The sequence below is a fragment of the Grampus griseus genome, assembly GCF_964374135.1.
Source record: "Grampus griseus genome assembly, chromosome: 3".
NCBI classification, from domain to species: Eukaryota; Metazoa; Chordata; class Mammalia; order Artiodactyla; family Delphinidae; genus Grampus; species Grampus griseus.
The window spans coordinates 87,166,237-87,238,325 of NC_139019.1; the positions used below are offsets into that span (position 1 = coordinate 87,166,237).

The 72,089-nt window shown below is 38.4% G+C and overlaps 1 pseudogene across 1 annotated transcript; it reads right to left on the minus strand.

The window, feature by feature from the left end:
• Positions 1 to 5,053: 5,053 nt before the first annotated feature.
• Positions 5,054 to 56,286, minus strand: LOC309819845 (PR domain zinc finger protein 14-like; annotated as a pseudogene). Its single transcript has 3 exons — positions 56,277 to 56,286; positions 52,012 to 52,103; positions 5,054 to 6,278 (listed from the first exon to the last, which is right to left on the minus strand). The product of its transcript is annotated as a PR domain zinc finger protein 14-like (transcript).
• Between the last annotated feature and the right edge of the window lie 15,803 nt (positions 56,287 to 72,089).

The window sequence follows — 72,089 nt, forward strand, 5'->3', positions numbered from 1 at the left end:
TGTCCTAGAAAAGTAACTCTTCTGTTTTGTGAGTAGATATAAATTGCAATCTGTGTAATTATAGATTGCACTACAGGCCACCCTAACAAACCAAACACCTTCCTAAATTAAGAAATGTAAATTCAGAATATTAATACAAATTCTTCTCTACCATCTGTATATTTCACAAAATTCCAACAGTGAGAAGTCGGAAAACTTAAGCTAGAGAACTGAAGGATAAGCTTTAATTTTTTTTTTTTTTTTTTTTTTTTTTACATTTGTAGCAAGTATTACTATCAAACTCCACTCATTGGGCCAGAGACCCTTGCGATGTTAGCGAAAAACTTGCCCCTCATGTAGCACACTACCTATACTTGTGAGTTCATCGGCCAGGGGCCTCAACTCCAAGCTCTAACAATGTGCAGTAAGCTTTAATTTTTTAAATCAAATTTTCACTTAAAGCGTTATCTGATTCCCCCCCCCCCCCCCAGTTTTGCTGATGTTCAAGTTCTTGGTCTATTTTAGGGTGCACTTTTTTTTTCTGTTGTAGGAAGGATGCATTTCTTCCCTCAGTCTTTCTGATGGTAGCTCTAATAGGTGCTCCTACGACAGACAGTTTTGCAGGAAATGTTCTGGACCCTTTTAAGGGACATATGTATCTTTAGGAAGATGGGAATTCATGACTCCTATCTTGGGGAAAATGCTGATTCTCATCGGAGAGACTTTTTAGTCAGGGAAATATCAGGTATCAGGGAGTTAGCAAGCTGGCTTCCTGTGGCATCAAAGCCAAAAGGAGTGAAGAAAAAGAAATCATATCCACTGATTTCCTATTTAAAACACATACTGTAAGCAAATGTGAAAAATCAATATATCAAAAGAATATGGATGTTCTGATATTTTAAATATTTCCTATTTGTTTTAAAGTCTGGATAGTCGCATTTTAAGCAGAAAAAGAAAATCATACATGATGGTTTTCCTTAAAATGATTCAGGGAGCTGGAATAAAACGCATTGGAATTTGCAACTGTTCAGAACATAATTCAAATGTCTAGGAGAAATAATTCATAAACTTAAATCAAATGCCTCCTTCTGGGATTATATACCTAAGTAATTATTGATATTGGAGTAACTAAGCAGCAATATGACAGATACACACTTAGATAAAGTTTGAAGAGAGGTATTATTAAATATACGTACCATTAGATAATGTGGTTTTGTCTCCTCAGGAAAATATTGAAGTGATTTGAATTTACACAAATCAGCATTATAGAAAATAATTATGATTAGCCCAGTGTCACAGAGGCAATGACTCTAAAGTTGGCCATTTAAAGGATAAGTAGCGTTTTGCCAAGTTCAGAAGGAGGTTCCAGTATGTCAGAGAGAAAACAGCAAGAAGCTAAATCATGGAGGAATAAAGGTGCAGGGAGTGTTCAAATGCTTTGAGTTCAACAACATTGAAAGAGGGTTGTAGGGAGCTGAGACCTGAAAAGTTGGTTGGAAATGGACTGTAAAAGGGCTTGGCTATATTCTAAATATATTTGGATTTAAAGCTACCGGTAACCGAGTACACTGGTGGTTTTAAAACAAATGACACTGAAAAAATGACACTGAAGCAATGCTTCAAATTAAAATACAGATAGGGATTTATCTTTCTAGTTATTTGTTTATGTATTATTTTTTGGCCTTGAACTATCTAGGTGGGTGTTCTAACCTTGCCTATGAGTTAGAATCACCTTGAGAGCTTTTTAAAAAAGAACGTGCCAAGGCCCCACTCCCTGTTTTAGGTTAGGGGCCGGGATTTTGGATCTGTAATTTTTAAAAGCTCTCCAGGGAATTCTAATTAGCATAGAGAATAGAGAATCACTGATCTAGGTAATTTCTTTTTACCTTAATGAGTTCAATATTTCAGGGAAAAAAAAAAAAAAAGTAAGCTCTGTACTTAGGAGAAATGTCCCAGCTATCCATGAAGGCAGGAATGTTAATACTTCCAAGAACTGAATTTCATGATCCTCTCTATTAAAATGAAGTGATACTATAAAAATAATTTTCACATAGCACAAAACACAATACCATCTCCAAGACGTGGTTGCAGTGCAAAGCTTACTTTTAAATATGGATTAGTCTTCCTTTTTAGACTAGTCTGGACTTCCTTTTTGTATTAGCTGCCTCCAGATAGAAGTGGAGATCTATTGAGTCAAGTGTCCAGATAAATAAATGAAACAAGCTGGTGTATCAAACCCCACAGTCCACAGACTAAGCAACTCTTGTCTAATATAGCAGTTACATCCAGAAGAAATAATAAAGGAAATAAACTCAGGATCAAAGATTTAAAAAATGATAATTAGATGAAAAAACTTTCTAACAGGTGACTAACATAATGGTACTTAAGCTAACTCGGCTATCTATCTTCCCAGAACTTTAGAATTCATTCCAAAGGCCTAAGAACCCAGGTTCTATCACCAAACTGTCACCCAGCTATCCTGTGCACAGACTATTTGAAGTTACTTAATGAAGGCTCCTCTCTTCTTTACCCCCTTTTATAAGAGCTTTCTCAGAATCTTTAGGAATAACTCTTCACTAGCTTTTCTTTCCTTACAGACCTTAGGAAATGCTCCTTTTCTATTTCTGATCTAGTTGCCTCTCCTGGGTGCAGCCTAAAAGAGGGAGGAAAAAAACCCTCTACTAAATAGAGTACCATGTCTTTACCTTCAGCTTGTGACCTTCAAATTCCATCATGAATTTTCCACTTTTCCTCATTCTCTCTTTAATTTTCTGGCACTTCCTGGAGTTTGCTTCCCAGCATGTCTTCTCTTGAAGTCTGTGCATAAGTAGAAGCAGTTTTACAAGTTGCTGAAATATCCTTAAAGAGGCATTTTTAGAATTTCTTACTTATGAATTGCCTATGTGTTGTTTTGCTCATTTCAAAATATAGTTTAAATAAGACCTACATAGCAAACTTTTTAAACAGACAGAATTTTGAGCAGTCATTTTGATAAACAGCTAAACCAAATAATTAGGCACACATGTAAATATGTGTTATGTTTCTGTGTATTACAAATGTGTATGTGCTTACATCTAATTTCAAAAGAAGCAAACAAGAACTGGTTGATTCAATTTCCACATCACTTTTCATTAGCTAGACTTCAGTATATATACCATAGAGCTATGTGGCCAATATTCAACCATAAAGCTGATATTGGTAGGTGATATTATTCCCATGAAATATGTTTGTCTTGTCTTTTACTATTTGAACATGTATGTACTCTTACAGCTCTGTATTTCCCCTCTTCAAATTTTTAAATAAAAATTACCAAATAAAATCTATCTGCATTTTAAAAATCTAATCAATCAACTAAGTATACTATCCTAAAATGGTCTTTGTGAATTATTAAATAACATTACACTCCTTGCTTAAAGGAATACAGATTACCATGAATGCACATTACAAAATAAATAAATAAATAATAAATAAAAATTTGTATTTATGTTTTATTACAATGGCAACATAGATATCTGCAGCATACCTTTATTTAAATAAAAAGAATATATGTAGACTTTTCAGAAATAAAGTTAACCTGTACTTTTTTCTCAAATATATATAAACTAATAATTAGGATACTTTTCTCCCACCAGCTACAACTACCATCATCCAAAAAGCATGTAAATTTGTGTGCTTTTGCATTTTTTACTTGTTTAGAGACACACCCCCCAAGGGGGCTAGAACATATTTAAAAATTTAATTGATGCCATTATGTACATACACATGTAGCATATTTATGAGCATATATACAGACAGAGAAAGAACTTTTTTGTTGTTGTTGTTGTGGCCTCTCCCGTTGCGGAGCACAGGCTCCTGACGCGCAGGCTCAACGGCCATGGCTCACGGGCCCAGCCGCTCCGCGGCATGTGGGATCTTCCTAGACCGGGGCACGAACCCGTATCCCCTGCATCGGCAGGCGAACTCTCAACCACTGCGCCACCAGGGAAGCCCAAGAACTTATTTTTCAATCAATATTCACCCAAGATTTTCATCAACTTCTGTGAGAATTCTATTTAAAGACGAGCAGAGGATAACCCTTAGTCAGTGAGCATGATTTCATGAAATAGGAAATGCTGTTACTAAGCCCCTTTTTAGCATTGGCTTTACTTTTTCTCCCCAGATCTAAACTGGCTAAGCAAAATAGAATTACGGCAAACTAAGAAACTCTTTCCTCAAATTATGTGCATATTTTTTACATAAAAGTCTCAGGGGATATTTTGGAGTATGGATTTTTTTTTTTTGTAGTCATCTAAATAATTGTCTCAAATTTTTTCCCATTTTTCTTGGCCATGGTAGAGATGGTTTTTAAAGTATATTATTTATTTTTTAGGAAAATTGTCCTCTTACTGCAGATTTATAACTCTAGTCTGAGACTTCCAAATACCTTATGCCAACATTGTAAATTTTATTGTGATGTCATAAAGTTACAGTTAGGGTATAATTTTTTAAAGGCATTTCATTTTGTAGTTTGGAATAATAGTTATAAAGCTGGTCTCTATAGAAACCACTGCAACTTGTGATTTTAGAACATCAGATAATAATGCAGAGGATTATTGGCCAAAACTTATTTTTTTTTTTTTTTGATTTTTAAAGAATTTATTCTGTTAAGAAATATAACAGGGGATGATGGCCACAGACATATTACAATTGCGGGCCCGGGGCAAATGGTAGAGAAAAAGCCTCCTTTTTTTTTAATCGCAATTAATCAAAGACTCTACTCCCAGTCCCTGAAATGAAATATAGTCCCTTTCAGGGTTGATGTTGAGTTTCCAGACCTTTAAGCACTATTAACAGCCAGCTTTCATTATTTCTAGGTGAATTCAGCAATACTCCATTCTTGTTAGAAATTGTGAAAGATGTTTCTGTGAAAGCTGTTAAAACCACAGTCAAGAAATCTGGTAAATTCTGCTAATTGGTCAGTTCCATTATTCTGTTTCTCATCTCAATCTAGCTATCATTTGTTTGTAAGATATACCCATAAGCAAGAAACATTAAGACAGAAATACAGAGGCACTGTCCTCAAACTCTCTGAGGGCTAGCAGTCTTCATGAAACTTCATGTGGGAGTAGAAGGCTTCTTGATCTGGGAAGGTTTTTCCACAGATGTAACAGGAACGGTGCCACGCTACTTGTGTGAGCGTCGGATATGGCTGTCGTGGGCAGCATGGGACGCAAAAGATTTGGCACGGTACTTGCATTTGAAGGGCTTCTCCCCAGAGTGCTTCCTGATATGTGTGCGGAGTATACTAGAGGCAGTGAACGTCTTGGTACAATACACACAGTGGTAGAGTCTGTCTCCAGAGTGGACTCTCATGTGTTTGTTTAGGTTGGAAGATTGAGAGAAACATTTCCCATACACAGAACACTTGTGAGGCCGATGCTTCTCACGAATGTGAAGGATCCGGATCCGGAGCCGTTCTCACTTCTCAAAGGATCGTTGCATAAAGAACAGGGAAATTTCCTGTCACCCTTGTCCACACATGGGGTGTACTTGAGATGCTTGTCTCTGTAATGTTTGTAGGTAAATACTTTTCCACATCTTTCACACGTGTACCCTTCTGCAGACTCTTCCGAGGGCCCAGATGCTTGGTTCCACTGCTTTATGACCTGCAGGCTCACGGGAATGTCCAAAAACTTCTCATAGCAATCTCCATACCACCCAAGGAGCTCTGGGTTCTGGGAGATCTCCCTGCAGCTTTCATAAAAGATCTGCCCTTGACATTGTACGGCAACTAAGTTCTACTCCATGGGGAAACAAACACAGTTGACATAGGACATCCAGTTCCCTGCACCTCCTTTTCCATCAATAAAGTGGCTCAAATGACCATCTTCAAAGAGGTCCCACATCAGGGAATTATCCCCGTACGTCCTGACTTAGCTGGTGTTGACCACTTTACCCTGAAAGGGCCCGAACCTGACTCCTTTGTTTGTGACAGGGCTACTGAAGAACACACCAAAATGTGCCACTTCACTGAATTTCGTCCGTCCGAGGCAGAGACCTTCTGGTAGCTGAAGGGAGTTGTTATCCAGAGTCTGAGGCAGAGAATCAGACCCAGAGCTGTCTATGGGGACCAGGAGGCCCGAAATTGCCTGGTGCAGGTGGGCGGAGTTCTGACGGCTGGGGATGACCCCATATAGAGCTAAGTGCAGGTCTTCCTGGGTGAAGTGGTAATGGTGAGATGCCTTCCCCTCTTGGTTCATGAGTTTGGGGCCATCCTCAGAGCGCTCTCTTTGAGAGTGCAGCAGCCGAGCTCTCCAAAACTTAAAATGAGAAACATGTTACTGAAATGACTCTTTCTAAACTCAAGTCTGGAAGGAAAATGTGCCGTTAAAATGATTACCTTTTAATCAGAGATTCTCACTCTCATTTTCCATTAGTCTACCTTTTTGGGGGCATATGATGTATACTAAATTAAATAGGGTTTATTGGTTCATCTAGATTCTGAATTACCCTCCGTTCCTATGCATTAGGAGAGTGCTTTTCTTAGCCCTTTTCCTTGAAATTCATCAGGATCTTTTATGTGGACTAGCTAGTATTCTGCGCACTTCCAATGCTTAATAAATATTACAATATAATATTAGCATAATAATAAATCATCTTAATGTATTACATGGGCTATTAAGTGAGATCCTATTCAGTTTGAGCCAAGACATCAAAAAGTTTTGTTTTCTCTATATGCATACAAAGTAATTTAAAAACTCCCTTTCCATGAAATGTCCTTGCATCCATAAGATGTCTACATATTACAGAGTGAAGTGTGTATCTTCCAGTTACGTATTTCATTGGTTCAATTTATTCCAGGGCCTGAATTTGCCATTTTAATAAGAGGAAATTTAAAATTGGGCAGACAAAAATGGAAATAGCACCATTTGTCAAGTAAATGCCCTTTTCCCAATGGCAATTCTGAACTCTTTATAAAGGATTTCCAGGCCAGCAGCTAGGTAGTGTTCCTTGCCACTAAGAAGTCCTGCTTTGTCTGTGATTGGTTATATCACACACACCTAGACTAACAGCCACTGAAAACATGAGGATTTTCTTTATAGTTACAGAAACAAGAATGAAGTAAAAAATATTCTGTTAATAAAATCTCATCCTAACTGGTTGCTGTGAGGGAGGTCCTAGTTTGAAACTGCCAACAAAGCTAAAAATAAAGACATTTCCCCTTCCAAAAGTATTGTTCAAACACTATACATTTTATCTACCAATATGTGACTCAAATAGGATAAAAATGATTCAGAATCTGTGATAGATAGCACAATGGCCAAAATTTTTTCTCCCGTACGGTTTAACTTTGCAGTTAGCCCCTCGCATCAATAGAGAGTCTATTTTTTCACCCCTTGAATCTGAGCTGACCTTGGACATCCTTTGGCTGAAAGGCTGTTGAGCCAATTCTGAGCCACACCTCAAGAGGCATTCAAGTTTCCACTCTTTCTCTAGGAACCCTGCCCAATGGCCATATGGACAAGTCGAAGCTAGCCTTCTGGTTGATGAGAGACACGTAGCTCAGTCACCCCCATTGTCCCAGGCAATCCCCAGATGCAGAGTTAACCAGCTGACTGGCAGCAACCAGCAGATACATGAGAAATTTCCAGCTGAGACTAGAAGAGCTTCACAGCTGAGCCCAGCCTAAACTGCCCACCCAAAGAATCCTGTCCTCAATAAATGGTCCTTGTTTTGAACAACTAAATTTTGGGGTGGTTTGTTATATAGCAATACACAACAGATTCATCCATTTCTTAAATTATCGGAAATAAAATTTTGGATATTATTCACCTCAAATTAATGTTATTCTTTCATAACTTTGATTTCCATTACTGAGTTATTTGGTGTTAAATCTGTAATTGGGGAACTTCCCTGGTGGCACAGGGGTTAAGAATCCGCCTGCCAATGCAGGGGACACGGGTTCGAGCCCTGGTCTGGGGAGATCCCACATGACACGGAGCAACTAAGCCCACGCACCACAACTACTGAGCCTGTGCTCTAGAGTCCGCGAGCCACAACTACTGAAGCCGCACGCCACAACTAACTACTGAAGCCTGTGCGCCTAGAGCCCATGCTCCACAACAAGAGAAGCCACGGCAATGAGAAACCCATGCACCACAACTAAGAGTAGCCCCTGCTCGCCACAACTAGAGAAAGCCCACACGCAGCAATGAAGACCCAAAGCAGCCAAAAATAAATAAATTTATTTATTTAAAAAAAAAACTGAAACTTTAAAATAAATAAGTAAATAAATCTGTAATTGGTGACATGGTTTTCTGAATATTTCTAATAGGAGTGTTTGTTTCTGCTACTTCATAAATTTCATAGGGAGTCTTTTTTCTTCAATAAAAACTTTACATGGAACCCTAAATGAACACAATTAACATTCAGGCCCTTCTGATCCTCTTAGCATAATGTCATTTGCTTAGAATAGCAAGCCTGAAGAGATGATTTATCCAGAGGCGATTCTTCTTCTAAAGTGGCGTCCAGCCAGAAAAAAATGAAAAGGTAAAATCAAAGGAAGCTATGTTTAGCTTCATCTCAAATCTCCACATCACTCACTACATTGATTTAACGTCATGGCACCTCCATCTTTCAGCAGGAGGATCTGGCACAAGACAGAAACTGTAGTGACCCTGTAAGGGTCATCTTGCTGTCAGCCTCAAATTACAACATCTCTGCTCTTGTCTGACAGCCATGGCAGGACTGGGGATGTACAGCCCTCTTTCCATAGGTGGAATAGATGGGTTTTCAAGGAAGTGAGATATAAAGTGAAATGTCATATATCAAGTCTTCTCTGCCTATAATTTAAAGTTCTAAAATGGGAGAAAGTTTGGTCAAGTTCCTTATACGCAATCCCCCTAAGTCTGTTTATTAACCTGAGTTTCTAATCTGTGCCACGTAGGGTGGAGTCTAATCCAGACTCAAAGTTGTCAGCATTCATCTCACTTTCTTCCTCTGCAGCAACTGAACCACTGGCCACACTTTCTTCTCGAGACTTTCTTACTCGTTGATGTTCGTTACTCCACATTTTCAGAGTTCTCGTCTTTTGTCTCCAACTAATTTCTTCTGCCTGCTTGACTATGACTCACAGCCCGGTGCCAGGCACATAGTGAACACAATACATATTTGTGGTATGAATGCCCAGCCCTTAAATATAGGTGTTTTTCTTTAGCCCTCTTTTCTTTCTTTACTGACATGATCTTTAACAATCACATTCATATTCATAGCTCTAATTATATTTTCTTTGTGGATCGGGATAAAGACCCCCATCAGTTCCCAAAATGAGAACTTCTCGCTAACAGACTTGATAAAGCAGTGGACTCAGTATTCCGTCAAGGGATGTCACACTTCATTTCTCGATTTCTCATTTCTATATCAAGTTGCCTCTGAACCAATCTCAGCCACCCACTCTTACCTCCATCCGATATTTACTGCATTCTGCAGCTGGAGTGATCTGTTCCAGAGGGAACCGTCACGCTCTACCAGTTAATGGCTTCCCATACCTGTCAAAATAAAGATAAAATTCTTAACATGGCTACCAACCCCTGCATGAGCTGATCCTTGCCTTCCTCTCTGACCTCACCTTACAGGACCCTCCCCACACTCACTAACTCCAGCCACAATGACTTCCTCTCATGTCCTCAAAGAAGCCATGCATCTCCCTGTCTCCAGGTGCCCCCTCTGCCCGAAACATTTAGAGTCCCACCTGTTTGACTCATTCATCCTTCAAGTCTCAGCTCAGATGCCATTTTCTAGGGGAAGTCTCTTCTGACTCCATAGAATAGAGTAGGACTCCTCTAACCACATGGCACTGAGTTCCCTTCATACTATCAACACTGGTCCCCTGATTGAAACTGTATAAGTGTGTGGCATTTCCTCCGTTTCCCCTTCTAGTTCAGTTCCTCCCCATCACCTCTCCAGAGCTTAGCACTGTACACAGCACACAGTAGACACTCTATTAATATATATTCAGTGAGGGAGGGAAAATAGTGTACTAGTACTTTACGCTGTGTTTTCCCTTGTGTTTTCTGTGAGGAACCAGATCTCAGGGCTATACAAAACTTTCTCCCTCAGAAAGTTTAACCAGAGAAGTTCTGCACAATGAATCCCAGCAGAGATGTACAAAAACAGCCTTAAGGAAGTACTTGCAACCTAGAGCCAGACCTAAAGGAGGGTCTCTCCATTTCTAAAGAAGGAAGGTGGCAACCTCAAAGGGAGCCAGTCAACTATGGAGCAAAGAAAATGAAAGGAACTGAGGCAAATGCAGTTCTAATTCCTGAAGTAGTAGTCCCAGGAAAGGGTGCCTGGTCAGCTTGACAGGTAAATCCAAATTGTAAACATCTCCACCCAAGAGTCTCGGCATAATACCTGAAACATTTAACTCATCTAATGTCCTCCTTTGTTGTGAGGCCTCCAAACATTTGCACACCCTCCCCACCCCCCGCACCCTCCCCTGCGAGTAGCTTGCCATTCATTTATTTTTTCATTCATTCATAAATTTATTGAGCATCTAATATGTGCTATGCCTTGAGGATAGAGTAGTAAGTAAGACAGAGCTGGTCCTGCCCTCACAGAGTATTACAGTCTATCAAGTGACAGACAAGAAAGCAATTTACCATAAAAGTGTTGGGTCCTAAAGCGTAATAATGCTGCCTGCCTGCCTAAAATCCTTTCTTCAGAGAATCTCTCCTTCTCTCATCCGGTGACGCTATCCATTGCCATGACATAGCACACTACCATACCACCGCACCCTTATCACCACAGGGTAAATCAGGCTGGTCAGGGCCTCACTGAGATTTGTGAATGAAGCCAGGATTGAGAGGGCCTCTCTTCTCTGGGGATTTTGAGTTATGTGGATATAGGTTTGGGGCTGCCAGCAACCATCTTGCCTATGCTGGGGAGAGAGCCACCAGATCTAACAAATTAAAATACAGTACACAATTATTTGTTCAATCAACAAACACTTATTGAGCACCTACTCTGTGTCCAGTACTTTTCTAAGAGCTGAGAATTCATCAGTGAACCAAACAGATTAAAATCCCTGCCCTATGGTGTTTCCTTCCTAGTGGAGAGAGAAATTAACAAATAAGACTAACAGATAAAACATATGGTACACTGAAGAGTGATACATGCCAAGTTAGGGAGGTAAGGGAGCAGCCACATGAATACAAGGAAAAGCAATCCAGGCAGAAGGAATAGCAAGCACAGGGGTCTGAGTGGGGAAAGTGTCCAGAGTATTGGGGGATGCCACCCTGGCTGGGGAGAGTTGAATGAAGGGACCAGCAGAAGGAGATAAAGTCCTAGGAGGTAATAGGGGCCAGATCTTCCAGGCATCACAGGCCTTTGTAAAGACTGCGACTTTTACTTCCACTGTGACTCTTACTTTGAGTGAGATGGGAAGAGTAAAGGGTTTAGAGCTGAGGGTCAGACTGACGTTTCAGAGGCTCAATCTGGATATTCTGAGAATCCAGGGCAGAGCAGAGAAGCTGGGAGACCAGAAGGAGGACTTATGTTAAGGACAAAGTCTGTTCTTGGTTAGTTGCTACTATCATTAATTACATTATATTCACATTAGGTAAGTTGCACATGTCAGGATTTCAGAATTACTATACAATTTTATGTTTTTTATTAATTTTTTTCTTTCCTTGGTACCATTTGACATTGAAGCCCAACGACGTTCAGTTTGCGGTTAAGGAAATGGTAATGGAGATACTTACATATCAATAAACGATCCCTATCCCAGGATTTCAGTTTCTGAAGCATTATTATATGAGGGGAGAGTTTAAACGTCATCACCCTTGTTCCTTGATACGACAAGTCAAAAAGCAACCCCTCTACAGCCAGAGGGCAAATTAGTTGCTGGTTCCTGTGTAGATGAATTATGGCTTAAGGAGTAATAAAAATTTTGAATTACTAAACAACTTACATTGAAAGAAATAAGAAGAGAGGAAAGATGCATGAGCTTAGGGAAAGGATTTTATAATGTACCCCAGTCGACTCAATGATAAATGTACATAATTAATCATAGATGCCATTTTTGCAAATGATATTTTTAAATGATAGAGGCAATTATCTGTACAATTACATATGCACAGCAATGCATTATTTTCTGCTTTCAACAGGCAACCTACCCTACAGAATAGGTAAGGAAGAGACTTACCTAATTTAGCATCCTAATTTTAACCTCTATCTCAAGAGGACATTTTTTGGTAATTAGAGGAGGTTCAGAAAAGGAATGTAAAATGGTGACTTCTTGGTTCACCTACTATCCTGGTGAAACTATTTAATCACTATGGTTTAAAGCCATAAAATATAAGTTACATTCTCTTTTTTTAAAGAAACATAAAATAATTTTCTAAATAAACATTTAGAATGTTTTCCAATAAACATTCTGGAAATAAATTATAAAACTTGTGAAAATGAAAGAATATTTGCTACTCTTTTTTGTTGTTGGGGAATGCTTTTTTATTTTTTTCTTTTTCGTTTTTTTTAAATTCACATCTTTATTGGAGTATAATTGCTTTACAATATTGTGTTAGTTTCTGCTCTATAACAAAGTGAAGCAGCTATATGTATACATACATCCTCATATCCCCTCCCTCTTGCGTCTCCTCCCACCCTCCCTATCCCACCCCTCTAGGTGGTCACAAAGCACTGCGCTGATCTTCCTGTGCTATACAGTTGCTTTCCACTAGCTATCTATTTTACATTTGGTAGTGTATATATGTCAATGCTACTCTCTCACTTCATCCCAGCTTACCCTTCCTCCCACAGCCCCCATCTCCTCAAATCCATTCTCTACATCTGTGTCTTTATTCTGGTCCTGACCCTAGGTTCATCAGAACCATTTTGTTTTTAGATTCCATATATATGTGTTAGCATATGGTATTTGCTTTTCTCTTTCTGACTTATTTCACTCTGTATGACAGACTCTAGGTCCATCCACCTCACTACAAATAACTCAATTTCGTTTCTTTTTACGGCTGAGTAATATTCCATTGTATATATGTGCCACATCTTCTTTATTCATTTATCTGTCGATGGACACTTAGGTTGCTTCCATGTCCTGGCTATTGTAAATAGCGCTGCAATGAACATTGTGGTACATGTCTCTTTTTGAATTATGGTTTTCTCAGGGTATATGCCCAGTAGTGGGATTGCTGGGGCATATGGTAGTTCTATTTTTAGTTTTTTAAGGAACCTCCATACTGTTCTCCATAGTGGCTGTATTAATTTACATTCTCACCAACAGTGTAAGAGGGTTCCCTTTTCTCCACACCCTCTCCAGCATTTATTGCTTGTAGATTTTTTGGTGATGGCCATTCTGACCAGTGTGAGGTGATACCCCACTGTCATTTTGATTTGCAATTCTCTAATGATTAGTGATGTTGAGCATCCTTTCATGTGTTTGTTGGCAATCTGTATATCTTCTTTGGAGAAATGTCTATTTAGGTCTTCTGTGCATCTTTGGATTGGGTTGGGTTTTTTTTGATATTGTGCTGCATGAGCTGCTTGTATATTTTGGAGATTAATCCTTTGTCAGTTGCTTCATTTGCAAATATTTTCTCCCATTCTGAGGGTTGCCTTTTTGTCTTGTTTATGGTTTCCTTTGCTGTGCAAAAGCTTTTAAGTTTCATTAGGTTCTATTTGTTTATTTTTGTTTTTATTTCCATTTCTCTAGGAGGTGGGTCAAAAAGGATCTTGCTGTGATTTATGTCATAGAGTGTTCTGCCTATGTTTTCCTCTAAGAGTTTTATACTGTCTGGCCTTACATTTAGGTCTTTAATACATTTTGAGTTTATTTTTGTGTATGGTGTTAGGAAGTGTTCTAATTTCATTCTTTTACATGTAGCTGTGCAGTTTTCCCAGCACCACTAATTGAAGAGGCTATCTTTTCTCCATTGTATATTCTTGCCTCCTTTATCAAACATAAGGTGACCATATGTGTATGGGTTTACCTCTGGGCTTCCTATCCTGCTCCATTGATCTATATTTCTGTTTTTGTGCCAGTACCATACTGTCTTGATTACTGTAACTTTGTAGTATAGTCTGAAGTCCAGGAGCATGATTCCTCCAGCTCTGTTTTTCTTTCTCAAGATTGCTTTGGCTATTCAGGGTCTTTTGTGTTTCCATACAAGTTGTGAGATTTTTTGTTCTAGTTCTGTGAAAAATGCCATTGGCAGTTTGACAGGGATTGCATTGAATCTGTAGGTTGCTTTGGGTAGTATAGTCATTTTCACAATGTTGATTCTTCCAATCCAAGAACATGGTATATCTCTCCATCTGTTTGTATCATCTTTAATTTCTTTCATCAGTGTCTTATAGTTTTCTGCATACAGGTCTTTTGTCTCCTTAGGTAGGTTTATTCCTAGGTATTTTATTCTGTTTGTTGCAATGGTAAACGGAAGTGTTTCCTTAATTTCTCTTTCAGATTTTACATCATTAGTGCATAGGAATGCAAGAGATTTCTGTGCATTAATTTTGTATCCTGCTACTTTACCAAATTCATTGATTAGTTCTAGTAGCTTTCTAGTAGCATTTTTAGGATTCTCTATGTATAGTATCATGTCCTCTGCAAACAGTGACAGTTTTACTTCTCCTTTTCCGATTTGGATTCCTTTTAATTCTTTTTCTTCTCTGATTGCATGGCTAAAACTTCCAAAACTATGTTGAATAACAGTGGTGGCTACTTCCTACTAAATTATTCTTTCTATTAAAATGAGAAAGAAAAATTCAGCAACTCCAGTAGGCAATGGCCTTTTTTTTTTTTTAACTTGATAGAATGAATACATCCGCTCTGTGCTATTTCTTTATCCTGATGGTTTTATCTTACAAAGGCAGTAAGCTGTGGTGAAGGGTTCAGTCTGGAATCAGACCAAACATAGCTTCAAATCTGGTTCAGCAATTTACTATGATTCTAACCCTGAGCAACTTACTTAACATTGCTAAGCTTCAATTGCTTTGTAAAAGTGAGTCTAATCATATCAATCTCATAAAATATGCTGTGAGTAGTACAGGAGATAATGTTTATCAAGTATCTGGTCTAATGTCAGGGATTCAACACATGTTCAATACTGTAGGTAGTATTAATGTTAAGTCCTCCCCCTCAAGTTCTTTAACATCTTACCCGACTAAAATAAATCATAATGTCAACTATCATTCACTCATTCTACCAATGTGTATTGAGTGCTGTGCATACTTACAAGATATCAGTGTATAAATAAATGAGTCATTTTGGATGTAAGTAAAGAAAGGATGGATTATTCAGGCTAGCAATTTTGATCTCTAACTCAGATTGTCTATAACTGTGTTGTCCATACGACAGATACACACGTGGTTCTTGAGCACTTGAAATGTGACAATTTTAAATTGAGATATACTGAATATGTAAAATATACTCCAGATTTTGAAAACTCATGTTTTAAAAAAAGACTGCAAAAAAAAAAAAGACTGCGAAGTATCTCTTTACGATTTTTTTTGATATTGATCACATGTTGAAATGATAATATTTTGTATGTACTAGGTTACATAAAATATATTATTTAAATGAATTTTTTTCTGTTTCTTTTTTCCTTTTTTAGATATATGGCTATGGGGAAATTTTAAATTTTGTTGCTCACATTTGTGGCTACAATTATGTTTCTATTGGGCGGCACTTATCTAAATATTTAAATACAGTAAGAAAGGAGGAAAGATTGGAAAGGAGGGTGGGAAGGGGGAAGGAAGGAACATAAAAAGAATCTTCAAGATCTAAAAGATATAAGCCTTAAAAGATCACATAGTGGCACAGTCATTTCTCCACATAACACCAATGACAAAAATATCTGGGAGACTGAGATACTGTACTTATAGCACAATGCCAGTTACTTGGCAAATGCCAGCTTGTAATACTTATTTGTTTCATGATCACCTCTCATATTTTAGGCACCATACTAGTTGCTACAGTTACAATGATGAACAAAACAATCCCGTCTATCCAGGAGTACTCAGTCTAATGAGAATTACAAACAAGAAAAAATTTTGCAAACTTTTTTGTTTTGTATTTTATATTGTTCTCATGGACATAAAAGATACAATGTTCTAATTTTCTTTCAGAGTTTGTACATACCTCTCCACATCTGACCCTTATTAGCATAATTTCTGTTTTGTTCTTGTGAAAATTAAGAGCAAGGGGATATCGAAAGTCATTTTTAGTTCCTCTGGCAAAAATTTCATTGCCTAATATACTGCAAAGTTGTTCAGTAACAAAAATCAATTTAGAAGCACTCAGCTGGCGTATAGTTCTATATCATAGATATCATTCTCACGCAAAATCATTCCTGAATCCTCCTACAATATTTCAGGCTGCCTATGTAGTCATGCTTGTATATACGTGTATGCAAACCATTTGCATTCAAATATGCAGAGCAAACCCTTCATTTTGGAGCAATCACGGCTCTCGTCCACCCCCTTCCACCACCACCTCCCCCCCACCAAGCTCTAAGAGGAAGGAGCCCGCAGCTCTGGCAGCTCCTGGCCTTTTGTCGTGCTGATTAGAACTGAGCTGAGCTGCAGGATTTACATCTTAAAGGAAACCAAGCCCTGGCCCCAGAAACCGATCGATCCCTGAAGGAGGAGGAGAGAAAAGGAAAAGCTTACAGGAGCCAGAGTTGGGAAGCCGAGTTTGGGGGAGTGGGGGGGGGGGGAGAGAGAGAGAGAGAGAGAGAGAGAGAAAGGAAACAGAGAACAGTTACCATGGCGAGCCTGCAAGATATTGAGATTTGAGATGAAACTGAAATACTGAGCTATTGATAAGGGATGAGATTCTGAGAGAGAAGAGAAATGAAGGCAGAATGAGCAGAGGCGAGAAGATCCCAAGACTTGCTGAGGGTTATATAATCCTTTGGTGATTTTCTGAGAGGCTGCAATGAGGATTTAAAATGCTTTTCATTAATTCTTGCCTATCCAACTGGTGTTTCTACCTGCTTTGTAACCATTGACGCTGGTGAGAGCAGCTGGGTTAAATTAATTAAACAACGAGGCTGAGGCTGTTAGACTGAAGGGGCTCTAATGCTGTGCCAGCCTGTAAGCAAACCTAAATCTAAGCTTGTAAATGCCTCCAGGTTAGGAATGAAAATGCTAAGGACAGCCAATCACAAACAGCCTACTTGGCTTTAAACCACAGCCGGTCAAATAATTTCCTTTCTTTGCTTCCACACTTTCTCTATATAAGTCTTTCCTGAGCTCCTGTGGTCCAGTGTTCCCACCACTTCTGGTTTGGTGCTGCCTGATGCAAATCAGTTTTTGCTCAAACTTAAAATTTTTATTCTGCCTCGGTTTATCTTTTAACAGTTCAAAGCAGCCCAGCTCTCTCTGGGTTCCTGGTGCTACTTCAGTAACTCAGTCTGGAAAGTGAAGGTTGTCCCAAGCCCTGTGCAGCACAGTGGCAACTATGGCAGTCTCTATCACCCTCACCCAGAAGATGCTCCAGAAATACGGGCTGAATGAAAAAATCTCTGGGGTCTGAAGGGAGATTCGATGTTGGTATCTCCAAACACAGACTAGGTATGCGGCAACTGACTGAATAAACGCATCTGTATGGTTGGAGAAAGTGACAAGTACCGCTCCAAGCACGACCCTTCAACCTTCATGTTTGTGACACCAAGAGCTAGAACAGACCTGGTTTAGTGGTTTTATTCAGCTGTTTTGTTTGTTTTGTTTTGTTTTTTGATATTCAATTGTCCTTGACAAGAAATACACATTCTCAGTTTAAATACACAGGTCAATTTACTGCCTCTCCCACCTCCTCCTGCCCCAGGTTCCCTAGTTGCAGGGCCATCCCACTGTCTCTTCAGCACAGGGCAATCCTGGGGGAAGGGAAGACCAGGGTATGTTGCCTAGAAACCTGAGAGAAACCATAGAGTTCCAGGCGAGGTGCACGATAGAATCATCAAAATCTTGTTTAGGCCCAATCCAGAATAATTAAAATTGAATTCCTGGGCCTCTGTAATTTTTTCAAGTCCCTGGGTCATTCTGACACTTCGTTAAGAGAAGAGAAGCACTCTCCCCTTCATCCCGACCAAGTTCAAGTCTGAGTCTTCACTTCCGACATCATAATACCTGTAGGGTACAGTGAAGGCCTCCAGGCCTCTACAATTTAGTCAATAGCCCAGGTGTGAATCTGAAGGGAGATTCCTTACTCTATCCCTAACTATTGACACCTGATGCCTTGGCTGGCTGGGCCGGTCCCGGGTCATGCTGGCATCTTGGAAAAATTACTAACAGCTCCTCTTTCTCTCTTAAAGGAGCTCAGGTTTGGATGGTAATTTTATGGTCCCTCTACACATATCAAACAGGGAAAACCTAGCCTAGCGTAGTATTTACCTGGGATTCCTTCCAGCAACAATGTTAATGTTCTTTCACTCTCTTCCTTCCTCAGATGTCTTTCTTTCCAGTCCTTTCTTCTTTCTCTTTCATCAGATAAGGCTTAAACACTCCAAACAGTCCATTCCCTCACTCTCCCCCCACCCGACATCCCTGAGAGTTTTCCTCTTCATCTCCACATGTGGAGAGCTCAGGAGGAGGCTGCAGCTTAAAGATTTTATCTTGTTTGTCCTGTTTGAGAGCCAGGAGAGAGGGAAGTAGCCTGAAGCTCTGTGGAGCCAGACCACCCCTGGCTTTTCTCCAGGAAAACTAGAGATATGGATAACTTGGATAAGTAGAAATATGGTCTATCAAGCACAACATTCAAAAGGAAATCACTGCAACTGATGAGGGAATCAGATATTGTCACCAAAGTGTGGACCTCAGACTACTACAGATAGAAAACGGAAACCATGGGATTTCCGGATTCACCCAAATCAGACTTCCCAAAAAGGAATGCGCAGGCCAGAAACTGGCATCTGCATCTTTCTGCATCTGGCTTAGGCTCTAAACTTAGTATCCTAATTCCTGTATCTCATACTTCTTATGCTTTGGTACTGGGTTTGCTTTTTGCTCCACCTTTGCCTTGTACCCTGATTGCAGTGCATTGTAATTCCCTCCACCCCCTATCTTGGGCTGACTCTCGCCTCATGGAGCTCTTCCTGGATTCCGTTTCTAATTCTGGTGATTCCCCAGGAACACAGGCCAGGACTAGGAACTATCACTTGGGGCAAAGATGATATACAGGCCATGTCAATGGCAGAGAGTCTCGGACATTGTCATGAATGTCATTGATTTTTCTTCATGTTTACTACCTGGCCTGCTCTCTTCTCACCAGAATTCAGAAGATTTCTCTGCAGAGCTAATACTAGACAGCAGACTGGATCCCCTGAATCTGTTCTCACATTAAAGCGTGATTCTTTTCATGACCCTCCCCTTCCATTCAGTCAGGCTCTCTGTGTTCATCATATTCCCTACCACCATCCTAAGCTGCCTCAGCTCTGCATCTGACTTTGATATGAGTTGTTAAATTAGTTTATGAACCAATTTTTGGATCATAAACTAACTACTGACATTTCCAGTTACAGAACTTAATTGTCCCATAAGGAGCAGCAGTTGCAAATTCAAATGACCACAAGGTGGGGAAGACAAGGTAACTGAATGAAGCAGGCTGGGTGGCAACTAGAGCAAGCTGGCAGGCACCTGCCCTGGATAAAGCATCTAGCTGCTGTCCTTTCTCAGTGAACTGTTGCCATGAAGGAATGCTGGCCCCAAATGCTAGATCTTTCCAATTTTCCAGAAAAAAAAAAGGTATCTAGATTCTTATGAACAGTCTACTATTTTTTAGAATATTGATGACTAATTTTAAAACATTTAAATTTCATCCTGGATAAACAAAACTCATCTGTGAGTAACATCTGGTTTTCTGGTTACCAGTGTGCAATGGCTTTTCTAGTGTATGCTCAGACAAATTTCTACATAATTTTAAACATGATTTTAATATGGAAAAATCACCTGAGGCAACCCAACATCAAGGGATGTGAAATGCTAAAGGATATCCTGGAAATCTACAGATGCTGGTGTTTATGCATAAAAATGACAGCAGCAACAACAGAAATTCCTATTAAGTGACAAATAGCCACTTAAGAAAATCTTTGAACGAAAGGAGATTTTAAACCTTCTATAAGAGGTCCACTGTGCGTTTTGTGCCTGAACACTTCATTTTTCATAAACAAAAAGCGTCTCATTGTCTTCCATTTTAAAACATCTTTGTCAGCGAAGATACTGAGGAGGTAGTTAGAGGGGAAAATAAAAACACTATAAAAGTTAGCAGTGAAATCAGTTAATCTCTTATCCCTTATGACAGTTTACATTTTGAGTGACAACTAAGGTTATCTACTTTGCAAATACTGTAGCTTTATTCTTGAGCAAGGTGATAGGAAAACACATTATTTTCCTCTATTACTGGACATTATCTTTTTAAAACAATCAGAATGTAATGCTTTAATACTTCAACACATGCAATACTTTGAAATGCAAAGTATTTCAACATGGGATGACAAAAATGGTCAACTGACGAAAATGCTAGAGCGGGGTTTCTCAACTTCAGTATATATAACTGACATTTTGAGTCTGATAATCTTTTGATTTGGGGGGGTGTCCTGTGCACTGTGGGCTGTTTAGCAGCACCTCTGACCTCTATCTACGAGACGCCAACAGTACCCTCCCCAGCTTGTAACAACCAAAAAGTATTTCCAGACATTGCCAAATGTCTGCTGGGGGCCACATTTGCCCCCGATTAAGAACCATTGCTCTAGAGGAAATGTTGTCCCTCACAACTTGGATTTTGATTTTCCAGGAAAGTCTTAAAATGGTACTTCACACAAAGGGGAAGATATTGGAAAAAGCATCACCCTTGACTTCATGTAAGTCCTCAGGGTACTGTGGGGATTGGGGAAGGAGGTCTTTGAGGCAACAGCAGTGAGTGTATACTGACAAGAAAGTTGCTGTGGGGGGCAGGCGGGGTCAACCCTAGATGTGAAATCCACTCTTCTTGACAATAATGCCGTGACAAGCAGGAACAAATAGAGATCTATCAGGCCAGGCAGCAACATCTGGTAGATTCCAAACTACATATGGGGAATTCCAGCCTTCCTCTGGCCAAGTCTGAGGAGAATTTTCAACATCTTGAAGAATAGGATGATACCAACCAGTTACACACTTAATAGGAAATCCTTTTTTTTTTTTTTTTTCCATTTTGGAGAGAAAACATTTTTCCAGAAAAACATGAAAGGTTATAATAGTGGTTGGAAATCAGTAACTCTCAATTTTTTCTTTGTGGTTATGGAAGAAATCATCAATTCCATTTCTCAATAGAACCTCATAAACACAACAGGCCAGATGCCAGAACAGAAATTAAATGGCTTTGTGAGCCTCAAGGGAAGACATACTTTAACTATGAAGTATTCACACCAAACTTTGAGAACAGTACACGAAAGAGAATAGGCTAGAGTAGGTGGTGTTCACATTTGCTGTTTTTGACAGCACTGTTTATCAAAATAACTACAGCTTTCAAAGACAAGACTAATAATTTCTACTATACTGCTTTTCTGACCAGTAGGAACTATAAAGAATAAGTTCACTAAGTTTTGGGTTGAGTTTTAGTTCATTTAACTTGTTTCAGCCACAGTTAGATGTTTCAAAATGGTATCTTCCAGTCTCCTTTTATACTTAGTTAGCTTAAAATCTGTTTGGATGATACTGTAATGGTGGATACATATCACTATGTATTTATCAAAACCCCGTGGAATGTACAAAGAATGAACAGTAATGTAATCTATGGTTTAGTTAACAATAATGTATCAATATTGACTCATCAGTGTATCATACGTATCACATTAATGCAAGATGTTGATAATAAGGGAAGCTGGGGGGGGGGGGTGGAGTGGAGATGTGTGGGCAGAGAGGGCGTAGAAGGGAACTCTGTACTTTCTGCTCACTGTTCCTGTAAACTTTAAACTTCTCTAAAATATAAGGTTTATTAAATTAAAAAAATCTGTTTTGTAAATTTTATAATAAAAAAACCAAGAGAGTTAAAATTCTTTAAGTGTCTTTTAAATAGGCCTTTTGATGATTGTTCTGCTACCTGCTTATTTACTGATGAAAGATGATTGTTCAGGATGAAGTGGGGAGAGGACAGGACTTCCTTCCTTGTCTGAGCCTGGTCCCTGACCACTCTCATCTAAACTCCTGGAATGCACTATTTGAGCACTGTAAACAGTGAACCTCGAATTGCATGACATTTATGCATTTTCTTCATATCAGCGATTTCACATGCTTTTATGGTTTTTCCCCACAAAATAACTTTTGAAGTAAAATTCACTCAGAACTGTTTATAATGCGTTTTACATGACAGGCCAAATTTGTTTCTAATTAACAACATATACTATTTGCTACAGAAGCAGTAAGTTATGATGAATCAAAGAACTTTTTGTTGGACTTTATGCAACAGCAAACAAGTTGTGTTGAAATATAGTAAATTTGTTTTCTCAGTGGCATTCTATTCACCCTGTCATAAAAACTGTTGGTTCCAGTTTTAATCTCTGCCACAATGGGACATTTTTCAACATAGACGCTTCTTGGATGGTTGTCAGAGACTCTCCAGGCTAATTAGACCATCATCTATCAAGGGAAGGCTCAGAGCAAAGCTTCACACTAGATGCTCTGAGGGGAAAGGGCAATCTAAAGAAAGTTTTAAATGATCCTGTGTTCAAAGGATACTCGTCCAGTTGAAAGGATAGAACTACATTTATGACAACATTAAGAACACACCCAAAGCAGATGAGTAAGCACAACCGAATTTAAGAGAAAGCTAGTGCTGAAAATTGCCAAACACTTAGAGAGTTATGAGGTATGGAACAAAGTAGTAAACTCATGGGCTCTGGAGTCCTAGAGACTCAGGTTCTACTCCAGACTGTGGAATCCTGGGCAGGTTATTTCACCTCTCTGGGTTTCCAATCTTGCATCTGTGGAGTGAAGCAAGGTGAGGTCATGTCTTTCGAGAGCTAGATTCATGGTAAGAGTGCAATAAGTGATAGTTTTATCATTACTGTTAAGAGTACTAATAGCAGTAGTAGTAGTAGCAGTAGTTATACATTCTGAAAAAGAGACATGTTTTCCAAGAAGGTGAGACATAGTGAGACGAAGTAAGGAGACTGGATTTCAAGGTGAAAGTTTGTATTTCCAAAGAAGTTGGAAAGAACGAGTCACGTTTTGAGGTAAGATTAAGAAAGGGAAGTTCCTTTGGGAGATTTACATGAAGTAAAATCAACGCAGTCAATATCATTTAGGGAATAATATCTGAAGATTTTGGGGGAGGAGAGCAAAAGGTAGAAAGAAAACTGGTTCAGGAGTCAGAACACCGGGGCTTTGAACTAGGTTTTACCTTCCAAATACTAATTCCTCTGCTGACTAGCTGTGTGACTCTGGGAAGGGCAAATCCTCTCTGGGACTTGAGTTGTTCACCGATGAAATTGGATGTGTGGTCTTGGAGGGTCACACAAGACCTGTGGCAAATAAGAGTCTAAGTTCTTAGGTATACAGGAGGCATGATGAAAACAGGAAGACAGTTGCTCCACAAGCTCTTTGCAGAATTGATTGGAGAGGGAAATAGAGAAGGACCAGGAGAGAAAAGAGTTACATTTACAAAGTACTGTCACAACAGGACAAGAAGGATTGAATCTGTTAACTTGGTGCAGGAATGGATATTAAGAGGCCCATGAGTTGGGAGAATGGGAATAACATGAAAATTACTAAAATTGAGAGAAAGGAATTATTTGTAGAAGAAAGGGAACATGATAAGCTAATTTTTCAAAGAAGTTAAGTGTCAAGACATGGCAGGAGATCTTTAATATTGACTAATGAGTAATAAATTAGATTTGATATAAGTAGAAAAGATTACACATTTTAATTACCACTTTATCATATTAAAGATTTCCTAAAAACTGACTATAAAATTCGTATAAGAGCATAAAATTCCTAGGATAACCGAGACAAATTTGAAGAAGGAAATATGAAGGAAAGATTTGCTTCATTAGAGATCATGAATTACTATAGTGTACTACTATAGCAGCTAAAATAATGTGGTGTTAGGGGAAGGTCAACATATCAATGAATGGAAAAGAAACCAGACCTATCACTGAATGGAAATACCTGGTCTTACATAAGACCTGAGTGCAAGAAGAGGTGACCTTAAAAGCCAGCAGGCTTTATAAGTAGCTTCACTCTCCATATGGAAAACAGTACAGTTAGAACCGTACCTTACATATCATCCTCTAAAAAAGAAAATTCCAAATGAATTAAAGACATAAATGTGAACACGACATATTATATCTTTTCATAATGCAGAGAGGGAAGAAATTCTTAAACCATGCTCAGCAAGTAGAAAATCATAAGGAAAAGATTGATTAATTTGACTACCTTATTGTTGGTGAAAGAAACATACCAGAAAGCAATCTGGTAGAAGATGCATGTATTCTAGACCCAGAAACCCCAGTTGTTGCCATAGACTTTAAAGAAACTTGAACATTTATACAAAAGGAGACATGCTGCATAGTCTATATAGTGAAATATTGGAAGCAAACTAAATCATTAGAAGAATAAGTAAATAATTATGGCGACCTATTTAAATTTATTTAAACCTTGATCTACATGTATTCACATAGGTAGAACTTAAAAACAAAATACTGAGTGAAAAAACCGAGACTGAAGTACAATATCGTTTATGAACTTTTTAAGAACTCACACAAATACTATTTACCAATTACGGTAAAATTGGTAAAATATACATTTAGTAAAAATGTAGACAATAGATAGGCAGGGTATATGCCTACTTTAGGATGGAAGCGATTTTGGAGAGCGAGGAAGGGAAATAACACCAGGGAGGGGTTTAAACATTCTCAAGTACATGTACCTATGTTTATTTTTTAAACAATAAAGAAAACCTGTTAGTATTTTAAAATTCTGAGAAGTGGGTAATGAATCTTTATTATATCACTCTTTATATTTGTCTGTATGTTTGAAATATTCCAAAATAAAAGACTGTTAGTAAAGCACAGTGGGAAAATTTTTATCACTCTAATAATTTAAATATTATCTATGTATGGCTACTTGAATTTTAAGGCATTGTATTTACGGTTTTGTAAGTGTTTGGAAATTTTATTTCAAATTTTCAGAATGATTTTGTTTGTTTTTTTTACTTCTCCATTTCCCAAAATGTTGAATACAAATACATCGGAAAGAAAACCTGCCATAAAACACTGCTAGTTACATCACAAAAGCATTCTTAGCTTATAACGAGATTTATTTCATGGCTCCACTTCAATTTGATCAATTAAATGATCAGGGGCCATTACCAATTGAAAGGATTAGTGGATTAATAAAATTCAATTCACTAAAATTTACTTTCCAATATATTTCAAACATAGAAGAGCTGTGTAAAATGAGGTATACCTGTAATTCCAAAGTGTAACTCAGGCTCCTGGGACCATAGACCCCTTTGATCTTGTTACAAATTAGCTCCTGGAAAGCAGAAGGCCTCCTGGACTCAAGTCTCCGGGGATTTTACCTCTGAAGCATCTCAAAACAAATAAAATGACTGAGACAGATGCTGGATCCAGACAGAATGGCAACCATTTCACAAAATTAACCCCCAAATGATGAGAACAGACAATTCTCCACATGTAATTATGGCTTTTGTTATTTTTCTCTCATGAAACCATTCTATTGCTTTGGCTTAAATGCAACAGATAGAGGTATTCAGCCTCGGCTGGCAATATTTCTGATCCATATTTCAATAGATTATCCTGAATTGGCCTCCTGGAAGCATTTATGCTGACCAGTTTTGAAAACCTCTTTGTCAGCCCTCACCCTTACCTGCTAACGCCCAGCTCTAATGGATGAAAGCAGGGGGTGATAATAATCACTGTCTGCCCAGCCCTGAGTGCAGTGCCTGCGTCTGCAAAACAGTCTGCCTGGTGGGGGGTGGGGGGGGGAGGTAACAAGGAGTGTAATTCAATGAATACTTGAGAACCAAGCTTGAGGGTTACTTTTTCTTTTTAAAGGAGTAGTGATATCAGAAGCAGGATTATGAAAAAGAAAGAGTTAGCAAAAATGGGATCTTTGTGAATTAGAATAGCAAGGCCATTTCAAATTGAATTACACAGGATCATGGCAATTAGAATTGGAAAAGATCTCTCAGTCTTTCTCTGTCAAAGCATGATTACTCCCAATGGTACATTCTCCCAAGCTTAGTTCAGTCCAATTTTAAATGATTCAAATGATGAAGCCTCGTTGGCTTCTCTTGGGATATCACTTCACAGTCTAAAATAGCTAACTGCTAGGGAAGCCCCCCCCATATATATTTTGTTTGTTTGTTTTGTTTTTTGCCTTATTTCTATTATTCTGTTTTGTATTTCCCCAATCCACCTTAAAACTATTTGAATTTAATTTTAAATGGGTACAACCTACATTTAAATGATTAAATCCAGCTGAGTCTGGGTCTTTTTGGATGGGTTAATGTCTCTCTCTCTTTCTCTCTCTCTCTCTCTCTCTCTCTCTCTCTCACACACACACACACACACACACACATACACACATAACACATGTACTCACATATACAATTAGAAAATATTACACAACCACAATGTATTTATGGGAAAAAATTAATAAGGACCATTAAGTTTTAGGTCATTCATTGATAAAACAATATAAAAAAATCAATAACCTACTGCCTTTAAACTGACAAAGAGGCAACAAACAATAAATCTAAATGTTATTCCACTTTGTGAATATTATATCTACTGTACATGAGTAAAATAATATGATCTAATATAGTGTTTTCTATAGCTTATTCAGTATAAATAATATAGATATACAATATGGTGCTAATGCCATAAATATATTTATAGAAATTATTTTATTGAAACATTTTTTTGCATCCATTCAAACAAAAGTGACTCATACTTTCTTTGTAGATAGACTCATTCTTACACTAAATTTGGTTTGAGCTTTGAGTAAGTTGTAGAGCCTGGGGGAGCAGCTTGGAGTGTTCAAGGTTAATGGAGGTTGCTTAAGGGTATTTAAATTTGATCAAGATTTTATATAGCTTTCCATGTCCTTTCCAAAGAGCTGCCCTAAAGTATTTTTCACACCTGTCAATCAACCAACTAATATCCAATCAAGTATGAAAATGAGTACCCTGGGAAAAGGAGAAAAAATGTAAAGAAATGATTTGAGCTTAATTTAAAGAAATGGAATTTACCATTTTTGTAGGCATGATGTTTTTATGTCATCAGTTCACAAAATTTTGAGCTGGAAGGAGTCTTAGAACTAGGAATCTTTGAGCTAGAAACATCTAGCTCAATGATTATACAGTCATGGTTGAAAAATTATAAAGAGAGCCTATGTAGCAATTTAAACTTTTGAATTTGTCAGTTGGGTGAATTTTAGTTAAATACATGGATTGAACATGTTTTTACACCAAATTCCTCCATAAATCTTGTGAAAATTACAACAAAGAAATTTAAAAGAACAAAAAGGAAGTGAGAGAAGCCACTAGCCAAGGAGACATGTCTATGCAGTTTTGTGAAGATGAAAGCAAATGGAGGGGTAACAATGACTTGAATGGAGGAAGTTAATAATATCTAATGATTTTTTGAGCATTTATTATGTGCTAAGCATCATCATAAAAGTTTCACATAATTTAATTCAGTAAACCCTCACAACAACACTATAACGTAAGTAACATTTTTTTTTTTTTTTTTGGTAAGTAACATTTTTATCTCCATTTAATAGGTGATGTTTCTTAGGCAGAGTAGGTTACTAAGAAAGCTCTTAAGTGACAGTAACTGGTATGTAATCCCAGAGGATCGAACTCCCACATCTGTGAGAGGGGAATATCAACGACAAGCAAGCCAAATTGCCCCACTCAACACCCCCAAAAGCTAAGTGGAAGAAGGAGTGTGAGCAGTAGGGTTGAATGATGGTTGAAAGAACATAGAGAAAACACTTAGACCACTAGCTCCCCTTTACCACACCAAATGAAAGGAGATTTTGAACATCCAAGTGGATCAGAAGATTGGAGGAGTCTTTACGGCAGAAACTGATCTCCTTGAAAAAATATTTACAATACCTGACATTATGGGTTCCCATAAAAAAGCCAGATAGCCAACAAATCCCCACACAGTGGTGCCTGTTTACAAGCTCCACTCGTGTACGGAGAGTGCTATCAGATTTTACCGCATCTTTCTTAATGTCTGTTTATATCGACTGTTTTATCTTTCACAAAAAGGTTGCTTTACCCTTGCTTCTTTGTGTCTCATTTTCCACTGAATGCCAGACAGTGTGTGCAGAAGACCAATGGAGACAGGAAAATTTCGTCTGAATTTCCATATTAAAAAAAAAGAACCTTGACTCCTACCTCGCCGCATACACAAAATTAATTAAATATGCATCATAAACCCAAATACAAGACAATTAAGCTTTTAGAAGAAATCATAGGAAAATATATCCAGGACCTAGCAGAGCTTTCTTAAAGGGCACAAAAGGCACGAATCATAAAAGAGTAAACCGATATAGATTTCATTAAAATTAAGGAACTTGATTCACAAAAGACAACATTAAGAAAGTGAAAATAAGGGCTTCCCTGGTGGCACAGTGGTTAAGAGTCCGCCTGCCAATGCAGGAGATGCGGGTTCGTGCCCCGGTCCGGGAAGATCCCACATGCCGCGGAGCGGCTAGGCCCGTGAGCCATGGCCGCTGAGCCTGCGCGTCCGGAGCCTGTGCTGCGCATTGGGAGAGGCCACAACAGTAAGAGGCCCGCGTAAAAAAAAGAAAGTGAAATAAAGACACAAACAGGAATTATAAATCTGTAATACAGATGTATGACAAAATACTTATGAGATTATGCAAAGAACTCCTTCAAATAAATAAAAGACAAGTTATTTGTAAAAATTAAATGAAATACTTGAAAACAAACATCGTAAAAGAGGTGGACCTAGAGTCTGTCATACAGAGTGAAGTCAGAAAGAGAAAGACAAATCCCGTATGCTAACACATATATAGGGAATCTAAGAAAAAAACAAAATGTCATGAAGAACCTAGGTGCAGGACAGAAATAAAGACACAGACATACTAGAGAATGGACTTGAGGATATGGGAGGGGGAAGGGTAAGCTGGGACAAAGTGAGAGAGTGGCATGGACATATATACACTACCAAACGTAAAATAGCTAGTGGGAAGCAGCCACATAGCACAGGGAGAGCAGCTCGGTGCTTTGTGACCACCTAGAGGGGTGGGATAGGGAGGGTGGGAGAGAGGGAGACACAAGGGGGAAGAGATATGGGAACATATGTATATGTATAACTGATTCACTTTGTTATAAAGCAGAAACTAACACACCATTGTAAAACAATTATACTCCAATAAAGATGTAAAAAATAATAATAATTAAAAAAAACCCCAGCATATCCAAATATCCAATGAGCATAGGAAAAAAATACCCAACATCACTAGTCATCAGGGGTATATAATTTAAAATGACAATGGGATATCACTTTTAAACCACCAGAATGGCTAAAATTAAAAAGAGTGACTATATCAAATTTGGGTGAGGCTTAAGAGCAATTTGAACTCATATACTCTAGTTGATGTGAGTATAAATTGATGCAACCACTTGGGAGAACTGTTTGGCAGTATCTACTAAGTCTAAATAAATAACTATTGTACAAGTCAGCAACTCTAGTCCTAGGTATATACTCAAGAGAAATGAGTTTATATGTATACCAAAACATATGTAAAAGAATATTAACAGTAACTTTATATATAATAGCCTCAAACTGGAAATAATCAAAATATCCATCAGTGGGAAAATAGATAAGGAAAGTGTAGTATATTTATATGGTAGAATAGTAAACAGTTACTTTTTTTTTTTTAAGTTTTAAAAAAGAATGAACTACTACTATATACAACAACATGGATAAATCTGCCAGGCAATATTTTAGTGAAAGGCAGATGTAAAAACATATATACTACATAATTCAATTTATATGAAGTTTAAGTACAGGCCATACCATCTATGGTATTAGAAGTTAGTGATCACCTCTCTGGGGGTCTTATCTGCAATGCTGAAATGTTCTGTATCTTGACCATCTGTTGGTTACTTGAATTCATACGTGTAAAAATTCATCATGTACATTTAATATCAGTGCACATTACTGAATATACACTATTCTCAATGAAAAATTTTAAAAGGCTAAAACAAGTTCAGCTAGGATCATGACACATTTGAAGAAACCTCTAAAAGAGAACAAAATGAAACAAAACAGACTATCCTTTTTTCCAGAAAGTCAAGAGTATATATATATATATATATATATATATATATATATATATATACATCCATGAAATAGAAAGCAGGAATTAAAAACATAAAACAAAGAACAGAGAAAAAGAAATAAGTTTTTTGGGGGAAAAAAAAGATAAAATGTAAAAATTCCATAGAAAATAAAGTTGAGGAAATTATCTAGAAAGCAGAACAAAAAATTGGGAGATAGTCCATAAAAGTTACCAGGTTTTTAAACAACCTAGCCACTCCAGGCAAAAATGCTCATCTCAGGACATGGTAGTCCTTGCCTTCCATGAGTTCAGCCTGACCTTGGGAGGGCCTGGGCATATTTTCCTGTAACAAGGCTGCTCAGTGACTGCAACAGTGTATTTTTGATTTTTTGAGAAATTATATCAACCCAGCTTGGTCACAACTATTTCCTCAACTATGATTGGCAAATATAATTTTTTGAAAACAATTGAGAAAGCACATTAGTTAACCTTTACTTAATTTTGTTTGGTAGGTAGAGGAAACATTTCAAAACATGAGGTCTATATGAGAGGGAGAGAATAACAAATATAGTCCCTGGTGGTTATAAAAACAACAGCAACAAAACAATAAGAGAGGTGGGAATAGTTGAACATACTCCTTTTGGTGTATCACAGAATTATTCAACCCTCTGTATTTATCCATTTTAGAATATTGTATGTTATCATTTCAAAGTCGTTCCTGTTTTTCTATTTTCTTAAATAAATAATGTACATTCTAGAAAATCTGGATAATATAGTTAAGACACAAATAGAAAAATCAGTGATGTTTCTTCTGCACACAGATAATCACTATTAGTTAAGAATTTTTAGAGTTTTTTTCTCTTTCACCATAGATATATATTTGGGGTGATAAAATCGAGATCATACTATATATATATATATATATCAATACAAGCTTGAACCATTTTTTTAGTTAATAATATATTGTGGACATCTTCCTATGTATATAATCATTTTTAACTAGTAATATTTCACAATATGGATGGTACATGGTTTATTTACCATTATCTTATTGTTGGACATTTAGCTTGTTTCAATTTTAAAATATTATAAATGATATAAAATATTTGTACTTTTTTTTAACATCTTTATTGGGGTATAATTGCTTTACAACGGTGTGTTAGTTTCTGCTTTACAACAACGTGAATCAGTTATACATATACATATTTGTACATTTTTAAGGTATCTGATTCTTATTGCCAAATTGCCCTGAGAAATGTTACCTAAATTTACATTTACACCAGACACTGCAAGAAGTGCCTGTTTCACTGAGCTGTAGCCAAATCTGGAAATTTTCATTTTTATAAAATCCTCAACAATCAAAAGGGAAAAAAAAGTAACACTGCTTTTTAAACTTGAATGTCTATGTTTCTAATATTATTGAACATTTCTTCATATGATTGCTGGCATTTTAATTTCTTTCTTTTATGACTTGCCCATTCATGATTTTTTCCTCAAGTTTCAATTTTTCTTATTAAAGTATAAAATCTTTAATAAATTAAGCCAAGACCAATAATTTTCAAATGCTTTTTCTCTTTTGGTGTTTTTGTTTGGCAAATTATGCATGTCTACATGAAGGAACACGTGTGATGGGAAGATAAGTGGAAAAACAAGGGTCAGAGGGGTTGACAGCTCACAATACCTTAAGTGTGGACATATTTGAAGATGGCATCAGTAAATCAAGAAGGAAAAGAAGGCTAGAAGAAAATGGTTCTTATGGATAAGATGTATTTTGGGGAGTTTTCCATATATTTGTATAACATAAGTAGGGTATTAGCAGGATAAAGTCTCTCTCAAAATCTGTAAGTCAATTCTTTGAATGATGATAGAAATCTTTCTTTTGCAGAATGACTAAGTCTTTTTTCTAAACATAGATAAAAGCTTTTGCTCAATATGGCATAATAATTCCAGGAGGCTCAGAGAAGCAAAACTAAGTCTGTCTCAAAGTGTCTTATTACAATAAAATCAAATTTAACCTACTAAACCCAAGACGTACATCACTCACTTTTCTTTTATTTCAAACAATTTGTTAGTATATTATCATAAATGCTACCTGTCACAGACTGATAGCTGTCAGTAGCTCAAAACTATGAATAAAACTGAAAATGAATTTGAATATGGGAACCATAATAGCATTTCATAGAGAGGTGACAATAATAAGAGGTTGTGGCAGACAAGAAAAATTCTCAGGAATAAGGAAATCAAGAAAACTTTCTTCAAATCAAATAAGCTCCCAAATCAGTCTCACCAGAGTTATATTTCCACCAAACCTAACAGTCAATAAAATACTTATTGGCCCTTGGTAGTCTGTACCAACGGCAAGTTGAGTTTACCTTGTGAATTTTTATATTGTAAGTATGTATCAAGTTGCAGAGCATAATTTCAAAATAACACAATCTGAGTTTATGTTTCTTTCTAAATGATACCAGAAACTTTCATTAATATTTCTCCAACAGTGTAAAAATCTCACTTGAATTTTAAAATATAATTTTAATCACTAACTAGGATCAATAAACACAATATCTTTTAAAAGATCCAAGTCAATATATTTCAGATAAAAGAAGTTTCATCCAAATTTTAGGACTCAATTTATATTTCTTTTGCATTTTCTGGTTTAAAAAACAGTATTACATGCAATTATTTGGATGGATCTCAAGGGTACTATGCTGAGTGAAAAAAGTCAGTCTCAAAATTTATATACTTTATGGTTCTATTTATGCAACATCCTTGAAATGACAAACTATAGAGATGGAGAAGAGATTACGGGTTGTCAAGGGATGGGTGGAGGTAGGTGTGACTAATAAAGGGATAGCGTAAGAGAGTTCCTTTGTGTTGCTAGAACAGTTCCGTATCTTGATTGTGGTAGGAGTTACAGAAATCTATACACAGGAAAAAATTGCAAGAACAATACACACACTCACAGATAAATAAGCACATGTAAAAACTGGTAAAAAGTGAACAAAATCTGTACTCTCTGAACGGACATACTAATGTCCGTTTCTTGCCTTTGATATTGTACTACAGCTATATAAGTTGTCATCATTGGAGGAAACTGGGTGAAGGGGTCATGGAACTCTAGGCATTAATTTTGCAACAGCCTGTGAGTTTAAGTGTTTAAAAATAAAAAAGTGTTTTAAAAACATGTTTTCCACTTATCCACACATTTAACTTTATATAGACAATTGTCAGAAAGGAAGCAAATTAGAACTCTTAGCAGCCACTATTGATCACAAAAATTCATGCACTAACAATAATTCATTTTACTTATTGGAGAATTCCTCAGGTTCTCATGCAGTGCCGACTTGCTCTGACTTCAAACACATTTCTAGTATACTTGGTAATCTGTTTTTCTCAACTATAGCAGATACATTCATCCAATCAGTCAGCAGTCATTTATTCATTTATTTATGTTTATTCATTCATACTTTTGCTGACTGTGCCAAGTAATGTGATAAGCATGATGTCCTGATGAATGACACAGTTTCTGTCCTCAAGAAACTTATGACTTAGAGTGGTGATTTCTACACAGAGGTTCAGAGAGAAATGAGGAAATACGTATCTGAAAGTTACAAGCTTTTCAAAATACATACTACCCCATCCCCAAAACTCTTATATATCTCTGAGGAAGACATCCTCCCACTTCCTAGAATAGAGGGAAGATGATAAATGGGAAGGGAGAGGTGAAGATAGATGGGACCAGATCAGGAAGAGTCTTATATGTAGGAGCTTTGGACTTTATCCTTAAGGCAATGGGGCACTACTGAAGGGTTTAGGCAAGGGGGTGGGGTAAATAATCAAATTTACAGTGTTTTTCAAGATTATACCAGCTTCAGCGTGCAAATCTGGAGGATGGATGACTAGTTAAAAAGCTGTTGCAATGATTTGGGGATGGCATAATAATGGCTGTGGGGATAAAGATAAGTAGACACGTTTTTGAATTCATTAGGAAGAATAACTGACAGGATTTGGTGAGCAGTTATTCCTCATCTCCACAGAAATGGAGGTAGCCAGAGTTTACCCATTGCAAGGTGGAGAGGGTAATGACTGGGTGGGACATAGGAGGCCTTCCAGGTTTCCAGTAATGTTTTGTTTCTTGACTTGGGAGCTAGTTAAACTGATCTATTTACTCTGTGAAAATTCATTCAGCTTGTACACTTATGATCTGTGCACTTTTGTTTCTGTATATGTTAAACTATGATTAAAATTTTACATAAATTATGTACATAGTAGCAAAAATGCACTGAGATGTTGTATGATTTGCATGGTAATGAAATGTATTCAACTGCACATCACATGGGAAGAAAAAAGATAAATTTTAAAGACTCCCCTGTCATAGTGATAAGTCCTTAAATGCCAATATATATATGCAAATGAAAGAAAGAATTAGGCCTTTGGGCTATCAACCATCACATTCAACAGGCTGAAAAAAATATGTGCAAAATTTGGCAGTTTTGAAAGTACATGTTTTGTATTAGACCTACAGAGACTGAAAAAAGTTTTCTTACTGACCTTTGATAAAGATGAGTACAACTTTCTTTACTTAAACATCGTCTAGAGACAAGTTTAGGTTTACCCATAAAAATAGGTTCAGGGACTTTGTGTTTCTCATTGGTGTAAGGGGCTTAGAAGATGTCATTTCATCCTAACATCAAGTATAAAAGTGAACAAACTGACAAGTCAACAACTCTTCCTAGATCTGTCAGAGAAGTGAGGTCATAAGCAAACCCTTGCCCCCCAGATTGGAGAGAGAGACAGGCAAGTTCAGAGAATGCCAACCTACTAGAGCAGGAAACTCAGCAGAACCAGTGCTGGGGTAAGAAAACCTAAACGGTAATTGATGAATTGCTAGAGGCTCAGTGTGGACAAGTCTGAGAGTTAAAAACTCCAGGTGGACCCAGTCACAGAGGGTACAATACTTTCATTAGTTGTACCTACCACTTCCTCATATTGAATATCAGAGAAAAATCTCTCCTTGTGCTTCTGGCAGGGTGAGAGGAAAGGAAACCATTTTGAAATACACCAGAGCATTCTGTTTTTCTCAATAGAGGCTGCCTGAGGAGAAACTATTTTACGAGAGCCTAACCTGCTAGGATGTTATCAGAGCATAGCCTACCTGGGGGAAGTGAGATACCTAACTCCAGCTTCCTGTAGCCATCCAGATTCACCAAAGGAGGGAAAAGGGAGAAGGAGGGAGGGAGGGAGGGAGGGAGAGAGAGAGAGGGAGAGGGAGAGAGAGAGAGAGAGAGAGAGGTGCATTGGTGAAGTTCACAGTCCAGAGACGCAGGCTCATCAAAGGCTGAGACCTAATCATAGAACTGTAAAATGCTTTTCCTCCACACTTGCCTTGCCACTTCATTATTAAAGTCTTAATTACTGTAGTTCATTTTCCAAGTACATCATGTACACCATTCAACAAAAAATTACAAGGCATACTAAAAGACAAAAAAATCAGTTGGAAGAGACTGAACAAGCATCAGAACCAGAGTCAGCTATGGTAAGAATGTTAGAATTATCAAACAGGAGTTTTTAAAAACTATGATTAATATGCTAAGGGACTTAATGGAAAAAGTAGACAACATGCAAGAACAGATGGATAATGTAAGCAAAGAGATAAAAATTCTAAGGAAGAATTTTTTAAATACTAGAGGTTAAAAATACGGCAACAGAAAAGAAGAATGCTTTTGATGGGCTCATTAGTAGACTGGACATGGCTGAGGAAAGACTCCCTGAGCTTGAGTATACAGCAACAGAAACTTCTAAAACTAAAAATCAAAGAGAAAAAAAACCTGAAAAATTAAAACAGAATATCCAAGGATTCTAGGAAAACTAAAAAAGGTATAACATATGCATAATGGGATTATCAGAGGGAGAAGAAAGAGAAAAAGGAAAAGAAGCAATGACTAAGAATTTCCCCATATTAATGCCAGACACCAAACCACAGATCCAAGAAACTCAGAGAATACTAAGAAGGATAAATACCAAAAAACCCTACACCTAGGCATATCATATTCAAACTTCAGAAAATTAAAGATAAAGAAAAAAATCTCAAAAGAAGTCAGAGGGGGAAAAAATGCTAAGAATTACATCCACCTTCTCCTCCAAAACCATGCAGGCAAGAAGAGAGTGGAGTAAAATATTTAAGGTGTTGAGAGAAAAAATATCCACCTCCCTAAAATTCTGTACCCTGCTAAATTATCTTTCAAACTGAAGGGGAAATAAAGACTTTCTCAGACAAACAAAAATTAAAGAATTTTTTTTTTTTTGCAAGTAGACCTACCTTATAATAAATGTTAAAAGAAGCTCTTTGGAGAGAAGAAAAATTATATAGATCAGAAACTTGGATCTACATAAAGAAAGAACATTTGAAGAAAGAATAAGTGAAAGTAAAATAAAAACTTTTATTTTTCTCATTCTTAATTGATCTAATAGATAACAGTTTACTCAAAATAATAGTAGCAACAATGTATTTAGATATATATAAATCATACATAATTATATATAACCATATGTGATACATAATTATATCTATGTATATATATGATTCTGTATGCTTATACATAAGTGAAATGAATGACAGCAATGAAACAAGGGACAGGAGGGAGATGTTAGGAATATTTTGTCATTATAAGTTACTCACACTACCCATGAAGAAGTGTAGTGTTATTTGAAAGTGTATTTGGATTAATTGTAAATATATATTGTGAATTCTAGGGTAACCACTGAAAAAAGCTTTTAAAATGTATGATTGATATGCTAAGAAAGGAGAGAAAATGGAATCAGGTAAAGTGCTCAATTAAAATCTCAAAAGGCAGAAAAAGTGTGGAAAACAAAAATAGGAGCAAGGATAAAAGACAACAAATAGAAAACAGTAACAAAATTAGTATATATTAATCTACCATATCAATAATAACTTTGAGCATCAATGGTCTAAATACACCAACTAAAACATAGAGACTATCAAAATGGATCAAAAAACATGACTTATCTATACATTGTCTCAGAAAACCTGCTTTAAAGATAATGGCCCATTCATATCAAAACTAAAGGAATGGAGAAAGAAATACACTAATCAAAAGAAAGTGGGAATATGTTTTAAATTTCAGATGGAGCAAATTTTGAACAAGGAAAGTTACTGGGAATAAACAGGGAGACTATATAATAATACCCCAAAGAAGACATAGGAATTCTAATGTGTATGTACCTGGTAACAAAGCTTTAAAATACATGAGGTAAAAAATGGAAAAATCTAAAAGGAGAAATAGATGAATCCACTATAACATTTGGAGATTTTAACACACTTTCATCAGAAATAGACAGATCCAACAGTCATATAGTAAATCAGTAAGCATATAGTTGAACTCAACAGCATCATTGATCAACGGTTATAATTGACATCTATAGACTAATTCACCCAACAACAGATGACTACACACTCTTCTCAAGCTCACATGAAACACTTACCAAATAAACCACATTCTGGATCATAAAACACACCTTAACAAATTTAAAAGAATAGAAATCATATAATGTCTTCTTTTAACCACAGTGGAATTAAACTAGAAACCATTAACAGAGAGATAACTGGAAAATTCCCAAAGTATTTGGAAATTAAACAACATACATCTAAATAACACATAAGTCAAAGAAGAAGCCTCAAGATTAAATTAAAAAATATTTTGAACTAAGTGAAAATGAAAATACAACATATCAGTATTTGTGGATGCAGCGAAAGCAGTGCTAAGAGGGAAATTTATAGCATTGAATGCAGGTATCAGAAAATAAGAAAGATTTAAAACCTAAAAACTAAGCTTCAATCTTAGGGAACTAGAAAACAAAGAGCAAAATAATTCAAAATAAGTAGATGAAAATTAATAATAAAAATTAGAGCAGTAATCAATGAAATTGAAAATAGGAAATCAATAGAGAAAATCAATAAAAACCAAAAGCTAGTTCTTCAAAAAAGATAAGTAAAATCAATAAGCGTCTAGCCATGCTAACCAAAAAAAGAGAGAGAGAGAGAGAGAGAGAAGACACAATTGATATCAGAAATGAAAGTGGGGCTTCCCTGGTGGCGCAGTGGTTGAGAGTCCACCTGCCGATGCAGGGGACGCGGGTTCGTGCCCCGGTCCGGGAAGATCCCACATGCCGCGGAGCGGCTGGGCCCGTGAGCCATGGCTGCTGAGCCTGCGCGTCCGGAGCCTGTGCTCCGTGGCGGGAGAGGCTGCAACAGTGAGAGGCCCTAGTACCGCAAAAAAAAAAAAAGAAATAAAAGTGGGAACATCACTATGGATCCCATGGACATTAAAATAAAGATATATTAAAATAAAGATATATTAAAATAAAATAAATTATATTAAAATAAAGATAATAAAGAAACATCATGAACAACTCTATGCCCACAAATTTGATAACCTAGATGAAATGGTCCCATTCTGTGAAAGACACAATCTACCAAAACCCACACAAGGATAAATAGACAACCTGAATAGGCCTATAACTATTAAAGAAATTGAATCAATAATTAACCTTCCAAAATAGAAATCACCAGGACTGGATGAATTTACTGGAAAACTGTACCAGAGATTAAGGAAGAACTTATACTAATTCTCTACAATTTCTTCCAGAAGATAAAAGCAGAAAGAATATTTCCTAACTCTTCTATGAGGCCAGCATTAACCTGATAACAAAACCAGACAAAGGCATTACAAGAAAACTACAGATCAATATGTTTCATGAACATAGATGCAAAAATCCTCAACAAAACACTAGCAAATCAAATCCAACAATGTATAAAAAGAATTATACACGATGACCAAGTGGGGTTTATACCAGCTATGCAAGGTTGGTTCAACATTTCGAAATCAATTGATACAATCCATCAAATTAACAGGCTAAAGAAGAAAAAACTCACATGATCATATCAATAGATGCAGGAAAAACATTTGACAAAATCCAACACCTATTCATGATAAAACTCTTGACAAACAAGGACTAGAAGGGAAACTTCCTCAACTTGATAAAGAATATCTACAAAAAAACCTAACAGCTAACATCATACTTAATGGTGAGGAACTCAAAACTTTTCCACTAAGATCAGGAACAATTCAAATTAAAACAATGAGACAGTACTACCCACCTATCAGAATGGCCAAAATCTGGAACACTGACAATACCAAGGATGTGGAGCAATAGGGACTTTCATTCATTTCTGCTAGGAATGCAAAATGTTACAGGTACTTTGGAAGACAATTTGGTAGTTTCTTAAAAACCTGAACATATTTTACCTACAATCCAGCAACTATTCTCCTTAGTATTTAACCAAATGAATTCAAAGCTTAAATTCACACAGATATTTGCACATGGATATTTGTAGCAGCTTTATTCAGAACTGTCAAAACCTGGAAGCATCATGATGTCCTTCAGTAGGTGAATGGATAAATAAATTGTGGTACATCCAGACAATCAAATATTATTCAGCACTAAAAACAAATGAGCTATCACATCATGAAAGATATGGAGGAAACTTAGAAGTCTATTACTATGTGAAGGAAGCCAATCTGAAAAGGCTACATACTGTATGATTCCAACTATATGACTGACATTCTGGTAAAGGCAAAACTATGCAGATGGTAAAAGATCAGTTGTTACAGGGGTAAGGGAGGAGGGAGGAATGAATAGGGCAAGCTCAGATGCATTTTTAGGGCAGTGAAACTACTCTGTATGATACTATAATGAATACTTGTCATTATACATTTGTCCAAACCCATAAAATGTACAACACCAAGAGTGAACAAGAGTGATAATGATGTGTCAATGTAGCTTCATCAATTGTAACAAATGTTCCACTATGGGGGAGGATGTATGTCGATAGTAGGGGATATTGTGGATACGTAGGGGCAAGGGCTATGTTAAAACTCTCTTTACTTGGTGCTCAATTTTGCTGTGAACCTAAAGCTGCTCTAAAAAGTAAACTTTATTAATTAAAAAAAGGTAGGTTCAGAAAAACTTACACCAATTTTCACACTCACATTTAGAATTTCCCTACACACTAAACTGTGAAAACTAGAGAGAGATGATTTTATTCAATTGCTTTCAGAATCACTGACACCACTTAGGTCTCTTATTTTTTTAAGCCTTGAGGCAATGCTTCTTTTCATGGAAGAAATATAGAGAAATTCTCTTCTTCTCATGCTACTTTCCATTTCATATTTTATATAAGATTTCCATTTTATATTTTTATACAATCCTCTATGATTTTATATTTTTATAGAGAAAAATATTTCATTAAATCTCTTAAAAATAGCTTTTTGGTGTTTATGCTGAGGTTTTAAAAATATGCTAATAATTATTTTATTAATCTCTTTTACTTAGGCTAGCATAAATATGAACATATACGTAATTTCACTTCAATGCTAATACATAATACATTGTGTTTAGATTGGTTAGATATTGAAAAAGAAATTTTCAATGTGATTTTTTTTATTACTGAAGAAGTAATTTATGTACTTGAAGAAAAATGGAGAAAAGTATATGCTATCAGGTACATTTTGTGATTATCTGCAGGTGGTAATGTTTATGAAGAACGAGGCAATTTTTTAAAAAAAAGTGTTCATCCCTGAGCAGATCTTTTTCTGTCATCTTGTCTGTGCCCCCTTCTAACTGCACCTGTTATATTCAGAGATCATGTTGCATACAATGATATAATTATCTGCTTTGGGAGATTATTGATATGTTATGAATGAAAGATAATGGATCAGTCACTATGGGTGATTATAATTTTAAAAAACTGTTACCAATAATATTTGGACAATGAACTCCATGAAGAATGAGTAGAAATTGATTCTCAAGACTTGGGGAGTCCCGAGAGCCAGTGGAAAAAATATTTTAAAAGACTTCTCAAGGTCTCAAAAGCAGAAAGTTTCTACAGACTCACTGAAAATTTTTTAATGTATGTTTTTTTAAAAAGTAACTCCCAATATATTTATAACAATGGCCATCTGACGTTTCAAGACTTCATTCTCTACTAGAGAGTATTTCCTTCATACCAAATTTACTGACCTTACTTCTAATTATTTTCAACCTCATTTTTCTCTGATTTTACTTAATTGCCTATCCTCCAAAGAATTCCTATAAATGGTCCTAAATAACTATCTTTTAGTTTTCTTCCATGATTTCTGACTACTCTTCTATGCATTATTCTCTCTTCTGACTCCGTAGGGATAATGAGCTCCATGCTTTGACTCACCTGCTCAGGCCTCTTGAGAGATGTCTGAATGTCACCATGGTGACGGGGTACCACTCAAGGCCCTGTTGGGAATGGGATAGGGCTCAAGGGCTGAGGCATATGTCTGACAGAATGAGTTTAAGTACTCTTAGTTGGGGGAGAATAAGAGGTAGATAGAGGTACATAAAAAAACTATGTTCTGATGCCAACAGGTCTTGGAAGCCAAATTTAATTTACTATTTCAAGAAACTAAATCTTGGTTTTGCAGCTTCTCTCTATATTCAAGTGTAAGGATAGTCAAAACTAAGGCCCCAGAAATGTTGCTGTGTCATCTCTGTGTTAATGAACCTGGAAGGGTGTGTGCGTGTGCGCGTACGTATGTGATACTATAACACTCTCAAACTAGGCTGAACATTAGGTTCCTAGTCTTCTATTTGTAGAGGTAGTTTGGGAGTAATTAGTGTTAGGGAAATAATTATTAGCAACCTTGTTTTATCAAAGTGCCCTAACAGAGGACAAATAATCCAGCCATTTATTTTTTTTTAATTTTTTTTTTTTATTGCGGTACGCGGGCCTCTCACTGTTGCGGCCTCTCCCCTTGCGGAGCACAGGCTCCGGATGCGCAGGCTCAGCGGCCATGGCTCACGGGCCCAGCCGCTTCGCGGCATGTGGGATCTTCCCGGACCGGGGCACGAACCCGTGTCCCCTGCATCGGCAGGCGGACTCTCAACCACTGCGCCACCAGGAAGCCTAGCCATTTCTTCACTGACTGATTTTAGATCCCTATTGTTCGGAGATGTCCCCACAAATGCTGAACATCTAGGGAAACCTGCTTCCTTAAGAATTCATAATTAATGACGCAGTAGCCAGGGGCTTTCCTGGTGGCGCAGTGGTTGAGAGTCCACCTGCCAATGCAGGGAACATGGGTTCGTGCTCCAGTCCGGGAAGATCCCACATGCTGCGGAGCGGCTGGGCCTGTGAGCCATGGCCGCTGAGCCTGCGCGTCCGGAGCCTGCGCGTCCGGAGCCTGTGCTCCGCAATGGGAGAGACCACAACAGTGAGAGGCCTGTGTACCGCAAAAAAAAAGAAAAATGATGCAGTAGCCACTTCACAACTGTGGGCTGGCATATAGAAAAAATATTTATATCTCAAGATCTTCAATACAAATTTAAATCTAGGTTTTTCATTACAAACTTTTAGAAAGCAAAATTCTAAACCACATCTTTTCTAAAATGTCAAAGATATTCCAATAATGTTCTCAAATGGCTGCAGAAGGGGTAAATAAGAATCGCTTATTGATCAAAGTCAAGAAAAAAGAGAATCACTGGCTCAAAGGCTAAAGTTAAAGAAAGATTTGAGGTTACAAAATGTGTTTTGAGTTTCAAAATGCAGGAAGTAAAGAAATAACAGACCACTTAGGTAGTACTTTGTAATTCTAATTTCAAAGGTTTGGTGTGAGAACTGAAATGAGCATCTTTTTATATAGGAGAAACATTATAACCCAGCATCCTACATAGTTTCCTCCTCATTATTTGGTTCCATGTGCATCACTCTCCAGTTGGACCCTAAGTTGTTCTTGTCCAGCATGGTGCTAGGAACGAAAAAGTTTTCTGCCTCCGGAACATGCCCTCCGCAAATACTTAGGGATTAGGGAAATTTAAGGATAATGACTGGATTGGAATGCAGTTTCCTTGAGTGCTAGAGCAATGGGTCTCAGACTGGAGCCTGCGTCATCTGGAGGACTTGTTAAAACAGAGTTTGCTCGACCCCCATCCAGTTTCTGATTCAGTAGGTCTAGGGATGAAGAACCTGCATTTCTAACAAGCTCCCTGGTGCTCATCTGGGGAGCACAGGTTGAGGGCCTTTGTTCTAGACCAGTGGTCTCAACCGTGGCTGCACATGACAATAAGCTGGGGAGTTTTTTTGACTCCTCATGCCCAGATTATTATCCAGACCAATAACATCAGAATCTATGGTGGTCGTGACCAGGCTTCAGTATTTTTTAAAGCTTCCTAGTAGATTCCAATGTGCAGCCCAGACTGGGAAACACTGTTCAGTCTCATAGTTGTTCTCAGCCCAGGCTGTATATTAGAGTAACTTGAGAAAGCTTTTTTTTTTTTAAATTGAGCTATAATTGACATAGTATAAAAATTACCCACTTCAAAGTGTACAAGTCAGTGATTCCTATTTATTCACAAAGTTGTACAGCCATCACCACTATCTAGTTCCAGAACCTTTTCATCAACTTCTAGGGAGATTTTTAAACAAAGTTCTGATACCTCGGTTCTACTCTTAGAGATTCTGATTTAACTGGTTTACATGATAAAGGCATCAGTGTTTTTGTAAGTGCCTCAGGCAATTCTAATGTCCAGATAGGGCTGAGAATCACAGTTCCTGAGTTTGATTACTGACCTTTCAAGACTGTTTTAGGAGTTAAGACCTATTCAGGAGCTTTCACTGACCCAGGCAGGGATGTGGTAAGTACAGAGGAACTAGCACACATTTTCTGTCTAAACTCCTGCTTGTCCATTAAATATGGTCAATCACAATACAGGGAAAACATCATCCTTGATTTCTGGCGCTCAGAGCAGAGAGCTGGGTGGCCTTTAACAGATGGATCTGGAGGTGACCCTGGTAGCGAACCTGGCTCCACTGTCTGCGGCATTTCCCTGAAAACCATAGCTCCATTTTAGAGACTTCAAGAGCCTCTAAGGCTCTTTGGGCCCCCAGTAGGGCTCAGAGCTGTTAGTTAAATTTTTAAACATTTGCTTCCATTGGTCTGATGTTTCAGTGACGGGCTTCTGTTGATTAAGGCACAGAAGCCGAGTTAGAGTCCTGGCTCCTGCAATTACTATTGCCTGATGTGGGGTAAAAACAGTTTCCTCATTTTGTAATAATCCCTTCCTCCCAAAGATATTTCTGTTATTAAGGAAAATAGTGTATTGGGAGCATTCACCTCTGCACAATTAATTCAGTAGAAAGATGATGAGGTTTCACATCGTGTGATCTGGATTCAGTCCCTGGCTCTGGCCTTTTAGCTGATGTGATTTGAGCAAAATGTAAGCATTCACACTCTATAAAAGGGGAATCCATCAATGACAACAATAATAATAGTACCTGACTCACCTTTAGTAACACGTTTACATATTTTTGTGACGATAAAATGGTATAGTTCACATGAAAATGTTTTATATACTATGGCATCATATAAATGATTATGCCTTAGGAGGTAACTAGAGACATAGACTTATGAAAGGAGGAAAGAATGCATAATTTATAAATTAAGATGATTCCTTTTGCTATGTAGACAGTTTGAACTATAGGACCTCAGGAACAAAAGGATACTTCTACAGATCATTTAAAAGCAGCTATTGGGCTTCCCTGGTGGCGCAGTGTTGGGAATATGCCTGCCAATGCAGGGGTCACGAGTTCGAGCCCTGGTCCGGGAAGATCCCACATGCCGCGGAGCAACTAAGCCCGTGCGCCACAACTACTGAGCCTAGTGTGCCACAGCTACTGAGCCTGCGTGCCTAGAGCCCTATGCTCTGCAACAAGAGAAGCCACGCAATGAGAAGTCCGTGCACCACAACAAAGAGTAGCCTGCGCTCACCCCAACTAGAGAAAGCTGGTGCGCAGCAATGAAGACCCAACGCAGCCAAAAATAAATAAAATTAAATTATTTAATTAAAAAAAAAAAGATTTAGGGAGAAGGAGATCCTAAGTTGTATCCCATAAGTAGTCATTCTTTCACTTTTCCTGATTCTATCTATCTCCCCCTTTTTTGGGGTCTTTGCCTATACAGAATTGAGTTAATTCTCCTCTTTAGTTCATAACACTTAACTGGTCCATATGAGGCCCCTCTTTTTAATTTATTCTCCTCCTTCATCTCCATCCCTGATCCCATTTCCCATCCTTACATAGTCCCTATTCTTGTGTTTGCAATGTGGATTCTTCCAATCTACCTTCTGAACATTTGTTTATATGTATATCTGTAAAACTATTTTTTAGTATGTATGAAATTTTTGACATTTACACAATTACTATGCTATAAATTTCATTTGTTTCACTTAGCAGTAGGCTTTTATTTCATGTGGTAAGAATACTTACATGAGACCTACCTTCTTAACAAATTATGTGTATAATACATTATTGTTGACTATAGGTACAGTGTTGTACAGTAGATCTCCAGAGCTTATTCATCTTGCTTAACTAAAACTTTATGCCTGTTGATTAATTACTCCCTACTTCCCTCTTCCTTCAGTCCCTGGCAACTACCATTCTACTCTTTGATTCTATGAATTTGACTATTTTAGATACCTCATATAAGTGGAATCATGCAGCTTTTGTCTTTCTATGACTGGCTTATTTCACTTAGCAAAATGTTCTCAAGGGTCGTACATGTTGTCACATATTGCAGAATTTCCTCCTTTTTAAGGGATGAATAGTATTCCATTGTATGTATATGCCATTGTGAGATTGGTCGTCCTACTATATGATCTAACTCATTTTCTTTGACTGTTGCATATCATTCCATCTTAGGCAAGTACTCTATAATACGTACCTATTCCCTTAGAGAGGGATACACAATGCCCCCCAACTCCCACTGCCCAAAAAATGGTGCAGTGCTCCTCCTTGTGTGTCCCCTTGTACATCACTGTACCAGGAGTGGAGTCCCATTTTTCTGTTGGGCTTCTGTCTTTCCTTGAAAATTTTTGAGAATTCCTAATATATTCTGGAAGTTAATGTTTGCCTGTTTATAGATGTTGTGAAGATCTTCCAGTCCATGAGTTACTATTTTTTAATTATTAATTAATTAATTTTATTTTTGGCTGCATTGGGTCTTCATTGCTGTGTGCCAGCTTTCTCTAGTTGTGGCAAGTGGAGGTTACTCTTTGTTGTGAGTTGGGGCTTCTCAATGCGGTTGCTTCTCTTGTTGCAGAGCACGGGCTCTAGGTGCGCAGACTTCAATAGTTGTGGCACGTGGGCTCAGTAGCTGTGGCTCGCAGGCTCTAGAGCACAGGCTCAGTAGTTGTGGTGCAAGGGCTTAGTTGTTCTGTGGCATGTGGAATCTTCCCGGATCAGGGATTGAACCCATGTCCTCTGCATTGGCAGGCAGATTCTTAACCACTGCTCCACCAGGGAAGTGCCCATGAATGAGTTTTTAATATTGTGTATAGTGTTCTTTGTTCAATAGAAACCATGAATTATTTTGATGTAGTCAAATTCCATCCTTACTCTTTTTAGGGATTTTGAGGGTCTATTTTAAGATACCCTTTTCTGCCCTGAGGTCCCAAAGGTTCTCCTGCAGGGACTGTTTCATAACTCTATTATTTCTTTATCATTTGTTCTTTCCCCAAATGATAAAGTTTTTCTTAATATCCATAATATTTCTTAATATCTTTTAGGTCAGGCTCCTTATTTGTTCTTCCTTTTCGAAACTGTCTTAGCTGTTTATGGGCTTGTATTGTTCCATGTTACTCTTAGAAGCACTTTATCCTGTTCTCCCAAAATATTCTGCTGGAATTTTTATTGAAATTGCATTGAATTTATAGATCAATTTGCAGAAATCTATATCTTTGAACTGTAAAGATATCAATCTATTCACATGATGTGACTTTACATTTATTCAAATCTTTGTTCCTCTTTTATTATAATTTTAAAACTTCTCTATAAAGATCTTTATTAGATCAGTTTGTAGACAGTTTTTAGCTTTTGTGTTATTGTAAATGATGTTTTATTTTCTACCGTATTTTCTAATTGGTTATTGCTGGTATAAAAGAATGCTACTTATCTTTGTTTGATATTTTCTTTCTCGAACTTGCTAACCTCGAACTCCTTTATTTATTACTTTTCATAGTTTATTAGTTCTCTTGTATTTTTATATAAATTATATAATCTACAGACAATGGCAATTCTGTCTTCTCCCTTCCAAATTTTATCACTCTTATTTCAATTGATTGTCTGATTGCACTGGCCAAAACCTCCAGTACTATGTTGATCAATAGCATTCAAAGAATTAGCCTTGTCTACTTCCAGACCCAGTCATATTGTGGTTATGAAACTCACTGTCATATCTTCTTGGTTAGAAACGTGGTAGGTTTTTCCATAAGGCTGTTATCTTCCTGTGGTGGGGAAGGGGAATGGGGCAGAACCTGGCTAAAAAAGGAAATATATGAAAAGTCTTAGATAACACTTATAAAGCCAGGGACTCATTATACCAAAAGCTGGGTAATTCTAGTAAAGATGCATTTTGGGTTTATACTTGAGTGATTACTATAATCCAAAAAAAATCCCCTTCCTTTATTTTCTCTCTATTCTCTCATGCCTTAAAATTGCTCTGAAGCCCCTTGTCTTTAAACACCCCCAAACTCTTTCTTGATACGAGCCCACAGGCTTTTCTGTCTCTTCCTCTACAGGTCCTCCTTTCCCGCTTTATTATGTAGCTTACTTTTTCTCCTGGAGAAGACATAACCCTTCCTTTTTGGAAATAGAGTATCCAAATAGCAAGTGGGTGCAGAAAGAGGGCTGTGAACATTCTCATTATTAATTTTTATACTTTCTGCTTACATGACTTGGCACATTGAGGCAGATAATTAGATATCCAGGTAGAAATATTTGAAAACTCTAGTTCCTTTGGCTCTATATCCCCCTGCCCTATCAGTCTGACCACAATTTGTTCAATATGACATCTGCCTCCATCACCATTGTGTCCTATTTATGCAATGAAATGTAGCTTTATCTGTCTATTTATGTAGGCAGCTGTATCACATTTCGGATCCATTTTGAAATTACACTTAACTAAGCTTCTAGTGTTACCGAGTTATTTGTGTAGTTAGTTTTTGGATTTAATTCAAAGATTTTACATTTGTTCTTAAAATTCCATTCTGACGCTCTAACATATGAAGAGTTTTATAAACTGATTTCTGTTATCCAACGTACTACCTATTGCTCCAAGCATCTTGTCATCTGTGGAATTTGACAGGAAGGGCATCAGTGTGCTCATCCAAATCTTTGATAAATATGTCAGAAAGGACAGGGCCAGGGAAGAACCCTAAGGCACACCACTATAAAATGTCCTTCAGCTTGACATGGAATTAGCATTCTTGGACATGACTCTTCAATTATTGATGAAGTCACCTGACTGTACTTGCATTCACTCCACATTTCTGCACATTATCCACAAGGTTTTCATGAGAAACACTGTCAGATTCCTTGCTGAAATACTAACACACTGTGTGTGCAGCATTTCCTTAACCTACCCAATTAGTAAATCCATGTATTATTCAGTTCTATTTTGGCTTCAAGTGACAAAGTTTCAACTTCAACTAGAATAAGCAAAAGAGATAATTCATAATGTACCTAACTGTACATTCTATACCATCAGAGCACTGGCTCTTTCCACCTCTTGGCTCTACCATCCACTGTGTTGGCTCCATTCTTACATTGTCTCTCTACTCTTAGCTTCAAGATGACTACCTGCAACCAGGGAGTTTTAACCCAACAGTTACTCTGACATCCTAGAATTGAGTCTCATTGTCTCAGACAGGATCATGAGCCCATCTCTAAGTCAAACCCAAGGAGATGGAAGGATCTGAGCAGCCAGCCTGGGTCACATGCCCACCCTTGAAGCTAGAGCTGGAGTCTGCTTCACCCAAATTACATAACCTGAGAAAACCTCAAAGATAACAATGATATCAAAGGAAGAAGAATGAATGGATATTTTCTACACCCAATAAAAATGTCTCAGCCCTCAGTGTATGCTCCAAAGTATTTTCTTAGGAGCCTCACAACTCAAGGATTATTCACATTATGTCTACATTTGTATAATCAGTTACTTTATACAAATACACACACACACACACACACACACACACACACACACACATATATGGAATACATATATTCAACTATGTATATATATATATGTCCAGTTGTTACACAGTTGGAAGTAAAGCTCTGTTTGGATAAACAATGTATCATCAGAAGTTTATTTCTACAGGGATGACTAATGAGTGTTCTCCACTCTGCAGCTGGCCGGCTGACTTCAAACCCACTCACCACAGAAATCTGGGAAAGAGTGGTCTACAGATGAGGGGTGAGGGTATCGTGTAGGTATTTGTGGTGAGCTGTCCTGCAATGAAGAGATAATTTCTTGGTCCTGATTTATTTGGATGGCAACAGTAATATATGGTCCAAAATATAGTGGTCTTAAAGCAACAGGAAAGGCCAGGGGTGAAAGCTATAAGAACGAGAACTGTATTTGGCTTTAATATATCTATTACAATTCGGGGCTGAATTGCTTTTTCAGAAATGGATTCTCTAAAGGCACTTGATGATCTGATTGGTTTGTCACCAAAGTACTTTTCTATGTACTTAATTTTATTTGTTCCAACCACATTCAAGTCCATGGAGAAGTCTTACTCACTTGTGCAAATCTGCTAATGAGAGAGTCCAGCAATGAGTGCTAGAGAAGATGCTCTTAGGGAACACTTTAAGGGGATGCTCTTGCAGGGGATAATCTTGGGAACTTTTATTTCATGGAGCTTTTCTAGAATCATTTATAACCAGACTCAAGGACAAAATGAGGACACTTCAGGTCTGACTGCCTGATAAGAGCAGCTTTCTCATGTCTATGCTGTCAGGCATCCCAGAAGGAAAACCAATAGCAACAAAGGCAGGACCCCACTCCTGCTGCTTGAGCACCCAAACAATACAATAAGGCCCTGGCCTGAACTGTATACCTGTATACATTTTGGGTAGTGTCTGCTACCTTTCCTGTTCTTATTTATCAAATGTCCTGTCTTTTGTGTTAGACAAACTTGATATTATCAGAGTCAATATCTAGGCAACAGCAGAATCACCATATCTTACTTACACTGAGAGACAGATACGCTGGCAGCAGAGAAATAACAAGAGGATTGTCAGTTGTCGGGAATATATTAAGCTTTTCCTGAATGTAGTAGATATAAGAATGAAAGCAAAAATCTGTTGGGAATTTGGCTACTATGCTATGAATATTAGTACATTAGGGGATCACCTTCAGAGAATGTAGGGAAACAGTGGATATCTTAGGAATCCAATAGAGAAGACAAATAAGCCTCATGTTTTGACAAGGTAGAGCCAACCACATAACCATAGGAGTGTTGGGGCATCCTAGCACTTTTCAGACTGATCAATAACATTAAACACTGCAGTTAAGTCTGACAAAATGAAACTAGCAAGAACATATCAATGAACACAAAGAACCTGATCATTATCACTCCTAGGGTATAAAGAGCAACAAAATTGTAATTTATCTGAGGGTCCCACCATTAGAAAATAGGACAGAGTCTGAATTTCCTTTCTCATTTTCACAATAAGAAAGTCAATCCGGTGCTCTAGGCACTATTACATTAAATACTGATATGGAGTCACTGCATAGTAAGTTTTCCTTCTAAGAAATTGATTAATCCTTAATGAAGAATAGGGAGACAAAGCCCAACCTAAATGGGTAATTCGTTCAAATACAGTTGACTTTTGTCTTTAGAGTCATTCTTTTCCCATATTACATAACGAATGATTTTCTTTGGAATTTAATTTTTCGGACAGTAACACATACATACCTAATAAACCTTTCTAGATTATAAATGGACATTCTTGGAAAGTTTTCATTTGGTACAAATGAAAATGAACTAAAGCTAGCAGGGAACTGCCTTAAAACCTACGTTTCATGTCAGGCCCAACAATCAATAGTGCCCACTAAGGATAAAAATATATATATATGTGGTTGGCTGCAAGGCTTCTGCTCCTGCTGCTTTCTGAACCCTTTGAGGCTATCAACATTCTCTGTGCTTCTAGGGAGAAGTGGAAGGTACAGACTTCTGGAACTAAGAGGGCCCTGAGATGTCCATCTGCATCAGAGCTACACAGAGCCATGGAGGTGCGTCACTGTCAATTCAAGGGTTCAGTTCCATTCACTTCAGCTCAAAAGTTTTCTGCTGAGCACTTAAGTACAGAGGTGTAATGAGAGCTAGAGATAGGAAAGGTGCAAAAGACACAATTCCAGTCCTCAAGTTGCATATCATCTAGGACTTATTCAAAGCACCCACCCATGAGCTAAATAGTCAGGATCAATGTGTGATGATAATATTTACCAAGCTACATGCAGAGGTGCTAAGTGGGTGGAGTTATTTTTTGGACTGAAGTGTAAAGAAAATGACAGGGTCATTTTGGCCTTAGGATGCACTCACCTATGGTGATGCACTCACCTATGGTATCACTGGAACAGTGTCCCAACTGAGATGTGCCTTAGGAGCTTTGGATGAAGAAACCCAATGGGGAATGCTCTTGGTAAGTTAAAAAGGTGTGTTTTCTGGAACTGAGTGTGTATCTTTCTGGAGATCCCAGCAGAGCACTGCTCAGAGGATGGCCAATGAGATGTTCCATACAACTTGCAGATGACCTCTAACCAAATAACCAGAAACTGGAGGGGGCCGTCCAGTCATTTCAGTCATTATTTTGCTGTTCCCCATTCCAGGATCACACAGAATCGGGAGCTTGCCTGGATCCCAGAAAAAAAGGGATCAGACTGCTAACTGTCTATTCCAATCTGAAGATGCTGACCATATTCCAGTCTGAAGATGATGACCATTCTTATTTACTGAGCCCATAATGGCCCCTTAAAGTTTTGTGGCTCTGCTGTTTTGAGACACAGTGACATATAGAAATCTTTGCTAAGGCTTTGAACATGGTCTTACCCCCTGGGTAGAACCTAAAGCCAATGTTTGTGAAGTTGTGCCTTTTGCGGGGGACATTGCCACAAAGGACACACTCAGTTCTCTATCTCAGCAAACTTTACGCCCTTTTCTCAATCTTAAGTAATCACTCTCTCTCTCTCCTGTGGCTACCTTCAAAGTCTTCAGGGAACTCAGGTTTTAAGAATGTGCCTTGCAAGGTATCAGTTAATACAAATTTCCCTCCAAGGAAGAAGACAGCCAAAAAGCTGGGCTGCCTTTGTGGAATGGGGTAGGGAAAAATAGATGGGGAGAGCTCCTATTAACTAATATTTCAAGGTGTTTTCCTGCCACACCTGGATATTTGGAATTTTTCTTATAGACAATGATGCTTTAAGTGGTAAAATGATTCTTCTGAGAGCAGGAGGCAGCATGGATTGGAGAGGGGAAGGCATTATTGGGAAACCAGTTAGAAGTATATTGTCAAAATCTAGACATGATGTGAAAGATCCTGGACCTTAGTAATGGCAGTGGCCATGCGAAGCAGGACAGACATTAGAGGCATATAGAGAAGACTTTAATCACTGACTAGATACAGAAACTGTATGAGAAGGAGTCAAAGACAAATGTGAGCTTTCAAGTCTCAGGGAGTGGAAGATATTGACTTGGAGGGATAGGAAGAGGAAACAGGGGACATGGAGATGTGAAAGTGTTAGCAAGATAGTCAGTGACATGAGATATTCAACCAGATGAGCAAGTTGTGAGGTTGAAATTCTGAAAATGAATTAAGGGCTACGGAAGAAAATTTGGGACTCACTTGAAAAAGGAAATAGTTGAAAATGTGAACATGAATGAGAACTCTGACAGAAAAGTAAAAAGGAAACCAAGACAAAGCTGGGCCCTGGAGTTTGCTGGTGTCTGGCACAGGCAGCTAAAATCCAGAAAACTGTCTCATGAAAAGGAAGAGAATCTCTTCAGAGATCTGACCCTGAAGCCTCAGGGTCAAGTCAGGGTCAATGAAACTAGACGTTTTAGAAAGAACAGGAAGAACGGGAATAGCCAACTCAATATCAAGTTGGGAAACTAATATTAAAAAGTTATTGGAGTAGATTTCTAGCATCTTTGTGAGAAAAGATTTAGTCATTTCGTGGGAAGACAAACAAGGAGTTCAGGAAAAACTAGGTGGTGAAGAAAAGGAGACAGGGCTTATAGACCCAGTCAAGAAATCTGGCTGTGAAAATATGGTGACAAATAGAACAATAGCTAGAGGGTATTGCAGAATAAAAGGAAGAGTTGTTTCCTCTTTCCACATACCTCAAGAAAATATCTTTTCTGAGGGCCAGAAGTATCAGCCAGATACTGTTGAAGGAAATAACCAGGTTTTATAAGAGTTTGCCATTTGTAATAGTTATAGTGGAAGCTGTTTGCCTAGATTATTTGGCTTAGGCTCTACCATGACTCAATAAATGATTAAATGTCCATTTTTGTGGCTTTCTGAAAGAGACATTGACCACCATGGCACGGTCAGCAAGTGACAGTGGGTTCTTTATTCTCTGTTGTCATCACAGTCACTAAAGTTGACCACTCCTGCCCAGTGGCTGTCAGTTCACTGCAGAAGATACAGGAAAGAGAGCAAGAAGTTGCAAAGGAAATGTATACTTCAGTCCCACACAGAGATCTAAAGGGCTGGATCTAGACTTGTTCTCTTTTCAGAACTTGGAATTAGAAATAGGCAGAGATGGAGTCTCGGAGAACAGTGCCTCTGGCATTATGACTCACTATTTAAAGATTTCATTAGGAGGGGAAGTACATGTCCTTCAGTCAGTCATCAGGAAATCACGACTGTCCGCTTATTCTACCAAATCCTGCAGAATTTAGCTGGAGAGGGTAAGAATCTGGAGGTGGAAACTTCGACACTGTAAAGATTTCCTTGCCTAAATCCAATCTTTTCTATTTCAAGTCATGAAAACACATATTTTTAGATGGATTGATAGACATACACACATACAGAGTGCATATATATTATCTTTTCATAAACATTTACCTGTGAATGTCTGTAACTTAGGGTACCTTTAAATAAAATCCCAACTGAATTAACCTAAAATACGATGTTCTATATACCAGTTCCCAAAAGAAGATGAATCCTAAGAAGGACTACTTAAATTCATTCCAGAGAAAATAGGGAATAAATGAGAATACCAGGTAGAGTTAGAGGGTTATTATGATGAACTGATTTCTATATAATATGATGGAAGATTAGAGCTCATAGGGTTCTGCATTTTAAAATAAATCACTGCATGGAGGCAGAGGAAACATCACTAAGAATTTTGTTCTGATGTCTGGTTAACACTTTCCTCTCTTTAGAGATTTCAATATTTCAGAGGGAAAGCACAGTTTAAGCAGTCCTTTCACCCATTCAACAAAAAAGGCATTGAGGGCCTCCCATGAGCTAGGCACAATGTTAGGCTCCAGGACAAGAAGGTGAACAAAAAAGACCTTTCTCATTCCTGGGGCTGAGAGGATAGTGGGGAGAGGGGGAGAGCAGTAAACAATACTGGCACTGATGAATGTGTAATTACAAACTGAGATAAGTGCTTTAAAAGAAAAGAATGGAGCCCTCTACAAAGCAAAGAACAAAGGACTCAAGGTGGAAGCGGGGTGCAGGGACTCGGAAAGGCTTCCCTGAGAAAGGGCTATCTGAGCTGAGAACCAGGTTGAGTTAAAGCTAACCAAGGAAGGGGTCGGGGAAAGCAGCCGATACCCAGAGAAGAGCATGCGCAAAGGTCGATCCCGCCCCCAAGCTCAACCCTCACAGGGGTCTGGCTGTGCGGCTCCTAGTTAAGGGTTTAGTCTTTATTCTGAGAACAGTGGGATGCCATTCAAGGGTTTTAAGCAGGTTGGTGACATGATCAGATTTGTGTTTTGAAAGAGCACTCCGGCTGCAACGTTGAAAACAAATTGGAAAGACATTGTCTAAAAGCCATTGTTTCACAAAGTAAATGCTAAGGCCTGCAGCTGTCACAATCACTTTCTTGTGGTCACCTGACCCCACTAATATTTTTCTGCCCCCCTGTGGACATTTGGAAGCTATTTGAGGCTGAGGATTAAGAATTTATTGATCCCAGATTATTATACGATTATGTCAACATTTGGGCTAGAGACACAACACCTTTCTGTCTGCTCAAAATTTTGATTAGCATGACTAATCACCATTCTTGTCCGTGATCGAACAAACAAGGCCTAACAAACAAACTTCCGCATTTTACAGTCAGGCACAGTATCATATTACCCTTCTCCTCCTTCCACCTCCATCGTTGTAAACGCTCATCATCTTTCTAGTGGCCCTGTCTGTGTTTTTTTTTTTTTTTTTTGCGGTACGCGGGCCTCTCACTGTTGTGGCCTCTCCCGTTGCAGAGCACAGGCTCCGGACGCGCAGGCTCAGCAGCCATGGCTCACGAGCCCAGCTGCTCCGCGGCATGTGGGATCTTCCCAGACTGGGGCACGAACCCGTGTCCCCTGCATCAGCAGGCGGACTCTCAACCACTGTGCCACCAGGGAAGCCCCCTGTCTGTGTTTTGACACTCCATGTATCTCACCCTGTCTCTGACTTCCCTGGTTTCTCATCATGAGCCCCTGGTCAGTCGCTTCAACAGTGCTCTTGCTGTGGTGCATGACTGAGGACAGCAGAGAAGGCACCGTCAAGAGAAAGAAAGAGTCTTGGGTACCAGGTGGGTTCCAGTCATCCTGAGTTGTTTGTAACTTTATTGTAGAAAGTTCTGATTGCATAGGCCAATTTACCAAATTTCAACTAACCAAAAACCATGAGTGTGCAATTGCCCTCACCAGAACCCTGCATTGCCCTCAGGTTGCCTCAGCAGTAGTCCTGGAGCCCAAGGAGGGCTGAGCTGCAGTACAGGCTGGTGGTCTCGGCTGACATACACAGAGGAAAGCAGGGGCAGGGAGCCAGGCCAGTCCTGATGGCCCCAGCCTGGAGAACCCACCTTTCGCCATGCCGGCTATGAAATGTTGCTGTAGAGCTGATGTGCTTAGGGAGTATCCAAAACCTCCCCTCCACCGTGTGAAAAACTCTCTTCAACATTCCAGGCAAGTGGCCATCCCTTGGTGTCAATAACATGGCTTTAGTTGTTGTATCTTCCTTATATGGAGCCTAAGCAGACTCCTCCCTTAACTTCCACTAACTTAAACTAACTGTGGTCCCTGCCACAACATAAAAGGCAAATCCTTCCTTGACAAGGTGGCCCTTTAGTACTTTAAGTGTGTCATTATGTCTCCTCAATCTTCTCCATGCTGAAGCTCCCTATTTTCTTGCATGGGTGCTTCTCTGGTGAGGTTTCTAGGGCCCTGTTGTCCTGGCTGTACTTCTCTGGACTTGCTAGGAATTTGAAAAATACCATTCTTGAGAAATGTGTAATTGGCTGGTTAAACAAGCTGGGCTCAATCAACTTTATTCTTGTATCCATTCTTTTCAAACCAGTTCTTTTTCCATCTGTGTACAAAATTTGAAACAGACCCCATAGATTTTCCACTATGGGAAATATTATTAGTCCCTTTGTTTGGGCACTAAAAATCTAATAACTCTGTCCCAGTCTAATCCACCCCAGTTTAGTCAAAATTCCAAATACATGTCCAGTTTAGGGCTTACCCCCCTACTCCTGCTCAGATCTGACCCAGTCTTTGAAGCCTGGAGTTGGGAGCAGTGTGGTTGCCTGCTTTACTGTTTCATAGCTCTTCCTCTTCTTCTCACCAGCTGCTGTTCCCAACCACGCCAGGGCTGGGCTGGGGTAGAGGAGACTAGGGGAAACTGGCTGGTACAGTTAGGTCTGTTGATGTCCTCTAGGCATAAGACATATGCAAAGCTGATTCTCTTATGTGGCACTTTTGCCTGTTCCTCAGAGATGCTCTGCTGGTGACATCTAAGCCACTGCTTCTCAAAGTGTGGTCCACAAATGAAAAATTTATTATCACCTGGGCGTTTGTTAGAAATACACATTTTGGAGCCCTTCCATCCTAAGGAATCAGAAACCCTAGGAGTATGGCCCAGGAATCTGTGTTTTAACAAGCCCTCTGGGTGATTCTAATGCAGGCTAAAGTTTGAGAAACATCGATCTAAACAATGGTTCCTCCCCTCTGGCTGGTCACTTACAACTTTGTTCACACCCTGGGTTCCTGGGCACATTGCACCTCCAGGCCTGTGTTCTCCTGCTGAACTGAGCCCACAAACCAACCCCGGGAAACTACCCTTTCCCTGTAGCTAAAGGCGGCACATTTCCCTCCCAACATTATCTTCTCATTGCTGTACTCCTCAGGGGTCCCTGCACCTAGATTGTCCATCTTAGACTTATGGGGACATGTAGATGTGAATGTCTCTGTGCCCCAAACTTCAGGAAGTAAGTGCCAAGCTCTTAGGATGTTCTCTTGAAGCCTCCCTCTCTTGGCCTAATGAGAAGAGTATGCTCCTCTCTTTACCTCCTATTGAAGTGGGTGATGAGCTCTTGCTGACCAAACTGGACTTATGATCTGTTAACATGTTCCATGAAATTGATCTAGCACACCCCTTTGGGACATGGGAGGACTTTGATCACTCTTGTACTATGCATGTCCTTTGGGGCCTACTGCAAAAATCCAAGACAACAGTAGAGTTAATATTTGACATCTTTTTGGACATGGCAACCAAAACGCAGTCCAATTGGGTGGTTGTACTTTTAGTAACGCAGTCCAAGCTCACACTGGTCACATCCCAGCATTGACATATAAGGAATATATTGTCAATTTCCTTAAATAATTTTCACTCATGTTCCTCTTAATTCATGTCTCCCAAAATTTATTCTTAGTTAGGTCTTTGTGTCAGTTTTAAAATTGATTTATGTTTCTCTTTATATTTAGCATGGTTATGTGCCACTCACGCCTTCTTGTATTCATACATTGCTGAGCTCATGGGACTTTTCAGACATTAACTTGCCTAGTATCTAGACTATCTGTCCAACTATGTTACCTACTTTTAAGTGAAATAATCACTGTTCCCATTATTCCTAGCATTTTTCCTTCTTGTTCATCAGAATTAAGAACAAATTGCTAATTTCCTGATCAATTCCTTTACATCTGAGAGATGAAATCATCAACAAGGCAAATGAAGAACTTATCAGATGTCCTGCTGTCATTGCATTAAATATCCTACAGATGCTCATTCTGTATATGAGCTGTTCACCTTTCCTAGTTGGGCACTCACTGCTGCTTCGTAACTGATTTCTTAACTGCTCTTTATTGCGTCTCCATGGAGCTTACACTAACTCTTCTTTACCCCTTAAAATCCAGGCACCATTTCTTCCCATCACTACTCATAGATGACCCCTCATCCATTTAACGAAAGAACTAATGTCAGACAATATGAGCTCCCTCAACTTCCCGCCTCTTGATCTCAAAATCTCCCATAATTTGATTCTTTTACTTTCTCCCTGTTATTATCTCAGAAAACATACCTCTTATGCTTGCCAAGACCATGCCTCCATCTTTGTCATCTTTTCTCATCCTCTTTGGGACTTTCATTTCTTCTGCCTCCTTAACGTGTCTCTCTCCACTAGCCCCCTGACATTGGCCAAAACAACAAAAGTTTTAGTCCCATATCCTACAAACCAACCAACAAGAAAACACCCCTAGATGCTCAAGTTGCCATCATGTTGTTTTCCTTTACTTCACTCCTGTTGACCAATCTCAGCTCGCTTTTCTCCATTCTCCTGATAACTTTCCATTCAGAGTTAGTCAATGATCTCCTAACCATCAAATTCAAAAGCTTTTTCTTATTTTTCTTCTTCTTGGAACCATAGACTTTTCATATTACACTTTATAGTCTTGACTCTCCACTGGGCACATGATAAGTCCTCAATCCAGATCAGTCTCGATTGTTGTAATCTCATCAGCTTCAAAACTGATCTCCCTACTGAAAATCTCATTGTATATTCCGTTGTCAGAATTACTTTTGTAAAGGAAATTCAGCTTTGCTTAAATCTCTTAAATAATCTGGCCCCAATATCCATCTCCAGCCTTATTGCCTAATGTTTCTTGACACACCAACCAAAGTGGATGACACAGAATGGAACCATTTCCTTCTTCTCCAAACAAAACGTTTTTTATTTCTTCAGGCTTTTGATTATGTTTTTCCACTTTGAACTTCTCCTCCTTCCCAGTTCTTTGTCATAGTACTTATGCTTTAAAATCTATCACAAATGCTACCTCTTCTGTGAAGACTTGCCTGATTCTGTTAGATGAGTGACTTCTTTTCCTCTAAATTTCTATAGGGAATTGGCATCCCTCATGTTATACATTCAAATATACGAATATGGATAATCACTAAATTTAGAGAGCATAACTTCTTTCTAAAATGACTACATCTTTCTTACACAAGGAAAACAATATAAAACCAATCCAGGGCTTCCCTGGTGGCGCAGTGGTTGAGAGTCCGCCTGCCGATGCAGGGGACATGGGTTCGTGCCCCGGTCCGGGAAGATCCCACGTGTCGCGGAGCGACTGGGCCCGTGAGCCATGGCCGCTGAGCCTGCGCGTCCAGAGCCTGTGCTCCACAACAGGAGAGGCCACAACAGTGAGAGGCCCGCCTACCGGAAAAAAAAAAAAATTAAATTAAAAAAAACAAAAACAAAAAACAAAACCAATCCACCTTTCTTGTCTTGCATTAGTTTAGACAAAACACCATCTGAGAACTGGGAAAACCATAATTTTCTTTAATGTTTTGCCTGTAATTTGTAAAACAACAGAAAATATTCCTGTGGACATGTTTAAAATTTTTCCCAGATGCCATAATCTCAGTACTGTATGGCAATGTCTTCATGACACCCACTGAACATCCAGATGCTGAAAGAGTCTGGAGGACAGGAACTAAAATGATTAGCAATTGTGGAAATAGGCCCTTTGTGGAAATAATTTATATATGAAGAAGAAGAAGGAAGAGGACAAAGAGGAGGAGGGGGGTGAATTATTTGACTCAGAGAAGAAAAGGTAGGGGCAGGAAATGTTAGTTATTAGTCCCTGAGTGTCTAAAAAAACTATTATATGAGAGACAGTGAGGAGCTTTTTCGTGTTCCTACTCAGAGGAGGACAAATGCTTTGGGCTATTGCATGAGAGATTACAAAGAGACAGTGGGATAAGTTTCCAGACTCTAAAGTTGATAAAATTGTGGGGTGTGATAACATGTTGTCAAAGAAAGGGAGGACATCTTTCTACACTGGGGTCAGGGTGGTACCTTGGTTGAAAGAAAAGATACTGGAGATAGGGTTTTTATTCCCATGAGGTCATACATGTAGAGAAAGAAATGATTCTATCACACAGTGTATGAGAAAGCTCTTTCAGAAAACCTAAGTTAGGAATCTAATTTATACCCAAGGAAGGAAGAAAGGTTCTGAGAATATGGCCCTGAGGGTAGATGCAGTCTTTGAAATGACATTCTGTTTACTTCTCATGGATCACCCACTCCCTAGCATTGTGACTCTGGGAAGGTTATTCGACTGCTCTAAGAATCAGTTTTCTCATCTGTAAAGTGGGGATAATAGCTGTGCCTCCTTCACAGAGATGAGAGTATTCTCTGAGATGATGATCAATAAATGTTATTCTTTTAATTGTATTAGATATGTAGCACCTTCTAGGTACTACGTTAGGCATATTCCCAATCATTATCTCCTTTACAGAGCAATCATCCAAGCCCTATATAAAACAGATGATATGACGACTTTTCACCAGAGTTATGTTCTTTAATTAAAAATGAAAGCCCTAGGTATCAAAGACCAGCCTGCTGAGTTTCTTTACCTTTCCCAACCACGAGACATTTCCCTGATGTCTGCAGCACGTCTTTGACGTCTGGGACAGAAGACCAATTTGCCTTTACCCCCACATGGCTCCACCTGTCACCATTATTATGTGATCTTTATAAAATTAAACAGAGAATGTACCAACCTTTTTTTTTTTTGCTATGCTTTCTACCAAAACCATTAAGCTTACAAATATGGTGTCTGTTTAATAAGATGAATGGATACCAGAAAGAAAATTCCTATAGTTAATTTTATATCTTCAAAACAGTATTTATACCCACTAAAGTATGCGTGATCAATTTGAGCTATAATGTATTTCTCATCATCTGATGAACTTGTGATAGAGGGTCTCTTTTTAGCCAGTGGTTATTATAGAAAGCATATTTTCCTCTGGGTCATTGTTTCTTTCTTCCTCTGCCACTTACCTTCACAAAAAGCCATTTTCTCAAGGATTCCAGGGTGTGAATCCTTTAACTCTTCTCTGTTTCTATCAAGGGAAGAGATCACCATTCTGATCTGGGCAGAGGTTACTGTGTATCAATATAGACAACTGGTAAGCTTTCAATTGCCCATTTGAGAGTCAATTAAGAAGCACAGAATGCTAAAGTTACCTATGTAGTTGTAGTAGAGTGTGTGTGTGCGTGTGTGTATACATATGTATTCCCTTTTTTTAAGGAGAGTTTGGATACTCAGGAGCAAGGATAATGAGACGTATGCTCCATTCTTAGCAAAATAAAGAGTTCAGTACAAAGCATTATATGTAGCTTAATGCAAAAATATATTAATGACTATCTCTATGCTAATAGTGAAATTTAAAAATCCAAACTGCACAGTTGAATTTATATGGCTGAGTCAGAAAGAGTCATCATAATTGGAATTCGGCAACATGTTTGGATGATAGAAATCAGTGGAGCATGACAATTTTTACTTTGAGTTATACATAAAGATAGCTTAGGACTGGAATGAGACATGCATGATGTATAAAGGAATCCTTAGACACTATGAAAGTAGTTCGCCACTGTGAAGAGAAAATGGGAAGGTTAAATTACTTTGGCTATAAAACCCCATGTAGGGCTTCCCTGGTGGCACAGTGGTTGAGAGTCCGCCTGCCAATGCAGGGAACACGGGTTCGTGCCTCGGTCCGGGAAGATCCCACATGCCGCGGAGCGGCTGGGCCCGTGAGCCATGGCCGCTGAGCCTGTGCATCCAGAGCCTGTGCTCCGCAACGGGAGAGGCCACAGCAGTGAGAGGCCCATGTACCTCAAAAAAAAAAAAAAAAAAAAGAGGAAAAAAAACACCCCATGTAATGCAAAAACCAACTGAACCAACTGTGCTTTCCAGATGTCTTAAGAACTGCATAATTGCAGAAGTTGGAGGAGTATATGAAGATGATTTCAGGGTATGTCTGATACTTTATTACAGAAACAGCAACAATAATGATAAAAGTTTTAAATGATCCCAAGATGAACAAAGGAAATACTACTGCACAGGTTTAATAAGACATCCTTTTATAGAAGATGCCTAAAGTGTCAGCCTTTAGAGTAAGAACCACTTGAGTTTGAGCCCCAGTGTCACCACTTACTCTCTGTTGGACCTTGAAAAAGTCCTTTACCTCACTGAGCTTTAGTTTGCTCATCTGTAAAAGCTGACCAAACAGGGCTAATGTGAGGTTTAAATGAGATATGAATAAATTTCTTAGCATAGAGTCAGGGGCAAGGATTAAGGGCTCAATAAATGTCAGCTATGGTGTTGATAATGATGAAGAAGAGGAGGAAGGAGAGAACGAAGAGGAAAATCAGCTAGATTGTCTATCTATAAATGCTTGTTAAAAGAGACTCCCAAGAAGAAACAATTGTCTGATGATGAAATGAGAGAATCCTCTCCTTCTAGGGGAAAGTTATATTATAGTAAATCATTTAGGTGCATTCCTATCTGTCCTTGTAGAAGAATATTCACTGTAAAATTGAAATGGGTTCATATGACTTCTGTCAGATGGAAAGAGGAATTTTTTTACCTAGAATTAAGAACAAACCTTAAATATGCTATTAAAAAATCTGTCCTTTGGCTAAATCCCTATATAGCTAAGAGTTTATGAAAGACAGCAGTTTGTTTGTTTGTTTGTTTTTGCAGTATGCGGGCCTCTCACTGCTGTGGCCCCTCCCGTTGCGGAACACAAGCTCCGGACACGCAGGCTCAGCGGCCATGGTTCACGGGCCCAGCCGCTCCGTGGCATGTGGGATCCTCCCGGACTGGGGCACAAACCCGTGTCCCCTGAACTGGCAGGCGGACTCTCAACCACTGCGCCACCAGGGATGCCCGAGAGCAGTTTCTTCACTGTCCCTGAGTCTGCAGGTACAGTGGGGGTAGAACGTGGCACATCAAAAGTTAAGGCGCAATGAGCAGCAGTTCTTGAAATTGACAAGCCAATCCTAATATTTATATGAAAATGTAAAAGACTTCAAATATTTGGAGCAATCTTGAAAAAGAATAACAAAGTTGGAGAACTTACACTACCTGATTTCAATATTCTGGGAAGCTACAGTAATCAAAGCAGTGTGATTGTGGATTCACAGAGCAATGGAACAGAATACAGAGCAAGACACTCCCACTCGGGTGGTCATTTGATTTTTGGCAAAGGTGCCAAAGTAATCCAATAGGAAAAAGAAATTTTTGTCAATAAGTCGTACAATGAATAAAAGGAAATAAGTATCAATAAATTGGATATCCATATTGAAAAAAGTGAACTTTGGCCTCTACCTCACATATACACATACATTAATTCAAGATGGATAATAGACCTAAACATGAAAGCTAACACCATAAAATTTTAGTAGAAAACATAAAAGAATGTCTTCATGATTTGGGGGTAGGCTAAGGTTTTTTCTGTATGTGTAATGGGACAAAGAAACACTAACCATAAAAAATGTTTTGATAAATTAGTCTTCATTAAATGAAAAGCTTCTTTCATCAAAAGACACTACTAAGAAAATGAATAGGCAAAATGAAGACTGGGAGAAAATATTTGTAAAATAGATATCCGACAAAAGACTGGTATCCAGGATCTAAAGAACTCAGGGACTTCCCTGGTGGCGCAGTGGTTCAGAATCTGCCTGCCAATGCAGGGGACATAGGTTCGATCCCTGGTCTGGGAAGATCCCTCATGCTGGGGAGCAACTAAGCCCGTGTGCCACAACTACTGAGCCTACGCTCTAGAACCCGTGCGCCACAACGACTGAGTCCGCGTGCCACAACTGCTGAAGCCCGTGTGCCTAGAGCCCGTGCTCCGCAACGAGAGAAGCCACCGCAATGAGAAGCCCGCACACTGCAACAAAGAGTAGCCTCCACTCGACACAACTAAAGAAAGCCTGTGCACAGCAACGAAGACCCAACACAACCAAAACTAAATAAATAAGTAAATAAGAGCAATCATTTAAAAAAAAAATAAAGAACTTTTACAACTCAGTAATATAAAGTCAAATAACTCAGAAATAAAGGGGGCAAAAGATTTGAAGATGCTTTCCAAAAGAAGATGTATGAATGGACAAGTGTACAAGAAGATGTTTAACAACATTAGTCGTCAGGGAAATGTAAATTAAAACTACATGAATACCAGTATGTATCCACGAGGAAGGCTAAAATAAAAAAAACCTGACAACATCGAAATTTGATGAGGATGTAGAGTGATTAAAACTTGAAAATATTATTGGTAGGAGTGAAAAATAGTACAATCTAAAGTTAGTACAATCTACTTTATGACCCAGAAACTCTACTCCTAGGTATTTATCCAGGATAAATTAAAACATGTGTCTACAAAGGCTTGTACAATAATGTTCATAGCAGATTTATTCATTATAGCTAAAAACTAAAGATAGTCCATCAACAGGATAATGTAGAAACAAATTCTGCTCTATTTATGCAATGGAATACTGCGATAAAACGGGGAAAAGCCATACTGATTACAGACAACGATATGAACAAATCTCAAAAACAATACTGAGGGGGAAAAAGAAATTTTAGAACAGGCAAAAGTAATTTACGGCAGAAAATGTCAGAACAGTGAGTGCCTGAGGGGGGCGAATAATTGACTGGGAAGGAGCATGTGGGAGCTTTCTGGAGTGTTGGTGATGTTCTATATAGGGGTTTGGGTTATACAAGTGTCAAAACTCATGGAATGTTTCTTTAAGATTTGTGCATTTCATTACATATAAATTTTACCTCAAATAAAAACAAGACCATAAACAAATATTTAACCCTAATTAATAATATGCATACTGAAATGCTTGGGGGAAAGTGTACTGACATTTGAACTGGCTTTGAAAAGCCTCAAAAAATAAGATGGGTCGATAGATGCATTGAGGGATGGATAGATGGACTGTTACGTGATATGTGATAAATCATGTGATTGATATGTGATGAAATAGGTATAGTAAAATGTTAATGGCACAGTCTACGTGGAGGGTATGTGGGTGTTCACTGTAAAATTCTCTCAACTTTTCTGGATTTTTGAACAGTTTTGTAATAAAATGTTAGAAAAAGAAGTTAAGGTTGAATGGGTAGTTGATGGGTTGATCTGGGTCTGACCAAGACCCAGATGAGTGAGTCTGGTCCTCTCCTGTGGAGTATAGAATAGAAGAGCCAGGAAGGTTTTAAGCAGGGCAGTGCTATCATCAGATTTACATTTCAGAACGACCTCTCTGCCTGAAGTGTACAGGGTGAATTGCAGGCAGAGGGAGAGGAACTAACTGCAGTCTAGGAGACCAGTTAGGAAACTATTCCAGTCGCACATGTGAGATATTTAACAGGGTAAGGTCTATAGAATTACAGTAGGTGATAGTTAGGTAGTGGGGGAGAGGGCCAGGAAGGAGTCCAAAAGGGCACCCGGGTTTCTGGCATTGTTCACAGAAAGAATGGCCTGACAACCTCTGGAGGAAATGGAGATGAAGCAAATGAGGGGTTGAAGGTGGTGGGTGAGAAAAGGTATTTCATTCCATATCAGACATGCTGACTTTGAGGTTCTCTGTGGTTCTCTGAGATGAAGATGTCCAGGTGGCATTAGTAATAAGGGTCTGGAGCTCAGAGAAGAAGTCTAGGTTGGAGATATGGATTTTGAAATCATCAGCTAAATGATGGCAGTTGAAGCCATGCCAATGGATGAGATGGTCCGGGGGGAGAACATAAATGAAAGAGCCCTGGGGTTACTCACTCTTTAGGGTTTGGCTGAGGAAAAGGAGGCGGGCAAGGAAGGCCAAGGAGGAACAATGTAGAGCAATGTTTGTGGATCTCAAAAGGACTAAGGGCAAAATTCATAGAGAGGAGGTACACATAACTCTGTTCGGGCTTTTGGAATGGGAAGAAGAGGACGCAGCAAAGTTTTCACAAAGGAAATACCAGTGGGACAAGACTTTAAAGGGTGAATAGGAGTTTTCCATGTGAACAAGGGAGGTAAAAGAAAGGCAAAAGGAACAAAATGATAGGCCAGAAGTTTCAAGGACTATTTAGGGAATTTCAGGCCATGTTTTGTGGGGTTTTTTGTTTGTTTGTTTTTTGACCCTAGGTTGGGGGTTACAGTTTGGCTTTTTCACCAAATATCAGCCTGTTGGAATACAGTGTTGGGTTAGGGAAGGACGATTTCTGTACTTCTCCCTGATATAAACTACTAGTTTTCAACAGTAGTGCACACCAGCATCCCCTGGACAGCTTGTTAAAACAGATTGCTGGGCTCCACCCCAGAGTTTCTGATACAGTAGGTATGGGTGGGCCTGATAATTTGAATTTCTAATAAGATCCCAGGTGATGTCAATGCTGCTGCTCCAGGGACCACACTTTGAGAACCACTGAGAATGCAGAGAAGAGGTGCCACACTACCCCCTAGAATCAGCTTCTGAGGGCAGGCTTTCCCTGTCAGAGGGGACCAGTTATATTGGCAATAAGGGACTGTTCACATCACACAGTCTTCACATCTTTCTCACTTTCTTGGTAGACAGCTCCTTCCTGTTTAATCTTCAACTTATAAAAATTCTGGAAAATTTCAAGGCTGGGTTCTTTTCAACAAAGCAGACTCATGCTCGTGTGAGTCCCAGGGCCTCCTCTGTCCACTCACCCTGGTGACACACAAAAAAGAAAATGACTGCCGTGCCTTTCTCCCCAGTCTTGGCTGCCTCGTGGAACTGATTTACATCAGTTCATCCTTTTCCCCTCCTAAGCCAGCCCAGTTATTACTGGAAGATAAAATAAGCAAGCATAAACGATGATAATGTATCAAACTCCCCACAATAGCTCCTGGTCTTGTGGTGACCCTAGTGACACCACGGCCTCTCCTAGAAACTGGTGACACGTTTTCATTTAAAATTTATCTCTTCTACAGTTCTGCGACATTTCAACAACACAATCTAATGCAACATCCCCAAATTAATCAGGAATTGTAGTCCCTCCACACCCTCCCCTCCCAGATTGTAGGGTTTTATGGCATTTGAATTTAGGATGCCTATTACTTTGTGAGAATGAGCTGCTTTTAACTCTCCTCCTTCCCCCCCAAACCTTGAGATTACGGGGGTCTTGCGTATATCTCTGTGCCACCATGGTGTAGGAATAGCATAGTTGATATGTCTGCAAGGTGAGTGCCAATTTACTACCCCAAGCCTCCCTGAGATTGGTGGAGAAGAGCTGGGCTGTTCCTCTGCCCACAAGAGGAACACAAAAGGGATGAGCAGGGAACAGAGGATCAAACGATCAAATTAATCTGTAGCAAGGAGGACATAGCGTGACCTGTGGGGCCCATGACAAAGGCCATGGTGAGAGGGAAACTGAGCTTGTTAGATGACTGATCATAATCCAGAGAGGTGTTTACATCAGGTAAGAAAGTTTAAATAGGGAGAATTATACATAATGGTAGAGACAGGGCCAAACTAGAATATACTTGCGAGATACTTCAGAGTTTTAGAAGGCGTTCAAATCAACTTAGCCAAAGAAGAGATAAAGTGATGCAGTCCCAGGAGATTCTAAGGGCGACATTATCACCAAAATACGAGGCTCCTATAGTCTAATCCATTCCTCTACCAAACTAGGTTCAGTTTATGATAAAGATATTAAAATGGGGGGAGGGTGTAGGATTCAGAGCATCAAAGAGCCCTTACACAGTGTGTGATCTAATAGAAAAAAAACAATGCAGCTGAGCCTCAAAACCAGACAATCCAGGGGGATGTGACACTGAATATTTAAAAGTCTGTCATGTGAAAGGGGACGAAACTTGTATGGATGGGTAGATGTTACAGGGAAAAGATTTTAGAGCAAGAAATATAATAAGGAATTTTCTGGAAGGTAGAACAGCTTGAGGAGTTGGGAGCATGGGGTTTGGAGCAAAGCTGCTTAGGTTTGAAGGTCCTGTAGTAACCTTCTGATTGAGTTACCCTCTTGGTACCTCAGTTCTCTAATCAGCACAATGGCTTTAAGAATAGTATCTTCTAAGAGTATTGTTGGGAGATTAAAGAGTTAATAGCTCTAAAATGCTTACACAGTGTCTGGCACATGCCAAGGGTTATCGTTGCTGTTATTCTTGTTACTGATAGAGCTACTGATGGAAGAATGGCTTTGAGGGATGGTGTGTACCCTCCGAGTTGTCGTCTGAGCAGAGATGTTCAGGTAGGCAGGAAATCAGAGAGGAAGCAGTGGTAGGAGGGCAATGGCACCAGATTGATGGTTTCAGCGATAGGCAGACACGGGACTTCAGAACAACTACAAAGGATTAATTCTCCACCATCTCTATTTCCACTCGCAACAGCATCGTGACTACTTCTGAAGGTTGTTTTTGCTTTAGTAAAAGCATGAGAACTCACTCCCACAAATACTTCCACAATTATAATATCTTTAAAACTGTCTATAGATGATATTTACATTTTCACAAACTAATAAAAGTCAGTCTTGAGAAAAAGTGAGCATTTTGAATCAGGTAAGATGCAGGGACATTCATTCATCCTTTCATTCAATATTTACCAAGTAATTCATACATCGGGCACTGTGCTAGCATCGGGGATACATATATTAGTAGTGATAAGCTACATTCCCTTGCCTTCAAGGAGTTTACGATTTAGTCACATTGGTCAGAAATAAGATACAAGAGGTTAAGAACCACTATGTGAAATAAACCTAAGAGAAGCCTTTCAATACTGAGTGAGAGTCTACAAATCTACAATTCTTGCCCCAGTAAGTAGCAGCAGCAACAGTCCTGTGGACAAATTTAGTACAGAGAACAGATAAAAACCAAAGCCAAAACCCAAAATCCCAACACACAGACACACACCCCGCCGCCCAACCCACAGACAGCAGCCTAGAATCCGCCTTGAGGCTGTATAAGCATGTTGAGTTAAAGGCACTGAGGGTCACTTTGCTTTTGAGAAGTAAAGCATAAGGGCAAGAAAGAGCAATCCCTTTGTGATGAAGCAGAGAAATGACTTCTTCAGAAAGAAAACAGAAATTCTTTAAAGTAAAATATAATCTAAAAAATAAAAATCTACCTGGCTATAGCCATTGAGGTGTTAAATACATACATTAAATTCCAATGGGATGGGGTAGATAAATACACAGTACAAAAGAGAGATTTCTGAGAACCTTTATGAAAACTACATATTATAGTTTAGAAGCTGGATGAAAAAAATCTGTTGCTAAAGATAAATTTAACAAAGAATAGAGAATTTAAGACATACAGTTTCAACAAAAGAAGTTTAAGGTAAAACAAAAATTTCTCCTGCAATCATTTTTAGCAAAATCTTGATGGAGACTAAAGTCTCTTCCAGGAAGTCATTACGTAGCACTTAAGACATGTAAGTGTTTCAACTCTCCAAAGCCAGATGGTATTCATTGTGGGGTCCCAGGAGGACTCACTTGTGAATGGCCACGGTATTGGTCAGAACGTAAAATACAGCCTCAATGTTACATACTTACCTAAACATCAGGCTCCACTGGGATTTTTTTCTTGAATAAAGGTTTGAGAATTGGGTCCCATCATCTATTAGTGCAGAGGAATTATTTCTGGAAATTAGAAAGGTGTTTTGTCCTCCAGAGATACAAGACATTTAAAAACTCTGAACCTCTTGAATTCTAAAACACTTTCTTCAAAGATTAATTGAATCACTATGCTGTTATAATCATGATATATTCTGAAGTAAAAAATAAAATCAATATTCAATTTAAATTCTTTCTGGGGAAGGAAAACAAAATGGGGAGAAAAATAATCCAACATTAATTTCTAAAAGTGATTTATATTTTTCTGTTTTTTCCCCCAAATTTTGTCTCTTGAATATGTATCATTTCCATAACCAGGAAAGATGGTTGAAACAAAGAACTATAATATACCAATATTAAGACATTTCTTAAAATATTTATCTTAAAGAGTGCAATTAATTCTGGTAGCTCTACTCAAAAAGATTTAGGATAGCCAAGCATAATAAGAGTTAAGGTGTCCACTCTGGATTAAGACTCCAAATAGAGAGTGCAAGATGGATGGTCCAATACATGGTATGAAACTGAACAGTCTAACATTATTTTATTCTAGAATACAGAAAAATTATTAGAGACTTTGTTGAGCTATTTAAGCCCTCAGTGTAATATGAGCAACTCCCCATTTTAACCTATGTGCTAAGGGGAAAAGAGGGACGCTGTATGAAACTAATAACCAGGAGAATTAGTAAAAATATGAATTAAGTTTTCACTCTATATAGAGCTCAAGTATAGAATATTGTGTCAAAGATTATAGTGGGAAAATCATGGAGGTATATATTTTACAATCATTAGTTATATTTGTCTCCACAAGTATAAAAATATTATTCTATCAAGTAGGTAATATAAAGCTATCAGAAGCAATAGGACATCAGTTGATTACCTACAAAAGAGATCACATTTATTTCCCTTGCTCAGTAGTATCACACATACCCATTGGTTATTGTACTATGGGGTCAATGGCCAGCTTATTTTAGTATTAGCAGATGTTAGCTACTAATGAAACAGGACACTTGGTGAGGGGGACCAAATATTTGATCATTTATGGGAGATCTTTATTTCTCTTGCAAGATTTTTCTTTAAGAGAAGCTCTTGGTCCTTAGTCAGGAAGACTAGTATATTTCCCAGGGAACTGAAAGCTCTGTGTAGAATAACCTCTATTATGCATGAGATACCATCTGTCTCTGGGTCAAAGAGATGATATACTGTGTTGCAGGACACTGGTTCCTTTTTGCTCCCATTAGATTAAGTCAGACACTTGGCTTCAAGGGACCGTCTGCACCAGTCCCATACCCCGAAGTTTACCCATGGCCTAATGTCAATCAACAGTCTGGAGGGCAGAAGCTCTTCCTATGTAGCAACAATACTTCATTTTAACTGACAGCTGACATTCTCCTTGATAGCAATTAGCACATTGAAAACTCCCAACAATTAACCTTGGCGGGAAAATAAATAATTACGATTAACGTCTTTACCAGGGTCAAAGACTATCATTTCATTATGCTCATACCCTTGTTAGTACATAGATTTTCTAGTAATTTGCTGATCATGTATGGACTTCAGTCTCAGTGTACGTATTTAAAATTTGTAGAAGTTGATCCTATAAAAAACACTATCCTGTGACCGCTTTAATAGAGTTAAAATGCCTAAGCAGCCCTGCCGATACAATTCTTCCTTTGCATATCTGACTTCTAAAAAGCACACATTCTCTTTGTAGTGTTCAAGCAAGTAGCCTTGAGCTGGAAGCAAGAGTGAAGGTCAAATAAGAGAGGAAGTCTTAACTAAATCAGATACATTTCATTTTGCACAAGAATTTTCTATCACTTACCTCTATCAAAAATCAGCCTATCTTTCCAGTTTACTTTTTACCAGGAGTAAAAATTAGTTTGCAAATTGTAAATGTAGGGGGGAGAGATAATTTAGCACACTGTTTTATCACTGTCAACCCAGTGGTTTTCATAACTGAATCCCACATATTCTGAGAACGT